At 41.1% G+C, this 72089-nt stretch overlaps 1 protein-coding gene across 5 annotated transcripts; it reads left to right on the top strand.

Moving 5' to 3' along the window:
• The first annotated feature begins 19437 nt into the window (after positions 1-19437).
• On the top strand, positions 19438-58863 carry SNX19 (sorting nexin 19). 5 transcript variants are annotated; one of them, XM_047877584.1, is made up of 11 exons: positions 19438-19632; positions 23377-23515; positions 24993-25093; positions 25210-25329; positions 27238-27368; positions 28603-28699; positions 29426-29606; positions 32096-32225; positions 55014-55198; positions 56301-56388; positions 57302-58863. In XM_047877584.1, exons 3-11 carry the CDS (start codon positions 25040-25042, stop codon positions 57432-57434), a joined length of 1119 nt encoding a protein of 372 aa, XP_047733540.1. In that variant the 5' UTR covers positions 19438-19632; positions 23377-23515; positions 24993-25039; the 3' UTR covers positions 57435-58863. The 5 variants fall into 5 exon arrangements, 3 of the variants coding, with proteins under 3 accessions (XP_047733540.1, XP_047733539.1, XP_047733541.1); XM_047877583.1 differs by having other exon boundaries at positions 19438-21634; XR_007156222.1 differs by lacking the exons at positions 56301-56388; positions 57302-58863 and adding an exon at positions 48671-48812 and having other exon boundaries at positions 19438-21634; positions 55014-55150.
• The last annotated feature ends 13226 nt before the right edge of the window (positions 58864-72089 follow it).

Genomic DNA, 72089 nt, shown 5'->3' with positions numbered 1-72089 from the left:
CCCTAAAAAGAACTACAGACCAATTTCCTTGATGAATATGAATGCAAAACTTCTCAACGAGATACTAGCCAACCACATCTAACATACATTAAAAGAATTATTCACCACTATCAAGTGAGATATATACCTGGGGTGCAAAGCTGGTTCAATATCTGCAAATAAATCAATGTGATACATCACGCTAATAAAAGAAAGAATAAGAAACACATGATCCTCTCAATAGATGAGGAGAAAGCACTTGACCACATACAACATCCTTTCTTGATAAAAAAAAAACTCAAGAAAGTAGGGATATATGGATCATACCATAAGATCATAAAAGCCATACATGAAAGACCCACTGCTAATATCATCCTCAATGGGAAAAAGCTGAAAGCTTTCCCCTTAAGATCAGGAAAACGACAAGGATGTCCACTCTCACCACTGTTATTTAACATAGCGTTGGAAGTCCTAGCCTCAGCAATCAAACAACACAAAGAAATAAAAGTCATCCAGATCAGCAAGGAAAAATCAAACTTTCCCTCTTCACAGACAATGTGATACTCTATGTGGACAACTCAAAAGATTCCACCAAAAAACTGCTAGAACTGGTCCATGAATTCAGCAAAATTGCAGGATATAAAATCAAAGCACAGAATTTGGTTGCATTTCTATAGACAAATAATGCAGAGAAAGAGAAATCAAGGAACTGATCCCATTTACAATTGCACCAAAGCCCATAAAATATCTAGGAATAAACCTAATCAAAGAGGTAAAAAATCTATACACTGAAAACTAAGGAAAGCTTATGAAAGAAATTGAAGAAGACACAAAAAAAATGGGAAAATATTCCATGTTCATGAATTTGAAGAACAAATAGTGTTAAAATGTCAATACTACCCAAATCAATCTACATATTCAATGCAATCCCTATCAAAATAACACCAGAATTCTTCACAGAGCTGAAACAAACAATCCTAAAATTGTATGGAACCAGAAAAGACCCTGAATAGCCAAAGCAATCCTGGAAAACAAACAAACAAACAAACAAACAACTGGAGGCATCACAATTCCAGACTTCACGACGTATTACAAAGCTGTAATCATCAAGACAGTATGGTACTGGCACAAACACACACACATAGATCAATGGAACAAAATAGAGAACCCAGAAATGAACCCACAAACATATGGCCGCCTAATCTTTGACAAAGCAGGAAAGAATACCCAATGGGGAAAAAAAAGCAGTCAAATGGTGACTTCAGCAAATCATGTTGGGAAAACTGGACAGTGGCATACAGAATTAACCTGGACCACTCTTATACCATACACAAAAATAAACTCAAAGTGGATGAAAGACCTAAACGTAAGACAGGAAGCCATCAAAATCCTAGAGGAGAAAGCAAGCAAAAACCTCTTTGACCTTGGCTGCAGCAAGTTCTTACTCAACAAGGAAAACAACAGCAAAAATGAACTATTGAGACCTCATCAAGATAAAAATCTTCTGTACAGCAAAGGAAACAATCAGCAAAACTAAAAGGCAACCAATGGAATAGGAGAAGATATTTGCAAATGACTTAATGGATCAAGGGTTAGTATCCAAAATCTATAAAGAACTTATCAAACTCAACATCCAAAAAACAAATAATCCAGTGAAAAAATGGGCAAAAGACATGAATAGACACTTTTCTGAAGAAGATATCCAGACAGCTAACAGACACATGGAAAATATGTTCCACATCACACATCATCCGAGAAATACAAATCAAAACCACAATGAAACACCACCTCACACTTGTGAGAATGGCTAAAATTAACAACTCAGGCAATAACAGTTGTTGGTGAGGATGCAGAGAAAGAGGAACCCTTTTGCACTGTTGGTAGGAATGCAAAATGGCGCAGGCACTCTGGAAAACAATATGGAGGTTTCTCAAAAAATTAAAAATAGAAGTACCCTACAACCCAGCAATTGCACTACTAGGTATTTATCCAAATGATACAGGTGTGATGTTTTGCAGGAGCACTTGCACCACAATGTTTATAGCTGCACTATCAACAATAGCCAAAGTATGGAAAGGGCCCAAATGTCCACCAACTGATGAATAGATAAAGAAGATGCGGTATATATACATATACATATATATGTACATATATATGTGTGTATATATATATATATATACACACACACACATATACATATATGGAATATTACTAGGCAATCAAAAAGAATGAAATGTTGCCATTTGCAACTAGAGTGTATTATGTTAAGTGAAATTAGCCAGAGAAAGACAAATATATGACTTCACTCATATGTGGAATTTAAGATACAAAACAGATGAACATAAAATAATATAAAAACAGGGAGTAGGACAAAACATAAGAGACTTTTTTTTTAATGTTTATTTTTGAGGGAATGAGAGACAGAGCAAGAGCAAGGGAGAGGCAGAGTGAGACAGACACACAGAATCTGAAGCAGGCTCTAGGCTGTGAGCTGTCTGCACAGAGCCCGACATGAGGCTCAAACTCACGGACCATGAGATAATGTCCTGAGCCAAAATCAGATGCTTAACTGACTGAGCCACCCAGGCACCCCAAAATATAAGAGACTCTTAAATACAGAGAACAAACTGAGGGTTGTTGGAGAGGTTGTGAGTGGGGAGATGGGCTAAAGGGTGAGGAGCATTAAGGAGGACACTTGTTGGGATGAGCACTGGGTGTTATATATAGGAGATGAATCACTGGATTCTACTCCTGAAATCATTATTGCACTATATGCTAACTAACTTGGATGTAAATTTTTAAAAATTAAAAAGTAAAATAAAATAAGAGGATAAAAAGTACAGCATAGGGCATATAGTCAATAATATTATAATAATTGTGTATGATGACAGGTGGTAACTGCACTTACTATGGTGAACATTTCATGTTGTACACATACCTGAAGCTAATGTAACATTGTATTGTGTCAGCTATAGTTTAATAAAAAATTTTTTAAATTGAAATTACCAGGCATGCAAAGAAGTAGGAAAATATACTAAATATAATGAATAAAAATGAATCTCAATAAAAACCAACCCATAAATTATATAGACAATAAGATTAGTAGATGAGGACATTATCATAACTATATTCTATATGTTCCAGAAACTAGAAAAATATTTAACATGTCAGAGATGGTGAAAAGTTTTTTTTAAATTCCCAAATGGAACTTCAAGAGATGATAACTACAATGTCTGAAGTAGAAAATACAATGGGTGGGATTAACAATATAGTATAATATAATATATATAATATATATATTATATATATAATATAATATAACAATATAATTTGCAAAAGAAAATATTAGTGAATTTGAAGAAACTATATAACAAAAAAACATGGAAAGGAAAAAGATTTCCAAAATAAGCAGAGCATCAACGAACTGTCTGGTGATTTCAAGACGCCTAACATGTATTTTTTAACCTGAAGAAAGGAAAAAGGGAAGAAATATTGAAAATTTGAAAAAAATAGCCAAAATTTTTCCAAAACTGATAAAAATTTAGTAAATACACAAGTCTAGGCACCTCAATCAACCCAAGCACAAGAAACATCAAAGAAACTCCAAGAAGACACATCATAATTAAATTACTTAAAACCAGAACTTAAGAAAAAATTTCAAAGCAGCAAGAGATAAAAGGCATATTTCATATGAACCAACAAGATGAGGATGAGAGCAATTTCTCATCAGAAACAATGAAGGTCAAAAGAAAGTGAAGCAATATTTTTAAAGTATTGGAAAAGGAAAAAACTGTCAAACAACCTTGAATTCAATACCCAGAAAATATATCCTGCAAAGGTGAAATAAAGACTTTTTCAAGCATAAAAAACTTTTAAAACTTTTATTACCTGCAGAATGTTGCCACACACACAGACACACAGACACACACACACACACACAGACACACACATACACACGTTAAGGAACTCCTTTGGGCAGAATGAAAATGATACCAGAAAGAAATATGAATGCACACAAAGAAAGAAGAGCATCAGGTCTGGTAACTACATGCGTAAATACAAAATACATTTTTATTACTTACATCTCTTTAAAAGACAGTTTACTCTTTGGCTAAAATGAACAAATCAGACTATAGATGCTGGAGAGGATGTGGAGAAACAGGAACCCTCTTGCACTGTTGGTGGGAACGCAAACTGGTGCAGCCGCTCTGGAAAACAGTGTGGAGGTTCCTCAAAAAATTAAAAATAGATCTACCCTAGGACCCAGTAATAGCACTGCTAGGAATTTACCCAAGGGATACAGAAGTGCTGATGCATAGGGGCACTTGAACCCCAATGTTTATAGCAGCGCTTTCAACAATGGCCAAATTATGGAAAGAGCCTAAATGTCCATCAACTGACAAATGGATAAAGAAGTTGTGGTTTGTATATACAATGGAATACTATTTGGCAATGAGAAAGAATGAAATATGGCCTTTTGTAGCAATGTGGATGGAACTGGAGAGTGTTATACTAAGTGAAATAAGTCATACAAAGAAAGACAGATATCATATGTTTTCACTCATATGTGGATCCTGAGAAACTCAACAGAAGACCGGGGGGAGGGAAGGGGAAAAAAGAAAAAGTTACAGAGAGGGAAGGAGGCAAACCATGAGACTCTTAAATACTGAGAACAAACTGAGGGTTGATGGGGGATGAGGAGAGGGGAAATTGGGTGATGGGCATTGAGGAAGGCACCTGTTGGGATGAGCACTGGGTGTTGTTTGGAAACCAATTCGACAATAAATTATATATATAGATAAAAAGACAGTTCACTCTTTAAAGCAAAAGCAAAAATACTGAAATGTATGTCAGGGTTTACAAAATATGCTGAAATTAAATGTATGACAATATCACAATGATCAGAAATAGAAAAATAAAAGTATGTTTTTGTAATATTCTTAAACTATATGTAAAGTGGTATAATTTTAAATATTTTTTACTTTATTTTTTTAAACATATTTATTTATTATTGAGAGACAGGGGCGCCTGGGTGGCGCAGTCGGTTAAGCGTCGGACTTCAGCCAGGTCACGATCTCGCGGTCCGTGGGTTCGAGCCCCGCGTCAGGCTCTGGGCTGATGGCTCAGAGCCTGGAGCCTGTTTCCGATTCTGTGCCTCCCTCTCTCTCTGCCCCTCCCCCGTTCATGCTCTGTCTCTCTCTGTCCCAAAAATAAATAAACGTTGAAAAAAAAATAAAAAAATAAAAAATAAAAAATATTATTGAGAGACAGAGAGAGACAGAGCATGAGCAGGGGAGGGGCAGAGAGAGAGGGAGACACAGAATCCAAAGCAGGCTCCAGGCTCTGAGCTGTCAGCGCAGAGCCCAATGTGGGGCTTGAACCCACAAACCACGAGATCATGACCTGAGCCAAAGTCAGACACTTAACCAACTGAGCCACCCAGGTGCCCCAAATATTTTTTATTTTAATTTAAGTATAATTAATATACAATGTTATATTAGTTTTGGGTGTACAATATAGTTATTCAAAAATTCTATACATTCTAAAGTGGTATAATATTACCTGAAGCTAGACTGTACATTACAGATGTGTACCATAAACCTTAAATGAAACACAAAAAGATCATTGCAGATGAGGCAACAAAGAAGAAAATATGGTATCGTTAAAATGTTCAATTAATCCAAAAGAAAGGAAAAAAACAGCTAAAAGAAAACAAAGAATAGGATGGCCCAAATGAAAAACAAACAGCAAGATGATAGATTAAAATTCAACCATATAAATAGTCATATTAAATAGAGGTGGTCTAAACATCCACATGGATAAAAAAAAAAGCAATAACTAACTAAAAGCTACCTACAAGAAACCCACTTTAAACACAACACATTGTTAGAAGTAAATGCATAAAAACTACATATTATTCTAACACTGATCAGAAGAAACCTGGAACACAGCTTCAAAGGGATCTTGTTAGCCAAATTTGTGGCAGGGCATTAAAAAGAATAATGGCAGAACGTGGAAAATGAGGGACTTCTTTCCAATTCATTCTGTAAGGTCACCATTTCTCTGATACCCAAACCTAAGACATTATAGGGAAAAAAAAAAAAGAACACCTTTCTTTCCTTCTCTTTCTCTCTAAATACATATACACACATATATGTGTGTGTGTGTATATCTCTCATAAATATTGATGCAAAAACTCTCAACAAAATTTTATTCAATCAAATCTAATAATAGTTTTTAAAAATGTTTTTTAATATTTTATTTATTTTGAGAGACAGAGAGAGACAGAGAGTATGGGCCGGGAGGGGCAGAGAGACAGGGAGACACAGAATCCAAAGCAGGCTCCAGGCTCCAAGCTGTCAGCATAGAGCCCAACATGGTGCTCAAACCCACAAAATGTGAGATCATGAACGGAGCTGAAGTCCAACGCTTAACCGGCTGAGCCATCCAGGTGCCCCTCTAATCATATGTTTTTTTTAAAATACTACATAATGACCAAATGGGGTATGTTCCAAAAATTCATGTTTGGATTAGCATGAGAACATTAGTTAATAAAACTAATATTAACAGACTATACGATTCTCTTAGTAAATATAGAAAATGTATTTGATGATGTCAATGTTAGTTTTATGCATCAACTTGGCTAGGCTACAGTACCCAGTTATTTAATCAAACACTAATCTAGGTGTTACTGTGAAGGTATTTTGTAAGTGTGGTGAACATCTACAATCAATTGACTTTAAGTAAAGGAGATTGCCCCATGGGGCACCTGGGTGGCGCAGTCGGTTAAGCGTCTGACTTCAGCCAGGTCACGATCTCGCAGTCCGTGAGTTCGAGCCCCGCGTCGGGCTCTGGGCTGATGGCTCAGAGACTGGAGCCTGTTTCCGATTCTGTGTCTCCCTCTCTCTCTGCCCCTCCCCCGTTCATGCTCTGTCTCTCTCTGTCCCAAAAATAAATAAACGTTGAAAAAAAATTAAAAAAAAAAAAGGAGATTGCCCTTGATAAGGCAGTGGGGGCAGGGGCCTCATCCACTCAGTTGAAAGGCCTTCAGAGTAAAAACAGATTTTCCAGATAACAAATTCTGCCTCAAGACTGCGGCATTAATTCCTGCCTGAGCCTACCCTACAGATTTTAGACAGGCCAGCCCCTATGATTGCATGAGGCAATTCCTTAAAACAAATCTCCTGATATTTATATAGATAATTTATGAATATAAATATATATTTATTATTTACTTAATAAATTCAAAAATATACATTATTTATAAAAATGTATATTGTTACTCAAATTCCATCTATATATAAGATATAGATAGATAAACAGAATATTAAGGATAAGTCTCTGAATTGGTTTGTGGGTTTCTGGAGCTGGTTCTCTAATCTTACTATATTTAAAGGTAATAATGACTTTATTGCCAGTGGTAAAGACAGTGATAGTCTATGGCATGATGCGACAATAAAGATATATAAAATATCATTCCTGGATACTCCTCATCAAATACTTACAAAAGACAAGGCTCTGGGTGACCATCTGTTTGATACCTAGTTTATTTAGACTAATAAGTATAATGAGATAGACTGGTTGCTCCTAAGTGCACTGGAGAAAGTAGGAAAATAAGCAGTTGAGCTCAAGGCTTCAAGTTCCTAGCTCAAGCTCAGCATAAATCAACAGAAAGTGTCTATGCCATGCTACAAAGAAAGTCTTATGTCCTATAGCAGCAGAACTGAGACTTCTGAAAAACAAACTCGGAGTCTCATCCCCCAAGTAGCTGAATTACAAAGCAAATTGAATTCTCAATTTCATAAGGTATACTTTGCTAAACTAAGGACATTGTCTAGGAAGGAATAGGATCCTGAAAACTAGAATGAGAAGATGTAGGCAGATCCTGATGAAGCTGGAGTTACTGAACCCCGAATCTTCTTTGCCAGCAGACTGCTTTGCTATCCCTGTCCGAAGAGATGACCCCACTTTGCCTGAGAGAACTGTAATAGCTTTTCCTGAGGTAGTTGACTTGCAAGACACTACTTATTCTTCTCAGGATCTACCCCCACATGACCTCTAATCGCTTCTAGACTCATAGCAAGATTCAAGTCCCAGCAGATCCTCAAGGATGAGATACAAAATGTGACCCATTAGGAAATGCATACACTCTAAAACACTGTGTGATTTTTCCAATTCATACAGGGATAAATCTGGGGAATATGTATGGTAATAGATATTAGTGGTGTGAGAAAATGGTAGAAGGAACATAAAATTGGATCAGATCAAATTCATTGACATGGTCCACTAAGCAGAGATTCTCATTTCAATGTTATAGCTCCAGGGGTTAGAAAGAGATCTAATAGTTTGTCTGGTTTGTTAGCTGAAACATGGACCAAAAATTGGCCAACACTAACTGAAATTGACATGCCAGAACTGCCTTGGTATACCATAGGGTAACATATCCCAAAGCTTAGGAAGATTTGAATGTTACAGGAATTTTATCAGGTAAGAACTGCTTTACTTCTGTGTCCAAGTGACTTGCCTTTCACCACAACTCTGTGAAATAAACTGTGAGGTGAGCCCTAACATTCTTAATTAACTGTGGTCGCTTTCCTCCTTAGGCCAGAAATTCCAATGGGATCTGCTGCTCCAAACTAGGATACTTAAAAGAATGGATATAATTGGATCCAAAGGTAGCTGGGGGTCCAGTGGAGGCACTTAATCATCAAATACAAGGTGGGTGTGGTTACAAGTGGACAGCATGATCAAGACAGTAATCAGAATAATCCGACACAGACACCTATGCTATTGGTTATTTGATCATTGTCCCTGGAAGAGAAATAGATGGGCAATCTACTAAATCAAGCAAAAGTGTTTTAGGTCAAGAGAACAGAAGTCTAATTTGAATCACGAAAACAAAAAGTATTGCCCCTTCAATCAATGTTAAGACTTGATCAAGTTTTACCAGGGAGATTGTACATTACAGAAAAGGAAAATAATTGTACTTTTGGGGGGTTATTGAAACATTGGCTCTGAACTGTCACTAACTTTAGAAGACCCAAAATGCCACTGTGGCCCACTAGTAAGAGCAGGGGCTTAAGGGGCTTATGCAGGTCAGATTATCAATATGGTTTTAATTCAAGTCCATTCCGCAGGGGGTACAATGGGTCACCAAACACATCCTGTGGTTATTTTCACAGTTCAGAATGCATAATTGGAATAGACTTACTGAGCAACTGGCAGAATCCCCACAATATCTTCCCTAACCTGTAGAGGAAGGGCTACTGTCATAGACTCTAAGTCTAAAGTTCTCTTTTTTCCAGGAAAAGAGTGGATGCAGGATTAAAACGAGAGATGGCTTATGTCCAGGGAAAAGACAAGAACCTCGAAATAAGGATCCTTGCCCCGTATTTATTCAGATCAGAAGGCTTACAAACGTGATGGGCATGCACAAAGAGACAAAGAAACTGTAAACATTAACTTGGGGATGTGAGGGGGAAAGGGGGGTTTTGGAGATATACAGTGTTTGGGGTTTGGGTCAGTGTAAAACAAAATCCTGGTGCTGGGCAGATGGGTAGATGGTTGTTAACAGCAGACAGGAGGCACCATGCCTGTTTATCTTTGCTAACCTAAGGGATGAGACAGGGGAAATAACCTCAGGGTTAACAAGACACCTTTTCTTTTGTTAACCATCTCCGCTCCAGGCTGCTTTGCCTGCAGCACAGAGGTCCATAGCCCAATTCACCTAACCTGGTCCTCTTCTCCTATGAAAGCAGCCTTCTGCTATAGTACTAAATTTGGGGTGCTTTCACCCTGAATATCTAATCTTGTTATTCCTATGTATTGGCCACCTTTGTGCTGTTTCAGTTCCAGGCCTTTGCCTCTCCATTTTGGGGACTCTGCACCCCCTCTATATTTTGAGGTTGCCTTTGCACCTCCATATTCCTGGCACCTTTATGCCTCCCTATTCTCAGGGTGTCTTTGCACCCCCCTATTCTTGGAGTGCCAATCTGGTTTACCCAAACTCAGGTGTGAACATTTTATGACTTTGTATTTCTTTATGCCTTGTTAACCCATTGGTGTAAGCCCAAGAGATTCTTAAACTTATCCCCCACAGGTTGCTATGGGGGGAAAGGCCAAGTGAAAGCCACTAAAACTGCTTCTACCTGGGAAAAGAGTAACCCAAAAGCAATAGCATACTCCCGGATGGATTTCAGAAATTGGTGCCAGCATCAAGGACTTGAAGGACACAGGGGCAGTAATTCTATCATACTCCGATTCAACTCCCTAGTTTGCCTGTGTGGAAAACAGATGGATCCTGGAGACTGACAGTGGATTATCATAAACTTAATCAGGTAATGATTCCAATTACACCTGCTGTTCCAGATGTGATTTCAGTGCTTGAACAAATTAACACATCCCTGATACCTAGTATGTAGCTATTGATCTGGAAAATCCGATCTTTTCTTGATACCTATTAATAAAGACCACCAGAAGCAATTTGCCTTGAGCTAGAATATACTTTCACTGTTTTAATTTAGGAGTATATCAGTGCTCCAGCCTTATGTCATAATTCAATCCACAGAAACTTGATTGCCTTTCCCTTCCACAAGATCTCACGCTGTACCATTACATTGATGACATTGACATGCTAGTAAGCTCAAATTGGCAACTATTCTAGACTTATTGGTAAGAAATTTGCATGTCATAGGGTGGGAAATAAATACAACAAAAATTCAGATGTTTTCCAGTTCAGTGAAATTTCTAGAAGTCCAGCATTGTCATATATACTGAGGTGCTCCTGTATCTCCTACACACAATGCCTAATGACCCTCTGGATTTTAGAGGAAACATATACCTCATTTGGGCATGTTATTCTGGCTCATATACTAAGTGACCCAAAAAGCTGTTTTGAGTGGGGTCCAGAACAAGAAAATACTCTGTAACACGTCCAGGCTGACATGAAGGTGCCCTGGCAGTTGGGCCATATGCTCCATCAGGTCAGTGGTGTTTGAAGGATCAGTGGCAGAAAGGGATGCTGTTTAGAGCCTTTGGCAGGCCCTTATAGGTATTTTCCCAAGACAGGAAAAAAAGGAATATCTCCATATAAAGAATTGCACACAAAGGTTCACAAGAGTTTTATTTCATATGGTCGTAAACATTAAAAAATCCAATGTCCATCAACAAATGAATGAATAAGCACATTATGACATATCCATACAATGGAATACTACTCACCTATAAAAAGAATGGATCAATTGTTAATTGATCCATGCAACAATATGAATGAGCCTCAAAACAATTATGCTGGGTTGCCTGGGTGGTTCAGTCAGTTAAGCATCGGACTCTTGATTTCGGGTGAGGTCACAATCTTACTGTTCATGAGTTTGAGCCCCTCGTCGGCCTCTGTGCTGACAGCCTGGAAGCTGCTTGGGATTCTGTCTCCCTCTCTCTCTCTCTGCCCAACCCCTGCTCTCTCTCTCTCTCTCTCTCTCTCTCTCTCTCTCTCTCAAAATAAATAAATAAATAAAAACTTTTTAAAATTAAAAAATAAATTTGAAAAAAAAGACAATTATGTTGAGTAAGAGAAGCCAGACACAAAAAAGTCTGTGGTGTATGATTTCATTTATACACAATTCTGGAAAATACAAACTAATCTAAAGTGAAAGAAAACAAATCAGTGGTTGCCTGGGGGAAGGGGCAGGACAATGTTGAGTGAACAGAGGGAAAGTTTTGAATATGACAGATATGTTAGTTATTACTGTGGTAGTAGTTCCATATGTCAAAACTTAATCAACTTGCACACTTTCAGTATGTGCAATTCATTTTATGTGAACCAAACCTCAATCAAGTTGTTAAAAATATTTAAATACAAAAAATTAGTGACATGGGGAAAATGCTTCTCTGTTTCCCATTCAAAATGATACCGTTGCCCTCTTACCATAGTTTGTTTTGAGGGATGTTTTTATTTTATTTTATTTTATTTTATTTTATTTTATTTTATTTTATTTTTAGCCTCTTAAGACGTTTATATATTATATATATTTGGAATGACTATATTACATTTGGAATTGGTTTGGTAGAATTGGCTGGTAAAACTCTCCAGTGTTTTCTTTGTGGTAAACTTTAAAAATAGTATTAAGTTTCTTGATAGAGTAGATTTATCCAGACATTTTATTTCCTCCTGAAATTATTTTGTAATTTACATTTTTCTAAAAATTTTTCCATTTTATCTTAGAGTTTAAGTTGGCTGTCATAAAAATTGTCTAGCCTTGTTCTCCCCTATATCTGTAATTGTGTCTCCTTTTTCTGACTCAATATTGTTATTGTGTTTCTCTCTTTTTTGTTCTCAATTTATTTCACTTGATTTTTTTCTTCTTTCTTATTACAATCAACTTTTGACTTTCTTACAATCAACTTTTGACCTTGTTGATCTACTTTATATTATTGATGCTTCCTGAATCTATGTGTGGATTTATGTTTTCATTCCAGTTTTAGAAAATTCTCTGCCAATATCTCTTTGATTCATCTTCTCCATTCTATTTTCTATACATTATCATATCTCCTTGCTCTCTGTGATACAGTCTAAGTAATATATTTAAACATATATTCCAGGTCATTAATTTTCTCTTTGGTTATGTATAATCAACAATTAAAGACATATATTAAGATGTTTATTTCAGTAGTGTGATGGAGGAAAAACTTTTCCTCTACCCTCCTGGGTTCTGTGACTAATTTAAGAATTACATTGACATAAAACAGATTAACAGGGAAAAAAACATTTTAATTATTCTTATGTGCATCAGAATTTCAAAAAAACATGAGACTCAAGGAGGCAGCCAGATGATTGAGACTTTATATACCGTCCTGAGCTAAGGAAAATGGAGAGGGGTTTCAGGCTTCTGCAGGTGGCGGGGGGGGGGGGTGCAAAATCGGGGAAGGAGAGAAGAGGAAATACATGGTAAATTAAAGTTGCCTTCTTATGCAGTTAAGAGTCTCTCAGATGGGAAAAAAGTTAACTCTGGAAGTAGCTCTCTTCCTGGTACATACACATTTATTAATGGAAATTTCATTCATAAGTGTAAGTTTCCTTTATACAGGGGAAAAATTAAACTTTATTTGAAGCTTTTTTTTTTCCTTTAGCTCAAAATAATCCATATGCCAAAGTGACATATTTTGGGAACTTCTGAACTTCTGCAATTGATTTTTTCACTTATAAAAATTCCATTTGGCTATTTTTAAAAAAATCTGTATGGTCATATTGTATTATCTGTAATTGCTAGGTCATATTTATGTTTCATTCCTTTGGAGTTCATACACAGATAAGTATCAGTTAATTTCCATTTCTACAGCCCTGTTCGTCTAAATTTGATCTGTTTATCATTTTTTCTGATTGTCACTCAAGGTGGCTTGCCTTCTCATATACCTGATGACTTTGGATTTAGAATTCATATTCAGTCTATATTAAATGTGATTAATTTGGGGGGTTTAAAATGAGTATATTTTCTTCCAGAAAGGATTTTCATCTTTGTCCTCCAGAAGCTAGGGAGCACCACTGGCCTGGAATCTCTTCAAGTTCCCCTCAAGGATTGTGGGTAAGGCAGGAGTCAGGGGCTGAGTTTTACCTCCTTCTGCTGATACAAGGCTCAGAACCTGGATTACAGTCCTGCTGAGGACATCTGTCCTTACGGCCACCCCGCCCACTACTCCCAGTTCTGCCTTCATTTCAGAGTTCATTTTCTGTTCTTTTGTTTTGGGAGAGGGCCAGGATAGCACAGCTTGAACTTATTACCTATTTGTTTCCTCTTATGGATCCATCAATTCACCAAAAAGTATTTGCATTCAGGATCTAGTTGTTCTGCAGTGGAAAAGCACTTAATATTATGTGCAGTCAGATGACATATTTAAGTCTGGGTCTCTTTGAATTGTAGTTCAATGTTATTTTCATTTTTGTATGCCATGAAAGCAAATCCTGACAACTATTAAAACTATCATCCTCCTTTTCAGTATCCTGATCATCAAATTGTGACCATCCAGATAAGCCACAGACAGAAAGGAGCTCTTATGGGCTGAATTGTGTGTCCCCAGAATTCATATGTTGAAGTCTTAGCCCCCAGTACACCTCATAATGTGACTGTATTTAGAAATAAAGCCTTGTGGTAGTTAGTTTTACATGTCACTTCGACTGACCATGGGATGCAACATTAAACATTATTTCTGCATGTGTCTGTGAGGGTGTTTCTGGAAAAGATTAACATATCAATTAGTGGACACAGTAGATTGCCTTTTCAAATAAGAGTGGTCATCAACCAATCCATTGAGGGTCTGAATAGTACCAGAGGTGGAGGAAGAAGACATTCACCATTTTTACTGCCTCACAGATAGAGCTAGGACATATCATCTCATCTTCCTCAGCCTTTAGACTGGGATTTACATCATCAACTCCCCTGGTTCTCAAGCCTTTAGACTTGTACTGAATAATACCTGGATATCCAGGTTGCCAATGGCAGATCATGGGACTTCTCAGCCTCACTGGCAGGAGCCAGTTCCTCATAACGAATCTACGTGTGTGTGTGTGTGTGTGTGTGTGTGTGTGTACACATATATACTTGTTCTGTTTCTCTGGAGATCCAGACTTAGACTAAGAACTTAGTCTAACTAAGACTAACTAACTTAGACTAACAGACTTAGACTAGCTAAGAACGGACTAAGTTCTCCTGACAAAGAGAACTTTAAAATAGTGAGTAAAATAAAATGAAACTATATAGGTGAGCCCTAATTCAAATGAGTGGTGTATTTATTTTTATTTATTTTTGAGAGACAGAGACAGAACATGAGTAAGGGAGGGGCAGAGAGAGAGGGAGACATGAATCTGAAGCAGGCTCCAGACTTCAAGCTGTCAGCACAGAGCCAGACATGGGGCTCAAACCCATGAACAGTGAGATCATGACCTGGTCTGAAGTCAGACACTTAACCAACTGAGGCACCCAGGCGCCCCTGAGTGGTGTCTTTAAAAAGGAGAGAGAGAGGTACCAGGGAGGCACACACACACAAAGGAAAGACCATGTGTAGACACAGTAAGAAGGCAGACATCTGCAAGCCAATGAGAGAGGCTTCAGGAGAAACCAACCCTGCCAACATCTTAATCTTGGACTTTCCGCCTCCAGAACTGTGAGAAAATGAATTTCTGTTATTTAACCCATCCAGTTTGTGATATTTTATTATAACAGTTCTAGCAAATACAGGAGCTTACTCGGTGTTCCTCATGTTTTCATTACTCCTGGAATGACTTGTTCTTCTTGTCTTCATGAGAAATTTAACCCATCTTTCAAGGCTAACACAAATGTCACTTCTTCTATGAAACTTTCCCTAATTCTCTGTGTTCCGGTATTTTGACATATTTCTTTGATAGCACTCTTAACATTGTGTCAATGCCTGTATCTTGTAAAAGATTGTGAATTATTTAAGAAGAGCAGCCACACAAAGTCCATCTTTGAATTCCCAATACCTAGCTTAATGCTAATGAATGGATACATGAAAGGAAGAATGAAGGAGTAAAGGAGATAGAATTTCCCGTTAAGATGCCATTCTCCCTTCTGCCCTCTGGTGGCTATTTATTCTCCAATGCTACATCTGAGACAGCTCTTTGTAACTTCTTCCAGATAACTTGTTTTCCACTTTATGAAAAACTCCCTCCTCCTATTTTGATATTACCATACACCACTCTTCTCATTACATCACCCATAAACCTCTGGTCATCCTCCTCATTTTTGTACAAAACCCCCAGTCCTCCTACCCTAACATCAGTACCTTCCAATGCCATGTAGATCATCCTTCTCAAAAACAGTTTCAAAATTTCTTCCTCAGAAGAAAATTTCTTCTTTATCCTACTTCAGAATCTCATTAATTGGATACACCCAGACTTTATCATCACAAATATTTTCACCTCTGGATATTTTGGCTCTGTAAATTAAATAATGACCCCCCAAAGATGTCCACATCTTAATCCCTAGAATCTGTGACTGTGTTACCTTTTATAGCAAAAGAGATTTGCAGATGTGATTAAGTTAAGAATCTTGAGATCAGAAGATAACGTTAGATTATCTGGGAGGGCTCAATACAATCACAAAGATCCTTATAAGAAACACTCAGAAGGGTTAGAGTGAGGGGAGAAGTGACAACAGAGGCACAAGTCAATGTAATGTGAGGTCATGAGCAACAGAAGACAGGCAACCTCTAGAATCTGGAAAGGGCAAGAAAATTGATTCTCCCCTAGAGCCTCCATAAAGAACACAGCCCTGACAGCTGAGTTTAGATTTTTGACTTTCAGAACTTTCAGAGAAAAAAACTTACATTGCTGTAACCACTAAGTTTATGAAAACTTGATAGAGTAGCAATGGAAACTAACACAGGCTCCAACAAACCAATCTCTAACCACAAGCTTTGGTTCTTCTGGCTCACTCAGTCTCTTCCAATACAACTAACCCTATCTCATAATTGATGATCTCTCTCCTGGCTTCATTTCCTTCCTTAGACATATAGACATGATGGTTTTAAGTTTTAACAACTCTCTCTTCAAGACCTCAAGGTCCTAACCCGAGTTAGGTCCTCAGTCCCTCTTTATTCTTTACATGAACTTCAATACCTCCTTCTGTTTCTCACAGCAATAATTCCAAACCAAATCACTTGCCCCATCACCACTTCTCTCTTTAGTAAGTTACCTTGACTTCCATTTTTCAGAGAAAATTGAGGTGTGGCATGAGCTGCTTTCAGCATGCCCCCTTGGTGCAGCCCCCCTTGTTCTCATTGTCAATGCCTATTTCTCTCTGCTGTCTCTGCCTAACAGACTTTCCCTCTCTCTTCTGCTTGCTCTCTCTATCCTACACTCACCTAAAATAATTTATTTACTTCTTTTTCTTTTTCCAACATTTTTCCAACTTTCTATGAAGACTTTATTGGCACCACTCAATTCCCCAGTTGACCACCCTTTCTTCGTGTTCCCATTTTATTGTACATACCTCTACTGCAACTATCATACCACACACGATAATATTTTGTTGCATTTATTTATTTATGTGTCTTTCTTCTATAATTAGACTAAGAATCCCTTGAGGTGAATCACTATGTCTTATTTGTCTTGTTATCTCCAACAATCTAGCACTTTGCCTACAATGTTTTAAGAAATAGTAAGAAGGAAAGGAAGAACCTACTGAGATGGTGAGTGATGTGTCCAAACAGCCAGCCTCCTCCCACCACATATACACAGCATCACTACCACCAAACATCAGTTCTGCCTCTCACCTCCTCCCTGTGATTAATCTGTTTGGAGACTAAGGCTGGCCCCAGATCTCTAGGCAGAAACTCATTCCAGTCAAAATGACAAGTGCACTGGCACGTTCATCTGAGAGTCCTGTTTCATCAAATCCATTTCAGAATCAGGAAGGCACTCTTGGCTACCTCCATGCTCCAGACCATCTGGTCAGGTGGCACAGCGCCCGCTTACAAGGTCAGTTTCTTACTACCCTGAACACTCCAGATTATGCTGCAGAGTAAACTTTCTCTCTGAACTGTCATTTAAAACTCTTCAAGATCACATTCGTTTCTTCCTCATCCACTTCTTTTAGTTCTTGGCTAAGTGGCAAGGATATTTCTGCAGAGCATCATTGTGATCTAACTAAGGGCAATGAAGTGGTCTGGGTGGATAAAGGCGGCAGCACCCGCTTCTTATCTTCCTTTTCTGTGGGAAGAAGGGCAGCAGAGAAGTAGTCTGTGCCATGGAAATACTGAACCACATTCTAGGATCTCAGGGATGTGCTCAGTCTGCTTTGTGGACATTCTGATATTAAATCAAATATTTGCATTAGAATTGATAGGCATTAACTACGATGGTTCCTTTTGTTTTCAAAAGAAATCTTTGCCCCAACAATAGAAATGAGAGAAGCTACAATACGTTTTCTTCTTGTTGGCACAAATTTTGGTTGGAGTTTGCCTGATGATTCCTCTAAGCATCTGGGAACTAATGCTATAATGATGAAGGCTGCTAACACCATTGAGAAAGCTGAAGAAGAACAATCATACACTATACAAATTATATACATCCTGTATAAAAATAAAAAGGAGGGGCGCCTGGGTGGCGCAGTCGGTTAAGCGTCCGACTTCAGCCAGGTCACGATCTAGCGGTCCGTGAGTTCGAGCCCCGCGTCAGGCTCTGGGCTGATGGCTCGGAGCCTGGAGCCTGTTTCCGATTCTGTGTCTCCCTCTCTCTCTGCCCCTCCCCCGTTCTTGCTCTGTCTCTCTCTGTCCCAAAAATAAATAAAGGTTGAAAAAAAAATTAAAAAAAAAAGGATAGCCACATTGCAGGCAGAGCTCCTAGGGACCAAGACGGTGAAGAAAGCTAGCTTCTAATGACACTGGCACAAACATTCTTACACATGGTCAGTACTACTGTTAGGTATTCAATCTTGTAGGTAATTTTGTCTGTGTAGATAACTGAAGGCAAATTTACTAAAACAAAACAACCAAACATAGAGCACATTTCAAAACAAATATATTTGAGGATTGTCTCTAACTTCATCTCTAGTTCTGCCTTCTTTTCTCATATATTTGGGGAAGAAAGTGGAAGAAGACATGGAGTGGGTAGAAACAAACTCACCCGCTTGAAGATTCAACATAAAGGCTACTTTCTCTGTGAGGTTTCCCTTACACCACTGCAACCCACAGTGATCTGTCCTTCCCCTGAACACCTATAAGATTTTGCATTTTATTATACACCATACTGACTTGCGTTGTTATCCATCATGATCCAAGAACTTGTCGTCTCCCCCATTAGCCACAAGGTTCTTGAGGACAAGGACTGCTTCTATGCCTCCACAGTACCCATTCACAGTGATTAACTATAGCAGATGCTCAAAGTATCTAATAGCTTGGGTAATGCCACCAGCAAATAACTCCCAAATCACAAATAGGATTTTGTAACACAGTATATGAAATTTAAGGAATAAATCCATCCCTTAATAATGTTTTATGCCTTGTGTTCTGCAATTGCTCAGAACAAGGTAGGTGAGCTGTGTATTGGGGATTCGGGGGGGGGGGCTCTGGGGGGAAGCAGGGTAAATGTTGAAATGTATCATGATAACGAAAACATTTCCATATGGGATTGAAACAAACTGGGTTAGTGAGACTTTGCCTAAGCAGGAAGAGATGTCGGCGAACTTATTTAATAATTAAACCTAGAAGTCTCAGTCCTTCGGGGGGGGGGGGGGGGTTCTGCCTGCAAGGCCGCTCTGCGTTCCACGCGGCTTTGGTCACACCCTTGAGCACTGGCTCTGCAAGCACACAGGTTGGGAAACCGGTGTCCGCAGGTGCTGTCACGGCCGTTCCTCACCACCAGGAGGCGCTGCGCAGCGCAGCGCCGCGCCTAGGGGTGCGCTAAAGCTCTCCCAGCATGCCCTGCTCCGCCGACGTCGACCCGGAAGCTGTCGCCAGCGGCCGCCGTCCGGCAGCCGTGACAGAAGTCGGGCTGCGGAGCGCAGTCGTCCGGGACCCCAACCCGGCGGAGGGTCTCTCCGAGGGCGGCGGCGAAGACACCGTTGAGTCCCTCGAACATCGGGGCTCCGTCTGGGCGCGCCCCCAGCGGTATGTGACCCGGTGCACGGCGTCTGTAAGTGTCAGGTGAGGACCGCTGAAGGCCCTGCCCCGCCCTCCCCAGGCTGCGCGGAGGCTCTCCGACCCCGCATTATGAAGGCAGCCGAGTCTTTGAGAGCAGCTTCTCCGCTGGAAGGGGCTGGAGCGAGGGGGAGAAGCAGAGCCGCCTCTGTCGCTTTGCATTGCCTCTAGGACGTGGAGGGCCCAGAGCCCGCCGGGTCCTGAATGGCACACCGCATAACCTCGTCTCCGTACACAGTTAATGCCCCATTCCCTAACTCAGGTGAGATAAAAGAGCGGTTGTCTGGGTAGCCACCTGACCCTTTCAGCCATGAAGGCAGAGACAGTGACCTCGTTGCAAGAGACTCCAGCTGAGTCCAGCTGGAGCCTCAGTAACCTGCTGAGTAGCCGGAAGCTGATGACTGTGGGGATCGTGCTTGGCTGGCTCATGGTCATCCACTTTCTGGTCAATGTGTGGCTTCTCTGCCTTCTGTCTGCATTGCTAGCGGTGCTGGGAGGATGGCTGGGCTCAAACGCCATTGTGGGGGCTTCAGGTCGACTGCATCTGGAACGCTTCATCCCAGTGGCCACCTGTCCTCCAAACCCTGAGGCAGAGAGGCAATTGGAACAGGAGATCAACCGCACCATCCAGATGATTATTCGGGACTTTGTGTCTTCCTGGTATCGCTCAGTGAGCCAGGAGCCAGCCTTTGAGGAAGAAATGGAGGCCGCCATGAGAGGCTTGGTCCAGGAGCTGCGGAGGAGGATGGGCATGGTAGACAGTCATGCTCTTGTTCAGAGGGTTCTGACTCTGTGCGGTTGTCACCTGCAGAGCTATATTCAGGCAAAGGAGGCCACAGCTGAGAAGCAGAGTGGTACAGTTGAGCCCTCCCAGCTCTGGGAGGCTTACTGCCGAGCTACTGCCCCACATCCTGCTGTACAGAGCCCCAGCACTGAGGTCACCTATACACGTGGCATTGTAAATTTGTTACTGCAAGGACTCGTGCCAAAGCCCCACTTGGAGACCCGGACCGGGCGCCATGTTGTGGTGGAACTCATTACTTGCAATGTAATCTTACCACTAATCAGCAAGCTGTCAGATCCCGACTGGATCCACCTTGTACTTGTGGGCATCTTTTCCAAGGCCAGAAATAATCCTACAGGAGTGGTTAAACCAACCTCCCCAGCCAGTGCTCTGGAAAAGCCCTCAGTGCCCACATCTCTGCCTCTGATTGTTGAGGTACAGAGTCTGCCAGAAGTGAGAGCCCCGTCTCCAGCAGCAGCACCAGTGCTACTAAACTGTAGTGAGCCAGAGGGGCCTTCCCACCACTCACCAGAAGTTGAAGAAGGCCATGAAGCAATAGAGGGAGAATTGGGTGGAGTGCCGGAAGAAAGAAAAGTAGGAAACAACGCATCTCATTTCCTACAGCCAGATATTCGAGGCCCTTTGTTCTTATGTGAAGAGCTGGAGTCTCCATTGTCTGAACTGAGTAAAGAAACCATCATGCTCATGACCCCAGGCAACTTCCTCTCTGACAGGATCCAGGATGCCCTGTGTGCCCTAGAGGGTCCCCAGTCTCTGGAGTCTAAGAATGTTGAGGCATCTGAAGGAATCGAAGGAGCAGAGGCCGAGGAGGGTCCAGGAACAGAAACAGAGGCAGGCCTGCTGGTCTCCATGCTGACTTCCTGCCCAGAGATCCACATTGACACAGCAGACAAGGAAGTAGAGCAAGGAGATGTCACCTCTCTTACAGCTTTACTGACAGATCCGGAGAGGACCTGCCCCCCACAACCCTCATGCTTAGAGAAGGATCTCACCAATGGCGTGAGCTCCTTAGATCCTAGTCTCCCACAGGTTCTGCTTTCCTCCTCTCCAACCGGTCCTGTCAGCTCAGCCACCTTCAGCTTTGAGCCCCTGAGCAGTCCAGACGGCCCAGTTGTTATCCAGAACCTTCGTATCACTGGTACCATTACTGCTCGAGAGCACAGTGGCACTGGATTCCACCCATACACGCTCTACACGGTGAAGGTAACAGGATTAGAATTTGGTCACCCCCACTGGGCTGGGAATGGGTTTGGAAAGCAGAGACAGCGAAGCTAGGAATCTAAGGGAGAGAGGGTACTCTTCACTTGTTATGTTTAATTGAACAAGAATCTATATGTGAATGGTCTGAAGATCATTTGTAAAGCAGAGTTGGCCGCTGTTTTGTACCCATGCAGACAATCCTAGAATCTCAGGATTCTTAGGATACTGAGGGTCATATTTTTCAGTGGTTCCCAATGTATAGAGTTTTGTCCAGAAATTCTCTTTCTACTGTTCATTTCTTTCTTTCCTTTTTTAATTACTAGTATCTTTTGTACTTTGTTTAGGAAGGAAGTTTATTTACCTATATACATCTCAGAAGGTGGCAAGTTCCTCATTCCTAGAGATGTTTAAGCACAGAAGTAGGAACTACTTGGCAAAGATGATATGAAGGGGTTCATGTATCAGATGGGTTCAGTTATAGCAGAGTCTCCCTTTAACTGGCTGTAGGATAGGCTGCTACCAGATTACCTGAAGAGGGTACTTTTGGAAATTCTCATTCCAAATCTATCAGAATCTGAATATTTAAAAAGCAGCCCAAGTGATTTTTGTCGTGCAGCCAGGTTTGGGAATGTATGAGTATTGACTAGTGTCCCTCAAGGAGAAAAATCCACAAAAAGCATCCTAATTCACAAGTGCTCCAAGTTTGAGAGCCCCACCCTGAATTCCATCTGTCTCATAGCTAGGCCTTCTCAGTGCTAGTTGTGAGGGACTACTACTTTGCTCATGTCAGTTCATAATGAATAGTTCTCTCTGGCTCTAGAGAATTTTAAAATAGCTTTAAGTCCCACCAGCAAAGAGATCGTTTCTTCCATCACTTGCCTCACACTATAATACCTCCTCCAAATAATAATGGTAACCTACTCCTAATGACAAGTGCATACATAGTTCTTCCACATAATTTCATTATATCTTAACTACTCTGTCAAAAAGTCTACCCTGTACTAAGTCACAGCTTCCATGCTGTTCAGGGTGTTCACTCTGGGGGAACATCCAGTACAAGTTGTCTTTTCCCACATACTGGCCCTCCATGCATATTAAGACAGCAAACCTTGACCCCTTACGACATCTCCAGTCTTCATGTGACTTCCAATCATACAGATGATATGTACTTAGGAAAACAAATTTCACTTGAGCTCCAAGAATAATAATTAATCTGCCCAAAGCAAAATAAAAACACATGGTTCTTTAATGCATTCCAGGCAAACAAATGATTTTATTCATCAGCTGTTCTGGATTATTTGTTCTTCTCCCAACTAACATAAATAATCACTGGTTGAGTATAATAGCAAATGGTTATCCTCTTATAACGTCCAAACCCATTATTTAGGAGTGAAAGAGGCAGTGTCACTTTTATTGCTGTTTTATCTTCTGTTTTATACTCTGAGATTTGAAAATTAATTAGCCAATTTTATAAGTCAAAGTGTTTGCAGGAGGGAGTTTTGAGATGGAAGAAGAGAATGGAGAACAGCAAAACTCTTCTTTTTCTGGGGCACATGTGTTAGGAAATGCATCTCATTCCTTAATTCAGCTGCCCTGGGAATTTGAGTTACTCATTACAACTCAGGGCAGCAATCAGCTCTAATAGGTTCAGAAACAATAGGAACATCTTTCTCCCTCTACCCCTACTCTGCTCTTACTCTGTGGCCAATGAGCTGCTGCACTAAACAAATTTGTTCATTCAACAGTATGAGACAGCTCTGGACGGTGAGAACAGCAGTGGCCTGCAGCAGCTGGCCTACCACACTGTGAATCGCCGCTACCGCGAGTTCCTCAATCTGCAGACACGTCTGGAGGAGAAATCAGATCTACGGAAGTTCATCAAAAGTCAGAGTTTCCCCAGGCTGGACTGCCTGCTTGCTTTACATATCTAGCCACCTGATCTGAGAGGCTAGAGGCCTACTAGTTTGTGAGGAGGGATGGTGGAGGAGAACACAGCATCAAGGAGCCTGTGCTTCCCCCATTTGTTTTCAGATGCTTTTTAGTGCAGGATGGCACTGATCACATTGTTTCTGAGGAATTTCTTTGCCACTGAATGCTCTGTTCTGGGGCCTATCTAGTTTAAGCTTAAGAAGCTTTCACATTTGCACCTGTGTCTGTGAGGTAGCATGAGGCATTAAATTAACTTTTCCAGAGGCATCGATGGATTGCTCTTAAATATTAAAATAGTATCCAGAAATGTTTGCCATCCTTCAAAAATCAGGCTTTTGTGTCTGTGTTGTTTGACACCCATAAGGCGTAGGAACAATACAAAAAGGTAATAAAATTTATTTATTTTTTTTTTTTCAACATTTATTTATTTTTGGGACAGAGAGAGACAGAGCATGAACGGGGGAGGGGCAGAGAGAGAGGGAGACACAGAATCGGAAACAGGCTCCAGGCTCTGAGCCATCAGCCCAGAGCCTGACACGGGGCTCGAACTCACGGACCGCGAGATCGTGACCTGGCTGAAGTCGGACGCTTAACCGACTGCGCCACCCAGGCGCCCCTAAAATTTAAATCTAAATAAAAGCTGGTAAGCAGCTACTTTTTAAAAAAAAAAAAAATTACTGATGATCACCCAAATAAAGTTTAGGCATAAGTTATGGATTTCAGTTATGTATTTTCTTTCTTAATAACAATAGCTACTACTGAGTTAAACTTGAAAATATATGCCAGTTTCTCTTCTGAGTACTTTACATATATTAGCTCATTTAATTCTAACAGCTTATGAAACAGATATTATCATTATACAGAAAAAAAAAGTCAAAGGAAGATTAAACAACTTGCCTTAGGTCATTCTCACAGTAGGGACTGGAGCAAAACTTTAAACTTACAGAAGAAAGGGACGTCTGGGTGGCTCAGTCGGTTGAGCATCCAACTTCAGCTCAGGTCATGATCTCGCAGTTTGAGTTCAAGACCTGCGTTGGGCTCTGTGCTGACAGCTCAGAGCCTGGAGCCTGCTTCAGATTCTGTGTCTCCTCTCTCTGCCCCTCCCCTGCTTGCACTCTGTCTCTCTCTCCTCTCTAAATAAACATTTAAAAAACTAAAATAAATAAACTTGAAAAAAAATTTAACTTGGGCAACTGGAGTTCAGAGCCTTCATCTATAACCATTGTAGTGTATGGCCTCATATACCTTAGTACGAGAGTAGATTGTAAGTATTATTTCCTTAAGATATATTTGGAACTCCTGAAATTAAAAAAATCCTAGGAATGTATTCAATAGTTCTGTTTTCCTTACATATATGATATGTTTTATATGGAATACCTCAGTAAATGTTAAGTGAATGAGTTTGTGTTTTTGTTTTTTGTTTTTTTTTAAGATGTAAAGGGTCCTAAAAAGCTCTTTCCAGATCTTCCATTTGGAAACATGGATAGTGACAGAGTAGAAGCCCGTAAGAGCCTCCTGGAATCCTTTCTAAAGGTCAGTATCCTTCTGTTTTGGTTGTGCTCTCATTCTGATTACCAGATACCCAAGCCAAGCTGGAGAGACCTGGGGACAGGAATTTCTCTTTGAAGTCTTTCTTGTGTCTTTTGCAGCAACTCTGTGCCATTCCAGAGATCGCTAACAGTGAAGAGATGCAGGAGTTCCTTGCTCTGAACACAGATGCTCGTATTGCCTTTGTCAAGAAACCATTCATGGTGTCCAGAATAGACAAGGTAACTGCAGGGCCACTGTGCTCAGCTTTAGTGTCCCATCAGAGCATAGGCAGGGACTAAAAAATAAAGGAGATTGGGGATGGGGAGAGACAGCAGAAAGGAGTCAGTAGAACGTGGACTAGAATTTTCAAGACCTCTTGCAAATATTGCTTGGATCATCACCTTCCTGAATTACAGTAAGCAACTATGAGGATACACTCACCCTGACACTATACATGTACATGTATCTCCTGGGGGATATTATGACATTGTTATTCTAGTGGAAGGAGGTAAGGATAGATCTGTACCTCCATAAATAGGTGAGGTCAGAAAAGTCTTTTCTGGAGGAGATCATTCTTGGTATTGGTCACTCAAGTAAAAGAGCCCCAGACCACACACTCAGCTGGACTTAGACTGGTGTGGTGATTCTCTGCTAGAGAACAGAGAGTGGAGAGAATTGTACTTTCAAGAGGGGATCTCAGAACCTTTGGAGATGGTAGGAGAAGGATATTTGTGTAGTACATTATATCCTATAAATAGTGATTACCAGCTGATTTTAGAGTCCCCAGGGCACAAGTCTGAGACTTATATATATCAAAAGATGGCATATGTTTTAAAAGGTTAGAAAACACTGACTCATTAGCAGAAGGTGGGGCATCACTCTAGACTTAAGAGGATAAAATGTTAAAGTGGAATTTCATGTGGTAGGAATTGGGAGAAATTCACTGCTGTGAGGAAAAACCTGCAAACTGGAAAGGGATGAATGAGGTAGAATCCCCAAAGTTCCGTGCACATGTGTCCATCCACACAGATGTGTTCACTCACTGACTCACCATCCAGTTACTGCTTGCCTCCTCAAAGCCATGAATAGTACTAGCCACTGGTGAGACAACAGTGACAAAGCAGATAAAGACCCTCCCCAGAGATCTACAATTTTGTGAGCCTTGAGAGCAAGGTGCCATTATCTATTCATACTATCCTCTGTGTTCTTTCCTTGGTTTGTTATGCCCTATGCTTTACTGTAGTCTTACTCAGCCACTCCAGCCTTGTCTCAGCTGTGCTAGCTGTGCTCCTTATAGAGGATGAACACAGGCATGAATTCAGGAAGGCATGACACTACTCTTAGCCAGCAGTGTTAATTAGCAAGGAGCACCAAAGGAAAAGTAAAGATTTCTTTTCATTTCTTGAGTATTGTAGGGTTTCATTTGTGCATTTTCCTTTTTAGCAAATATCTATATGCCATTTTCCCATTCTGAGAAATACAGACAACTCTTACTCTTCAGTGAGGATTGCTTTATTTGGTCTTTATGACCAAATATTTAGTGTTTATGAGTAGAAAAGTTGATATCAACTCAAGATTCCTTAATTTTGACATGAGTGATTTTTGTTATTCTTTCTGTAAAGAAGAGAAATTGTTTGAATTAACTGGAAAAACCAGTTCTTTACTCTGTGAATTACTCTGAGCATGTTAATATTATGCTACCAGACTGCATTTCTTATTTGATAATCTTTACTCTTTCTTTTTTCCATATATCCCTGCCTATGTTACTTCCATTTATTCACATCTTGGTGAAAGTATTATTGATTTACAAATTAAAAATTATTCCTTTATATACAAGGAAAGAAATTGAGAAATGAAAAGTATTTCACCAGCCTGTAGAACTCTCAAGGTTTTTATTTATCTCATTGTTTGTTTTGACTTATTTTCCCATGGTATTGTTGGTCTTAACTCTGTGAGGAAGAAGATTTTTATGGCCATAGAGAAAAGGGAGAATAGTTGACAGTAAATCTGCCTGATACCTGACTGTGCTGATGAGTAAGATTCCACTAGCTAGCCTAGCTATCTGCGCATCCTAATTGCATAAAGCAGCATGAGACAACTTCTCATTTGGTGGTTCCTGTCTGACCCTGCACCTCTGACCCCTGCAGATGGTGGTGAGTGCTATCGTGGACACCTTGAAGACAGCATTTCCTCGCTCTGAACCCCAGAGTCCCACAGAAGAGCTGAGTGAGGCCGAGACAGAAAGCAAGCCCCAGACAGAAGGCAAGAAGACTAGCAAGTGAGAAACCCTTCAGTTATCCAGGGACCCTTTCCAGTTCTCAGGTTGATTGCCAGTCTTTAGCCAAATCCCATCTCCACTTTCAATACCTAGGAGAGAGGAGATGGGTAACACATACCAGTTATTATACAAAAACAGGCTCCACCAATCTAAAGGAGCCTAAGATCCAGCATAGGCATCCCTGATGAATATTTGTCTCACCATAGGATCCCAGGACTTAAACTGATCAGGAATTTTTAATTAGAAGGAAAACTCTAGAATAGAGATAGTGTCCTTTTCTATTTTCCTGTAAAATTGAGATGTTTCTTTTCTATGAAGAATTAAGGCTGATAACTGATCTCTGTTTGCCATCGTTTCTGCAACTCTTAGCTCCAAAGATGCATATACTAGCAATAAACAGGAAGGGGCCAGGTATTGTTTCCTGCACTAGGGTCCCAAATATACCCTTTCAAAGCCAACATGTGGAAGGGAATGGCACCACTCTTAACCTTTAGTGCAAACTTTATATCTGTATCTGGGCCATTATGAAGAGACAGAAAGACAGAGAGAGAAAGAGATAATGTGTGTTTATGTGTGTGTTGGAGTGGGGAGAGGGAAGGATAGAGTTTGTATTTTTATGTCTGTATGTCTGTCTTTGTGTACATGTGTCATGTACCAGCAATAACACTCATAATTTTTAGCCTTTTTTTTCTTTTTTTTTTTTTACTGAGCCCATATTTTGAAAGGTGACCATGATATCTGTGCTTATAAGATCCTTGAAACATTGAGGTTAGCACTTGTGGTCCTTCCCATGGTTTTATTTGGAATACAAGGAGAATAAATGGATGTGCAAATAGGGTACCAACAGTAACAACTAAAGCCTTGGTTTATTCCACACGTCTCTTTAATCTTTGACAAATTTTTAATGAGAATATAGTATATGCTAGCCATTCTTCTAGCTTATGGGAATACAGCCATGATAGACTGGTCCCTGTTTTACATCAGCAAAAACCCTTTCACAAATGCGTTGTGCACATAGCTTAGTGCAGTGGTTGCACTATGTATTGAGAATTGCCTGACTGTCTGTCACTTGAGGAATTTCAGGGCCAGGTCTCTCCTGGAAACTCTGACCACAGTAAGATCCCTAGAATAAGTATAAGTGTTCTTGTTTTAAGGTATTAATACTTGTCAGTCCTTCATATAGGAATCAAAATCATGCATTACATTCTGTTTCTGCTCGTTGTGTCAATACCAGGTCCAGGCTGAGGTTCTCATCCAGTAAGATTGCTCCAGCACTGAATATAACTGAAGCACCTGAGAAGATTCTCTATTGTTTTCAGGAAGGCAGTGTGGTAAGATAACCAGATGACTCCTGGAATTAATCACTGGGAGGTTGACCCTGCAGTTATAGACAATTGAAACATTCTCTAAAGTTAGGAGGGATGTAGGTGCCTTGCTGAAGGACCTAACCAGCATCTGTGTCTCTAACTTTTATTCTTTTTTTTTTTAAATTTTTTTTTAATGTTTATTTCTTTTTGAGACAGAGAGAGACAGAGTGTGAGCTGGGGAAGGGGCAAAGAGAGAGGGAGACACAGAATCTGAAGCAGGCTCCAGGCTCTGAGCACAGAGCCTGACGCAGGGCTTGAACTTACGAACCGCGAGATCATGACCTGAGCTGAAGTTGGACGCTTAACTGACTGAGCCACCCGGGCACCCCTCTAACTTTTATTCTAAAAGTATTTTCTCTGGGTAGTTTGTAATTCCTACTGGTTCTGGGTCAGCAGTTTGACTTCTCAAGCACCATGGGTTTGGAATAAAAGGTGGCAGAATGAGAAGGAAAGCCAGTTCCTGGAAAAGAATAGATGACCCACATGTGTTTGCAGCAAGTGCAAATACAAAGGCATTGTTTTACTTGCAGTTTTGGTAGAAGGTAAAGACTTTCCTGAGGTAGTCACAGAGTCATTTGGGTTCTGTACTCATGATACTTTTGCAGAGAAGTAACAGGGAAACTCAAGTGCCACAGTTGCTCTCATATATTCCTCATACTTTATGTGATGTGCCACTGGCTCTTTCCTCAGGAGTCAGAGATCCTATCCATGTCTGGGATGGAGTCCTTTATTGAAAAACAGACAAAGTTACTAGAAATGCAGCCAGCAGAAGTCCCAGAAAAAGACCGTGAACAAATCCCCAAAGGTTGTGTGGATGGTTACTTGTCAGATCCAGCCGTGCCAGCCCAAGACCTCAGCACCAGTGATCCGGGTAAGCAACAGGGTCCCTGCTCCTACAGAGAAGGGAGCCATGGTATAGTATACTTGGGACTTGTGACAGTTGGGATTTGTCCATTTAATTTCTCTTCTGTTTAGCTAAGCAAACGATGTGTTAAAAACCAGTGCTTGAGGTGCTCTGCCGAGCCTGGCATACAAAGAAGAATCCGACACAGTCCCCAGAGCTGAGTCAAACAGGGGAACAGGGCACAAAAACAGGGAGCTCTGATCCAGCAAGATGAGATCCATGCTTATCATATCATTATCTTATGTATGTTATTTATGGCATGCTTTGGCATCTTTGGACTACTTCCCTTTATCTGCAAAACTTCCTTCCTTCATATCTGTGGTCCTCCTCTCCTGGTTTTCTTTCTGCCTTTCTTTCTTAGTCCCTTGTTGGTTCTCTTACTAGCCTTCCAGAGCTTTATTTTTGGCTCTTTATTCTTACTCTGCATGGTCCCCCTGAGTGATCTCATTTGTACTATTGATTTCAAATCTAACACATGTGCTGATGATGCCTAAATTTTGGATGTTGTCTTTCCACTTGCCTACTAGAAATCTTCACTTAGATATAGCACAGGGCAGCTGAAGTGCAACCTGTGTGAAATGGAATTCTTCCTCTCCCTGGAGCTTTTCCTTCTGTTTTATTTACTGCCATGGCAAGTGATACCACCCAGTGCCCCACCATAGAACAGGAAAGGAGAAGAGGTGAGGATAGGGCAGGTTTGCTTCCTAGAAAAAGTGCAGATGTTTTCTACATGGGCAAAAATGGGAGCCCAGGATATTAGTATGTTTGATGAGCTACAATTTATAAAAAAGGTTTTCAGTTACACCAAGACAAAGTTTCCCACAAAGTCTCTTCAAGAAGAGATCACAAAATCTTTAGTTCAGAAGGAAAAAAAAAAACAAAAAAGCCGATTTCAACATTGTTTCTTGGATGCCCATGAATAGTCACTTGACCTCACTCTATGGGACCTCTGCTTAACTGTGAGGAAGAAAAAATGAAATTTACAACCCCACCTCTTCACACATGTCTCACTGGGTAAGTAAATAAAGTGTTATAATGGCAAAAGCATCAGAACTGTAAGAAAGATGAAATGGGTAAAACAGTATAAACAGCCAAAATCAAGGCTGTAAATTTTCAACATCATAACTCTAAAGATATAGTTTATGCCTGAGCTTTTCTTTTAGCCTTAAGAAACTCAAAATTCTCACATGACAGGAAATTCACCATTTTGTTCCAGAGGACTTGGTGCCTTGTTTTGCTTTTTCTTATATTTTCTGCTATGACTAACTGTCACCACATGGTGGCAGCTCTAGGTAAACACTAAACCTGAGAAAATAGAATTGAGAAGGGTGACAGATGCTCAGAATGATGCTGTTTCCCAAGGACCTAAATATCCTGTCTTTGAGCAAATGACTGGAAAGTAAACATACCAGTTCTGAACAATTTCCCCTTGAAATGCAGTGCAGAAAAAATATATATATTGGGTGGGATTAAGAAAAAAGTAGGATTCAGTTCTAACAGATTCATCTAAATCTGAAGTCATTAATGTTCTAAAGAACCCTTTAGGGAGAAGAGCTTGGGCAAACTGGCCCAGACAATACCTATTTGTCCTAGACCAACAAAATTATTGTTGATGATTAATTGTAATATTAATCACAGCAATAGCATCAGATTGCTGAGATTCATTCATTCATTCATTCATTCATATATTCCTAGGGATGTCTCTTGGGAGGCAAATCACAGATGACATGGGACCCCTGAACAGGGTTAGAGAACAGATGCTTCCATCCATGAAATACATCTGTTCAGGAGACTTCAGCTTAGCACGGATGTGAATTCATTTGTGGTCCTCTTTCCAGTCTTTGAAATAGGAAGGAAATCAATAATTGTCATGGCCTATTTTACCAAAGGTATAGTGCTCTTTCTAGAACTGCATGTTATCTCAGAACCAAACTGAAGCCTCCTGGATCCCAACCCAACAGCTCTGTGTAATGGAGATGCTTTCAAAGCAACTTGTTTATAGGAGAATGAATCCTAAATCTTTCCCCAGATCTGCTGCCCACAACATTTCCATGATGCTTTGTGGAGGCCAGTGGAATATAAGGATGGAAGAGACTGGGCCTTGCCAATTCCAGTTAGTCACTAGTTGGGAGCAATTACTTGGAACAGAATGTATTCAGCTCCCTGGAGAGAATACAGAAGAAACAGAAGCTAGGTGGGAAAAATATTTATATGCAAAATCTTTTAGAAAGGCAAACAATATTTACTGAGTGAGGAACATAAACAAAAGAATTATAAAGAAATACAGAGCCTATCACTGAACTTCTTAGATATAAAGTAAACATCTCTTGATTTGAGTAAAGAAGAATTACAGAAATACAAGATGATTGATATAAAGGTGAAGATCCAGTTCATTGAAATATGTTCCACCTGAATGGGTCTCTTCTCAGTTACTTTTGATGCCTTTCATTCCCCAGGAACAGAGACAGAGCTAGCTGACACAGCCCTGGATCTGCTCCTCTTGCTGCTAATGGAACAGTGGAGATGGCTGTGTACAGAAAACATGCAAAAAGTTCTTCATCTTGTCTTTGGGACCCTAATTCAGAGGTAAGACTGCAGAGTTCTCTATCGTATTAGAGTCTCAAGTTGGACAGGGCTTGGGTGTGAATTCTGAATTCTGCACTGGAGAGGGAAAGTGCTGAGTCCAGGAAACCTGTGGCCATAACGGAAGACAGAGACTCTGTTGTAGGGGTTCAGGGATGAAGACTGCCTGAAGTGTACCAAAAGGCTTGTATTAATCACCTCATTGTCTAAAGAGTGAATGGGTCTGCTTCTATAGGACTTCTGGCATAATCCACCAAGTTACAGACATTGCCTGTGATCTTAAAATACTTCAACTCTTACTACTGGGGGATCCATTCTCCACCCAGTTAAACCCCAAGCCCTACACTGTTCACCTTGTTACAGTGAACATTTCACTGACAGTATGTATTCACTGTGATGATAAATAATGAGAAAGACAAGGTGAAACAGATCAGTGCTCTGAAAATAAAGATTGTTTTCTCCAAAAGGTGTGTAAATAGTCAACAACTGAGCAAGTACTTCCACAGGATGGTAAGGAATAGTTGTATACTTGGATTTAAAATGTGGATTGTGATCCCAACACCACTTATATCTCTTAAAAGATCTGTGAAAAGATTTATTCTGTGGAACTTTGTGTGGTATCCTCTCCCACCTTCCCCCAGAACTGAGGAGCCCTCTTGTCTACCCTCAGAGTTGTGACCATAATACTGATAACACAGTGTATTAGAGAAATAATGTTCTTTCCCTAAACTAGTGGTCCTCAAGTGAGGGCCAGTTTTCTCCCAGGGGTAGTTGGCAATATCAGGAGACATTTTGAGTTGTCACAACTGGGAAGGGAGATAGGAGACTATTTAATCTAGTGGGTAGAGGCCAGGGATGCTATTACACTACACAGGACAGCACTCTCCCCACTCCCAATGCCCCAAACAACACTGAATCATCCTACCCAAAATAACAGTAGTACAGAGGTTGAGAAACCATGTTCTAGACTACCAGTTCTTTAGGGAGTACACCTGACTTTATATCCCCAGCAACTTACACAGGACCCAGGACATAGAAGATGCTCACTAAATGCCAAATCAAAGATAAACATTTCCTTTCTCATTACCTTCATACTTGAAAGCAGAGTCTGTCTGTGTTGTTTTCAGTCACTTGTGGATGTTGTTAATTGAGCCTTTGTTTCTCTTCTTCCTCTGTTAAGCTTCCCCTTGCTGATCTTCCAAAATCTTCCAAAATGCTGATCTTTCAAAAAATTGGAAGATCCTAAAACTAGCTAGTATGTGATAATTGATTACCCTCGTCCTTGAAGGCATTTACATGACAAATTGGTTTCAAAACACAAGAAAGTATTCAAAGATAAGGATTCATATATGAAAAAGGTAGGAAGAAGTTTACCTGAAGTGTAAATAACTAAGAATATTAAAGGGCTTGAGCCAGTACCAGATAAGGAGAGAGAAATATATTTGGCGATTACAGGCTGATCACTGAAGAAGTAGTATTTTACATAGTCAGGGTTCTTAGAGATCTAAACCAGGGAGATTAAATACAAGGGAATTTCAAACTTGAGAATTCTAAGCCAGATTGCATTTACCTCAGTGGGCAATGATTATAAATTCTCTCGAGATAGGGAAGAGATAAGAGTAAAGTGGAGTGGATGGGATGTGCAGAAGTAAATATATTGTGCCCTCTGATCTGAGCAGTTTCTGGGTTTGACTGGTAGACAGTTGTCCAAGCTGTTTGTAGCATTCATCCACTTCACCTTGAAATACTCTTACCTGTCTATCTAGCTGGGAAATTGTTTTGGTCTTACTCCTTAATTCACCAGGCTGGTCAGTAGTGAAGAAAACAGTCTCTACTTTTCACCTTTTGTACAGTTTAATGGGGGTTAGAACAGAGGGCCTTATCCACAATCACAAAGCTAATGCATGGTGGAGCCAGAAATCAAATCCAGAAATTCCAAAGCCCAAGTTCTTATCCACACAATATACTACTACTCTGCTATGATTAATTTCTCTGAGCTTTGGTTTCCTCATCTGGAAAATAGGAATAATAATAGTGTCAATCTCAGGTGCGTAGAAGGTATCCAGTAGATGTTAGGTCTTAATTATTTGCACTTCAGAAAAAGGAAAGGATAAAAAAAAATTCTTTCTCTTTCTAATTCCTCCAGCTGGTGACCCCAGATTTGTTCTACTTTTACGTCTTCAAGTTGCTCTACCCTATACCCATCTCCTGTAGCAACTGCTATCCCCACTGTGCCTGTGTCTCTGAGTTTTGCAGAATAGAGCTCCTAAACAATAAAGGCTTTGTAAGGGGTTTCTAGGTGACTTTGTGCCAATGGGTTCCTTTGTTAAAGTAACAACTAGAGTATTCCCATGTCTGACATCATGAAGCAGACCACCCAGGTATCTTTCCAGCACAGACAAGTGTAGGTTAAGTATAGAATTCAGTAGTATTTTCCAGGTGCTCCTGGTTACATGGGTGGGGAGAGCTGCTAGACTCAAGTAATGCCTTCATGAGAAGAACTTTGAATCAGGCTTGCTCACCTTTTCGTCCCCAGCCCTTGACACTTCTACTAGAACTACACCTCTAGTTAGCTGGATAGATAGCTGTCTGGTGAATGAATATGAGCAAAACCCACATGGAGCTCACACCATAAACAAAATCAGGGAGAGGGCTTACAACTAAATTTCCCTTGACATTCCTTTAACTTTTTCTTTTTTAATGGAGTGGCATCTCTGTTTGTTAAAGGAGGGAAATTCTGGATGTCTTCAGTGAATTTGAATGAAGCCAAGATGAATCTTGTGCAAGAATAGAATTTTGTGGCTAGTTCCTTCTGGAAAACTCTTTGTAACTGTGGTCTGTTATCTTTGTTCATCATAGATTTTTCCAGGCGATGATATTTTGTCCTTATTCACTTGTCTCATCCCTTCCTATCAAAAAGTTCCCACTTCTATCAAATGTTATTGTTAGGTCCATTTTGTTTTGTGTTAGCTACAGTGGAAATGGGAACATAGCCAGTTGACACCCTTCACACGCTAAGTCTTCACAGACTAGAATTAAGAGTTTCATCCTTCCCTATTCAAGGCCTTTCATCCTTCCCTAGAAATCATTCCCATCTTTTAAATGATGCACATGGCCGCCTTCTCAAATAGCTGGTGCTGGGTTCACAGTGTTCTTGAAGCGTTTTAAAGGGAGTCAAGGGGTCCCTGAGGGGCTGTCAGTTAAGCATCCGACTTCGGCTCAGGTCATGATCTCATGGTCGTGGGTTCGAACCCTGCGTCAGGCTCTGTGCTGACAGCTCAGAGCCTGGAGCCTGCTTTGGATTCTGTGTCTCCCCACTCTCTCTCACTCTCTGCCCCTCCCCCACTCATGCTCTATCTCTCAAGAATGAATAAATGTTTAAATAAATAAATAAATAAATAAATAAATAAATAAATAAATAAATAAAAGATGGGAGTTAAGAGGCAACCATGGATATCTGGGGAAAGAATTACAATTCCCCTTCCAGAAGTTCGAAGTATCTGTGGTCTGTGGTCTTACACCAGCAAGTTCCCCTGTGCATGGTAGACAGGGAATAGACAGGGCTTACTTCAGGACTCAAAGTGTAGATACTTTGTAGATAACAATGTAGATAACACAATGTAGATAACATTGTCACCTTCAGCGTTTTTAGTGCCCAGCAAACCTTTGTTGAGAGTTTACTTTGTGCAGACACTATACTGAACACACAAGCGCATTATATCATTTAATCCCCTCAAAGCTCTGTAGAACAGCTATGATCCCCGTTTCAAAGATGAGGAAGCTAAGGCTTACAAAGAAGTGTGATTATTTAATCCAGATCACAGAGCTAATAAGTATACCACAGGCAGAATCTGAACCCATGTTTGTCTAATTTTCAGTTTAATGACTTTATCTTTTCTTATCAGTTTTGCTCTGGGATTTGAAGGGATTAAAAACCAACAAAATTATTTTGCCTCAGAGTAGTCTACGTTCCCCAAGAGGAAATTTTCAGTCATTTTGTAAAATCCAAACCACATTTCCCTATATGCACATTCTCATGTAACACAAAGGGCCCTGCAGCATCCTAATCCTAAGGTCATCCCATGTTACATGTTCCCTGAACGGCTTATGCTTCTTTTTATTTTTAAGATGCGGTTTATACAGTGCTACATTCTTGGGCTTTATTTGCTTTGGTAAGCAAATAAGTTGGAATTTGATATCCCCCCAAAGCTACAGCACCTCCCCCACCTCCCCACCACTCCACATACCTTTGTTACTATTACAAGAGGTACAGTGTGGTCCCTGCCTGCTTCAGTGTTGGCCTCTCTGAGACTGTCCCCAGGAAGCACCATAGCTGTTCAGTCTCTGAAACCATAAGTATCTGAGCTGTATCCTTTTGCAGCATACTGAGCTGTCTTTAGTTCTGCACTTTAAAGGTAGTTGGTATTGATGGCACTGATGATAACTATTGCCACTTCTCTGGTCATCGTGAACACACTGCAGTTCGGGCATCAGGGACAGAACTGCCATCTAGATTTACATTCATTACCTTAAAATGTCATAATTTTCCAGCCTCCAGCGTTATCATCTCTAAGAAAATAAGTTAGCTTCTGCTTTCAACTTTGTTTACTCCCCTTGCTCCCTTAAAAGATCTATATACGTAACTGCCTTGGATGCCAAGGACTCCTGCCAAATCATGAACAGTCACTCCCTCAGTCTCTCTCTAGCCTGCAGGAAAAAAAAAAAAAAAAAAAAAGAGAGTAAATTCAACCTCATGACCCCTCCTTCTAAGCCAAGGTTGGAAGAGTTCTGGTCTGAGCCAGGCTTCATAAATCTCCCTTGATTGTTGATGTTGTTGATGGTGTGGAGAGAGTGGGGGAAGGGAGCTAAAGAGAAGTTAGATGCCCAAAAAAGGCATTGTTAAGTCAAAGGGAAGTCTTGCACGCATGCGCGCCTGACCTCGTATGTAAGCTTCCGTGCTGGGAACATCCAATTATGTAAGAAGGAGCACTCCTTGTTTGGAATTAGAGACAAAGGGAGGGGAAGAGGAGTGGGGGTAGCAGTCTAAGCCAAGAAGTGAATCCAGCTTGTGCAGACTGCTCATGTCCGAAAACAGAAGAAACTTAACAGTATCCCTGCATGCATCAGAATCAGGGTTAAGAAATTGGACAAGTACTCAGATATGACTAGGCTGGAGGGAAAGAGGAGAGATGTACTGTGCTCCATTGATGGTAGAAGGTTTGGGGCAGGAAGACCCAGCCAAGGTAAGGGGTGAGATTATTATGGAGTCCTGATGTAGAGCAAAGGAATGAGAAGAAGCTGGACTGGTTCCCTGCTTGGATGCCCAGAGCAGTGATCTGATAAAAATATGAGGCAGGCTAGCAGTAGAGTACACGAATGCCACGTCTCATGGCTCTGCCCTCCCCATGGCCCTGAAGATGGCATCAGACTCTGTGTCAAAAGGGCAGCAGACACATTCTTGGCATCTACATCAGGATTTCTTAAAGAGTGAGTGAGTGAATGTGTTTGTGTGTGTATGTTGAGGGGCACGTGGGAATGGAATAGTGTGGTAAAAAGAGTAGGGAAAAGGGAAGAAGGTTCTGTGATCTGTGGGCAAAGAGACTAGTTATGTTAAGTCAGGAATTATATGGAGATGAAGAAGAAAAGAAAGAATGTGTCAGGTTTAAGGAGTCCAACAAGCAGTGCACTTGAAAATTAAATGGATGAAAAAATTAAATGGCAGGCACTGGACTTTATGCCAGGCCATGGACTCATTTTCTTAGAAAATCAATCTCTATAGATTATCTCCAGGGAAAATCAGAAGGTGTATGGGGAGAGAGTAGAGGAGCATTGGAGAGGCTGTGCTGCCAGGCAAGAATGTGCATTTTCCAGAAAGACAATTATGAATGGCTGACCGTCTACTCTTTTGCCTCCACTAATTCTCTTAGGTCACTCCAGAGTCTTAGGTGCTCTCTAAGAGGAATCTATTCAAGGGCCTCTTTCTCAGTGGGCATGTCTAGGTAGCAGATGGATAAAGGGTCTTTCTGACATTGGTTATATCTTAAGGGGGGAACATCAGGCCTGCCACCAAAGGGTACAAGTAAGTGCAACAGGAAAGGAGCTAACATTTGTTAAATACAACTATACCAGGTAAGCAGCCATGTACTTCAGGTACTAATGTGCAGTGCAGTTCTGTGAGATAGACATATATTTACACATTTTACAAGTGAGGAAAATGATATTTGGGTTTAAATAACCTTCCCAGAATTATAGAGCTAGTAAGTATCACACCCAGGATTCCACTTCAGTCATCCTGGCCTCAAAGCCTATGAAATTGCTGCTGCTCCATACTGCCTCCCTACTCTGCAAGCTTCCTCACCAAGGCGTGACCACTAGAATTGACCTTGCAAGTTCCTGTGCCTTATTTCCATCTAATCTCTCTTGCTTTCCATCTGACTAGACTGAGGGACACATGCACATGATGGTAGTATATAAATTCATTTCCATATGAATGTTTCTGATTTTATTCTTAAAACACTCCTGGATCAGAGATTGCATAGTTTCCCTTAGAGTCCCTGTTCTACATCCTATTCCCAGTCAGAAAAAGATTTTCAGAGTTAAGACTCAGAGTTTCTCAAGAAACGCAAATTACAGCTTTCTCCTTTGCCCCATAAACTTCTCTTTTGATTCAGCTTTGGTGCCTTGTGGTTTCTTACACTTGATCTCTTTCTACACACAATTTCTGTAGAAAATAGCATACTTTTGTAAGAGCCCCAGATATAAAATTATCTCAGACTAAGTCTTCAAATTTTTCTGTCAGATTATTTTCTGGCCCTCTCATTATTGACTCAGGCAGTTTTTAGAGTTGCTGAAAATAATTTTTTGCACTGATGGCTTTGGATTAGGTTGTATTGTGCTTCCTTGGGGAAAAGGAACATCGTTTGTCTTACGCTTCTTCCACTAGACCTTGCCAAAGTCTCAACTTCTATAGATTGTGCCAGGATGGGCCACAGCAGTCTCTCCTATTATGAGTGGCCTCCCTGTCAGATTTCTTAGGTGCCACTTACCCTACACCCATCTTAGGATAAAGACTTCATGCCTTTTCTATTATATACTGACAGTTTCTACTTGAATACCTCTTTAAAGTTTTAACAGATAGGTGGTACCTGACTGGCTATGTGCCTATGCCTGTGGGTTTTTGCACTTCTGTATATAAATTCTCATACACTGAAACACAGAGGCAGAATTTATCATTGCATCAGTTATGAATAAAACAGTATCATGAGGTATTTCAACCTCAAAACCTTCTTTCAAGGCACATTACTTGTATCTCTTGTCCATCTATAACTACAAATTGAAACCCAGGGCACCTGGGTGGCTCAGTTGGTTAAGCGTCCAACTTCAGCTCAGGTCACAATCTCACGGTTTGTGAGTTCAAGCCCCACATCAGGCTCTGTGCTGATAGCTCAGAGCCTGGAGCCTGCTCCAGATTCTGTGTCTCCCTCTCTCTCTCTGCCCCTCCCCCACTCCTGTTCATTGTTTCTCTCTCCTTGTCTCTCTCTCCCTCTCTCTCTCTTTCTCTCAAAAATAAATCAACATTTTAAAAAAATTAAAAAAACAAATAGGAACCCAAGACAGTTTTGAAGGACAGTTTCAGACTGTCTGTATCCTGAGAGTGGGGACTCTGTCTTATTCATCATTCTGTCATAAGTACCTAGCTATATATGTGGAAAGCACTTAACAAATTTATGTCAAATGAACATCTTCTTACCACTAGTGAGAATTGCAGGGATTCCTCAGTAGTGCTAGGGGACAAGAAACACAAACGTGAACTGAGCCTCTGTTATATTCCTCCCCCACAGCTCTAAGTGAGCAACTTGAATTCCCATAGCCGTGGTTGAGCCTGAGAAGAGGGTTTTCCTTTGGGCCTTTCAGGCCTTCTCCTATCCTGGTGGCACTCTCCTTTCGGAAAGAACATAGTGCCCTCTCCACCCTGGGCCTCCCACTGTAAGACCCATACAGGCTTGACCTCTCTGGAAGTGTCTCCTGCTGTTGTACCTTCTCAGCCCCTTTCCTTCCACACAGGGAAGTAAGAATATGTGCTTTGAAGTCAGACAGATCTGAGTTCAAATCCTACTACTTTGTGTCTTACTGTCTGTGTGACTTAGACAAGTCACGTAACCTCCCTCTGCCTCAGTTACTCTACAAATGGAAATAAGAGTTCCTAACTCATGAAGTTAGTAGGAGAATAAGAGATGATAATGAAAGCCTCTTGATGTGAGCCTGGCACAGGGCAGCATCACCCATGACTTCTCACCCATCTTTATAAGGTCCATGTTCCATTTCCTTGGGGATTTTGACTTGCTGGGGCAGTAACATATCTGAGGTAGAGAATATGTTTACATTTCAACATCTTTCTGGAGAGGTCTTTCTACTGTGCTTGCTTTGTGATCTGCAGGGCCTCTTTCTTCATATGATCTATCTATGCGCTCCATGCTACCTTACATACTTAAAGTCTCCCCCAGTCATATCCAGAGCAGAACCTCAGAGTTTCTTCAGAACCAGGGGACTGCCCTGTAATGTAGATGCTCCTAACCCTCTTCACTTGCTTTCTAGAAAACTAACTTTATGTTCTTGTTATGGTGACCTCTTTACAAATAATTTTTGAAAAGTCTAAGATTTGATACCTCTGTGCTAGCCTTCAGATCTAATGTGTGACTGTTTCTACTTTAAGGTCCTTTCAGCCTAAGAGAAGAAATAACCCATATGAAACAATTAGAAATATTGAATAATGTGAGGCCAAATGACACTGGATATAGACTGTAAACATAGTACAAAACAAATTAGGATTCTTGGGGCTAAAGGCTTTTAAAGGAAAGTAAGTGTTTAAAGCTGTATGTGAGATGGGTGTCAGTTAGGTTTAGCATAAAGAATAGTACAGACACTGAACATTTTAAGGAGAGGAGGGGCATTATTTCTACTTTAAATAAAAAATAAACTTTAAACGTATTTTGAATATCTTCATCCAGTCCCTCTCTGAGAGAGACAGAGACAGATACAGAAGAAGTGTTTGGGTGAGAGAATCTTCATACGCACAGAAGACAGAAAGATCATTTTGACAAATACATCTTGGAAAGCCCAGCAAGAAGCTGAGGGAATTAGAGCAGGAATTCTCCCTCTAGGCACCAGGTGGCACTGCAAGTTAAATTGTGCCCATTTGCCTTCTTTGAGGGAGGGCTCATTTTGCAACTACAGGCCCTTGTCTTGGTGGTGATAGGAACAGAAACCATTCCCTGCCTTGCTCCATGATTCAGAAGCTACTTATCTGCCCTCTACTCTGGCCCACTGACTTTTAGATGAGCCCGTTTCTTTTATCTTTCACCCTCTCCCCTCTCTCTGATCGGTCTTCAGTGTACACTTGCTTCTCTGAGCAGTATGTACGGCCAGAAGTTGCCCGTTTGAGTGCATTCTACCCCTCAAGCGTTCAGTGCTGGAGCTGATTCATCAAGAACAGTTTTAACTCAGAAACCCAGAGTAAACCAGAGAGCCTACAGTGATTAAACCAGCTGGACATCTGAAGTTGAAAAAATCTGTTGCTACTCTCTATAAGCTAGTTGGTCTTCTACTCAAGGCCTTTTTAGATACCAGAATCCTAGATATATATGTCACTAAGGTAGACATTGTCAATGCTAGATTGCACTGATATTGGGAATCTTATAAACCTCTTAAATGAGCAAGGGTATTTCGTTTTGCTTTCAGCCATGGATGGAGATCATTTGTCTCTTTCCTGTTGACTTGGTATTGGAACACAGCCATATGTTAACGCTTCAGGTTTGATCTTTACCTCTGTCTTTAGACAGAGACTTCACCAAGTGCCCTGTGGAGGAATAGACCTGTATGGTACTAGAGTAGGGAGGTAGTAGGGGGGACCCGGTGGGAAATACACCTTAGTCTAGTGCTGTAATTATGGCACCGGAGATTTTCTTCAGGGGAATTTAGCCCTTCCTCAGTAAATATATAATCTCTATAACATGGTATGCTTGGTATGGAAATGCAGCTTCAAGGTAAGCCCCTTGACCTCCTCCTCCTCTCTCCCCCTTGTTTTCTAACCACAAGTGGTGCCCCCAAAATCCCTACTATGTGGACATCTGGAGTCACCACAGCTCTATTCCATATCCTTAGGATCAGAATGGATAACCTTCTATTTGGAAAGGTTTTAAAATTCAGCCTATAGACAAGAAACTGAAAACAACTACCTTTGGGTTACTCTTCTACCCCTTGTTCTTTTTAGCCTTTTCCAGCTTCCTCCACCCATTTTCACAGTATAATTTGGAACCCTACTATGTCTACTTATTTAAACCCAATCCCTAATTCTCTTCCAGATCATGGCTAAGCATACTTTAACCTGAGATCTAGTAGAAGATGGGAGCCAGTCGCATCATGTAGAGCACACACTTCCCACTTTTCCATCCTTCAGTTCTCCCTCCTTCTTCCTCTCCGATAGTGGTGGGGTTTGCTCAAAGCAGAACCTGGGCATCCTTCTGTGAGGTAAACTCAACCAGGAACAACAGGGGTTTAGTTGTCAAGACAGCAGTGAAATTCCTGCCTTCTGCCCTCCTTTGTGCCCTTGCCTTTCTTTCCAGGGCTCCAGTTCTAAGCATTCCTCTCCGTCTCCCTGTCCTTTCCCCTCCATAGACTCAGTATTCTTCTGAATGGGTGCCCATTTTAATCAGCCTTCCCTTTCCCTGCCTTCCTGCCTTACGTGCTGAGAAAGAAAGGCTCAGCTGCCTGGTGACTGAGAATGACCCAAGCTTGCTGTTCACATGGGAGTGAGGAAAGAAGGAAAGAGAGATTTTGGATCCTGCAGTCCAGTCCTTGCAGTGAAAGTTGCATTGTTTAGTACTATTGAGGTCTTGCTTTAGGAAGGATTCCAAAATATAATCTTCAAATTACCCATAAGCCCCTGTGGTTTCTCTCCAATCTTCTTAAACACACAGGACAAAAATGGTTCCCACTGTTCTAATATTTATACCCCTAAGCCTGCCAGGAGGAGAGTCAGTTTGCAAAAGGGAAAACTAAGGCATGAAATGCAAAGCTCACTCAGGACTTTACCATCATTAACTTTGTGAAGAAAGTAAGGCAAGAATTAGCCCATTTTATTAAGAACGAAGCCAGAACTCTGGTCATTCAAGTGGTCAAGCCAGGTTCAAAACTGTGGCTTTCCAGTGTTATTTCCAGTCATTATAGCACACTGCTTGTGTGAAGCCTTTGTAGCTGTGGCCACTGAATGTGTCTTTTCCATACAAGAGTATGAGCTAGTTTATACTCAGTATTGCCTTGAAAACTGTGGTGACAGAGGAATCTCTTGGGCTTGGAGAAAAGACATGGACTGTTCTAGAGACGCTAAGGAGGCTGCTGGTTGTGAGGCAGATGTTCTGCTGCTTCTTTTACATGGATCAAACAAAGAGCACAGGCAATTGTCCAAGAAGCATGACTTTGATTTTGCCTAGCCTTAGAATCTATCAGCTGTGACTTTTCAGGGCTGGATTATGGTGCATTAGCAACATTATATGCGGCTGAGAAAAGTTGATGGGAAGGTCTTCAGAGGTATACTAGATTTGTGTAACCAACTTTCAAACTGGAATCCTAAGGGTGTCACAATCCTCAAATCTAGAACAAATTTCTAGAGCTCTCCCTTTGCAATTAGTCTCATTTATCCCATGAACACAGAACCCCTCAAGTGTCTTCCTCTCATTGTGTATTTGTCAGAAAGGTAACCTGACCCTTGCTTTTGGTCACTTTTTACCCAGACGTTCTGCTATTTTCTTCTTCTTACTAGTTTCAAGTAATGGGCTGGAATCCATTTGATGCTGCTCCATCCATCAGGGGCAGTTCCCAAAATACAAGTGACTCACAGTCCTCTTAACCCCTTTGCTTTTGTTTGACTTTCAGTTTCTTCCATCCTCTGGGCCTATTTGCCAGGAAAAGTGACAAAAACATAGACTGCTGGCAGGTGTCTCTCTTCTCTAGGCTTTATAGAGTGTGCCACATACGAAGCATGGCTGACCCAGTCCCTTCCTTCTACCTCTCTTGCCTTCCAGGGGAATACATAACCAGAGGTGAATTGCATGGATTATTCATGGGTTTTTTTTGTTTGTTTTTGTTTTTGAGAGAGAGTGCACAAGCAGGGGAAGCACAGGGGGAGAGAGAGAGAAAGAAAGAGAAGGAGGGAGAGAATCTTAAGCAGGCTCCATGCCCAGCACAGATCTTGACATGGGGCTTATCTTGCAACCATGAAATCATGACCTGAGCCAAAATCAAGAATCAGACACTTAATCGACTAAGCCACCCAGGCACCCATCATGATGAACTCTTAATTCTAGCTCAGCTGACTTACTACCTGGGATACTTACAACATTTACCCTATACCTGGTGTGTTGGAACACAGTTTAATTTTAATGTTAACCTAAATAAAAGATTATTAGGAAAATAAATCTGCCTAATATTTATGTAAATACATATAAAATGCCAAATACAAAGGATTTCTAGATTGTCCACAATTTTTTAATCTCTTACTGTCTTCTTCCATAAGCATGAATAATGAGGAACTTACTATTCTTTTCTATTCTTACTGTTCTTTTCCTGCTTTAAGTTTTGGGATATTTGCCTTTTCCAAAGCTTATTTTGAGCAGTGTGCCGTGCTTTTAGACCATTGTCCCATAGAGAGCATTAATTCCCTTAGTAACTAACATTTATTGATTACCCTCTGTGCTAGACACTTCATTAAGTGATCAAAATACAAAAAAGACCCCCAAATTCCTACCCTACAAAGTTTAATATCCAGTTGGAGGTGCAATATTATAAATTAGGAATTAGAGTACAAAGTTAGGACTTTAACAAGGACCCTGTAGGTGATTAAGAGAAGTGATAAAGTAATGAACAATGAGAGGCCCAGAGCAGGCTCACAGGAAGATGACTTCTGAGGCAGGATTCAAAGAAGTAGGGAAATGGAGAGCAGACACTGGAGAACAAAGTATTGATGGCAGAGCAGTAAACAGCCTGATGTATTTATGGTACTCGAAGAAGTCAGGTATGATTAGGAATATATGACGTGCAACGAGAGTGGCCAGATTACATTGAAGAGTCTGATGGGTGCCAACTCCTACAGAGCCTTGTGAGCCATTCAGAGAACGTCAAGTTTGTCCCCCATTTGTGGGGAAGCTTCTTACAAAATGTAAACAGGTGATGACATAATTGACTTTGTAACTTAGAAAAATCACCTAAATAGCGCTGCAGAGGATCAGTTGAAGGAGGCAAAGTTAGCACCAGGGAGACAAATTAGGAAAGGGTTGTACTGACAGCAATGAAAGGTGATGAGGAATTGTGATAGAGATGGGAAAGGTTGAAGAATTCGTGAGATGGAGGAGGTAGGATCACCTAGATTTACTAATTGTTTAAATCCTTGGTGTTGCAAGGGTGTATGTGGATTCAGAACAGGGAAAAGGAGAAAGAATAACTCTGTTTTCCAGTGTGTAGATTGAGAAGCATGACTGATAGGACAGTATGACATCTTTCCATACAGCACATCTGACTTGTGCTTAAAAAAGTCTGCGGCTGCTCATTAAATCAATAGATTTTTATCTCCTTTTGTGTAAAAATAAGTGATGATATATGAGGAAACATGGACTATATCCCTAGTCATTTTGAGATTTTTAATAGAATACTTAGAGACCCAAGAGCCCAGATTATATTTTCGTCTTTTCTTCTGTCTATAAGTTCTTTTGTCTTTGGAAGAAAAAGGGAAATGTGGAATGTATAGCTGGAACAAAGGGAAGATTTTCAAATTTTCTGTTCTTTGGCACATGATACTCACATGGTGGACTCCTGACTATCAAATAGAGCATAACTCAAGGATAATAGAATGTACATGGCAGGAGACCTGTCAATTCAGTGAAGAGCAAGAAGGTAAAAAAAGATTTTTTTTAGATAAAGCTAACACTGGATATGAGAACAGACAGAGAATGAGATAAGGAATATTACTGTTTTATATGCCGTAATAATGAGTTAACTCAAAATTTTAACACTCAAAGTTACCATGAGAATCGTGGAATAAAATTGATTCAGTATTTGATGGCTTGTTGTATGACTGGCACTATTATAGTAAATGCTGAGGAAGATATCAAAATGAATTCAGTAAGATCCCTTTCCACAGAACCTTACAGTCTATTCTTTTGGCACCTACAAGAAGCTCAACCAATTTGTGTGGAATAAATGGAATAAACAAACTAAACACAGAATTCCAGTGAGGAAAGGAAAGAATCAAAATCAGATGAAACCAGCTTCGTTAACTGAGATCAGATTCTAGAAGTATGCATATATTTAAAAAGGGGGCAGAAGGGAGGACACACACTGAGTAATGCAAAATAGTAGCAATAGAACTAATAAGAATGGTGTCCAGTAAGCTTAAACTCAGAGTTGAATTTGTAGATAAATGTTAGGGGTAAAGGCTTTAAAAAACAACAACATGAAAAACAAGAAAAGCAAAGAAAGTAAGTTAAATTGTTTGAAACAGATGCTGTAGTATTCACTGGCTACCTTGAGAAAGCATTTATTCATCTGTTCAACAGTAAATTGACCTGCTGTATGCTAAGCTGTTTAATTTCTGTTTGTTTGTTATTTTTTTCTTGTCAAGGAAAATGGTTTGACAAGAATTGGACAGACATGATTAAACTAGAAGACTAAAATAGAAATGCAGATAAAAGAGCACTTAACCTATTTTGAAGCTCCCATACCTGACCCAGATGAATTATATTCTGTGGAACTGAACATTTGTATTTATCATTGAAGACCTAAGTTCATTAAGAAAATTGGCATATAGGATGTGGTGGGTTGGAGGTGGACAAATATGTTGCCTTTTAAAAAATGGATACAGGTCATTAACCCTGATATTTATCTCTAGAAATTTCTGAAGCAGATTATTAAATAGATGTTTTGTGAACATGCTTGGAGGGAGAAATGGCGAGCCCCAGAAACCAGTATGTGTTCAGTGGGAACATGCCCTGCCTTATTAGCATAGTTTCTGTCTTTCTTTGGCAGGATTATTAAACCATTACATTGCATTGGTTAGTAAATTGTAGGTGGATTTCCACAAGCTTTGGCCATATTCTTATAATATCCATGTGGGAAAAAATGGGCATATGTGGCCTGAACTATAGTACTTTTAAGTGATTCACAGCTAGTTGAATTTCTCTAGCCCAAGATATCTATCTAACAAACTGACGGCCTCCTGGAGGGAAATTTTTAGTGATAGAGCATTTTTCTTGTTCTTATCCTGGTCAATTTTTTCATCAGTAAATTTGCAAGTAATTGTAATCTTAGAGGTATAATTAATACACTGGATGACAAAAATCAAGTTTCAAAAGGTTAGAATAATAGGTCAAAACCAACAAGGTGTATTTAATAGAAATAAATGTTATAAATTAGAATTTAGATTTTAGATTCAAAAATTGCACAAGTACAGAAGGGCAAGACTAGGCTTAACAGAGAAGCATGTGATTTTTTGTTAAAGTACATATGTGGAACTAGGGTCCTAGTTGACTGCAAAACTCAGTATGAGTCAGTGCTTTGATGTGTGTGCCCAAAAAGCCAACACAGTCTTTGTATTAATAGAAGTATAGTATATGGATCAAGGAAGGCACTAATCCTCTGCATTCTTTCATTCTTTGCTGGTCAGGGCACATCTGGAGGTTGTGTTTTGTTCTGGGTATTCCATTTTAAGAGAGAATAGAAAGCAGCACACACCCAGAAGTTGGAACCAGGATGAGGAATCGTTCATTTCTCTCCTCCATTCTTTAGACCTTTGTTGAGTGTATTCTGTGTGCTCAACTTTGAGGTTATCAGAATTGTGGATATATAACTTGTAACAGAGACTTAGGGGAGAAATAGCAGTTGAGTTTAAAAATGCAAAGTGTTTGTTCAGGAACTCTGCCCATTTTTAATTGGATTACTTAGGTTTTTTTGGTGTTGAGCTGTGTAAGTTCTTTATGTACTTTGTATATTAACCCCTTATTGGATATATCACTTGCAAATATCTTCTCTTATTCAGTGTTGTTTGTCATTTTGTTGATGGTTTCCTTCACTGTGTGCAAAGGCCTTTTTATTTTGGTGTATTACTGATAGTTTAATTTTGTTTTTATTTCCCTTGCCTGAGGAGACATATCTAGAAAAATGTTTCCATGACCAATGTCAGAGAAGTGACTGCCTGTGTTTTTTTCTAGGGTTTTATGGTTTCAAGTCTCACATGTAAGTCTTTGAAACATTTTGAAAGAGATATGACCTGGTAACTTTAAAATTCCTGTTTTTAACTCCAGAGGGTAGAAGCAAGACAATGACCAGAAGTTACAACGAGGCAGTTTTTGGTTGCCAATATTTAAGAAGCATCTCTAATAAATTGCAGTTATCCTTTTCAGGAATTAAGCAACTTCCCCAAAGTCACATTCCTAATTGGTGGCAGAGCTAAGATGAAAGCCCAGCTTTCTGGATTCACGGACCAGAACCCTTGGGCTCTGCCATGATGTTACACAGGAGATTTCTACTCTGGGAGGAGGTGAGGTAGGGATTGCCTGTTTCCTTCCAGCTATGAAGTTGTATGTTCTTATTATAAACCTTTTGCTATGCAGTAGTCCTTTTTGGTTCTCTGTTTTCATGTGTGAATTGGTTAGATTATTGGAATAGATCACCTCCAAGGTTAAACAGATGATTTCTTTAATTTCCTTCCTTGATTCAAAATGCTTCAGTTTGTAATGCATAATAGTCTTACAACTGTAACTTGTTCATTTCTAATCAAAAACAAAAACTGTGGCTAGATACAGAAGTGTGGAACTCCGGATTCTTAAATTGTGGTGTTTAGGCCATATGTAGTCTTCCCTTGAAGCACGTGTTTTAAAGATGTGGATCCATTATTTAAAACATGAAAGCAAAAATCAAAGAAGAAATTGTGTAGACTCCATGGCCATTTTAGATTTCACAATAGTCACTGGAAAAAAGAAACAGGAGTTTCTGGCCCTCAAAGTTCATTTCCTCCCCATTCTTCTTCCAACACAGAGCAGGAAAGGATGGTGACCTAGATACACAGTCAGAGAGCAACAATGCTGAACTTTCTCAGACACAACTGAGTAACCTGGATCTGGCCAGTTCTAGGACCAAGAAGGCTAGTGAGAGCTGACATGGAGGAACTGTCTGTAAACAAAAGAAGGGGCAATGGCAGGAAGGCAGAGGCCTGGGAAAGGAATCAGAGGGAAGAGAAGTGTTACTTTTATCAGGTGTGATACTGGCAAAAATAGCTTGTTTAATGGGAAATGCCCTGGATCCACACCATCACCCTCAAGATCTCCTTTCTCTCCACTCTGTACGTTGGGGCTACTGAATTAATGAGCAAATACTCATAGGACTGTGGGTACAGAACACAATGTTCATGGTTTATGCCATTGTAAACATTTTACAGGGTACTTGGAGGATGGGTGGAGGGTGGGGAGTGTTTCCAGGAGGCTAAAAATGTAGCTTGGGCTTTTTCCCCCATTTCTTGGAACTCCTCATTCCTTATACTATATCAATGTTTTTCTAACTATTTTTAAACTTCAACCCACAGTAAAAAATGCATTTTACAACAGGACCCACTGTGAACACAACACATGCATGCACACACATCAGTAGGTCCATGTATGAAACAAAAGAGTCCCAAAGCAGGAAATACACTTCTATGTATTCTAAGCTGTTTCTACTTAGATGTTTTTAAATGTTGTCACAAACCAGAGTTGAGTACATGGCCACCTCTAGTGCTGTTCAGAATTTGAGAAATACCGTGCTACAGCCACCAGAGTTGAAATGACTTTGGAAGTAGCCTGACACATGGCAGCCAAGACCCTAGGTCTAAGTCAGTGATTCCCAACTGGGGAAGGTTTTGTCCCTCAGAGGAGATGTGGCAATGTCTGGAAATGTTTGTGATTGTCACACAAGAGGTATCTGGGAGGGAAGAAATGCTTCTAAGTGTTTGATAATGCACAGGACAGCCCTTCACAACAAGGATTTAGCCTAAAATGTCAGTAGTGCCAGAGTTGGAAAACCTGGCTCTGAAGGTAATTGAAATGAGCTGACACTTCTAATCTACTATAGATCTTTTACAACGGCAGAAGCTTTAACCTGATCTTCTTTTACTCTTTTACTTTGAACTGTATTTGGTACATTAAGGAGTTGGAGTATAATCACCCTTGGATTGTCTACAGAGGTAGCCCAGTTGTAAAAAGGATGAAAGGAATGATTCTGCTGTATCTTTCATTTAGACTATACCAAGCATTTTTTGTTAGAATATTGTTACTGCTGTTAAGAATATTTTCTCTTTTTTTAATGGTTGTTTATTTTTGAGAGGCAGAGAGAGAGAACAGAAGCCAGGGAGAGGCAGAGAGAGAGAGGGAGACAGAGAATCCAAAGCAGGCTCTGAGCTGTCAGCGCAGAGCCCAAATCGGGGCTTGCACTCACAAACCATGCGATCGTGATTGGAGCCGAAGTCGGACACTTAACCAACTGAGCCACCAGGCACCCCAAGAATATTTTCTATGTTATGATTTCACTCTCCTTCTCCCCCTGTCCTCCCCATTAGGCTCACTTACCCACGGCCCCTCCTCACTCAGCCATAGAAGCTCTTAGCAGAGAAGAGAAGGGAATTTGGCTAATTAGATTAGACATGGTCCCTTAAGCTTTCTCCCCTTACTTGTGAGAGTTGATTCTGTTGTTTTGATGGGAAATGACCTTGTGCTAACCTTGAGGTGCTGTCTTAAGCCCTAGTATTAAACTGTCTCCTTTTTAGCCACTGCTCCATTCCTCTATCTGTAGCTATTTCAGACCAGGTTCTTGTGAACACGGATAGACTTGCACTCCCAGTGTAATGAAAAGCCCTAATTTCCACATCCTCCCTCCTTCCATGTCTGGCATCAGAGAAGCTCATGAATATCTCAGTGTCAATCTGTTGTTGCTTCTTTCTCACTGTATTGGCTATTTCTGGGCCCACTAGTAAGGCTGCCATGTACTCTGAATCATTCAGAGATGGCCTCATAGAACAGACCTGGTTTGGCTTTTTTTCTTCTTCTTTTTACTGGGGAAAAGGTAGGATGGTAGGAGGAGATATCTCTAAATCAAATAACAGAACTGGAATAGTAGTAGAAAATAAAACCAACGCTATTTGTGGATGTTCGCTACCATATTTATTTTAGCATATTTACCTCATGCATCTTGAATTACATAAACAATAACATTTGTATTTAGTAAATGAATTCTTATAAATAATTTATAATAAATAGACTGAGAGATATGTGTTTGTGTCCACCTTGAAACTTCAGATTTCTGTTAGCATAATAGTAAGTGGTACCAGCAGATTCCAGAAACTGATACTTGGAAAAGCTCCTGTGGTACCTTGGACTTCAGACACATGCATTCCATTCCTTTTGCTTCAAGAGAACTATAGGGATACAGATTTCTTTTTAACTTTCCCACTTGTAAGTTAGGAATAGAAAGACACCTGTGGAATAGAGAGATGAAGGGAACTAATAAGCTAAGGCATTAGTCTCTCTTTTAATTTTCCAGTGCTTAATCTCTTCACGTTCTCTAGCCCAGTTTCAGAGTGAACAGACCAATATGAAGGGAATCAGTAAGACTAGATAAAGCACTGTGATGGTATGTGTGGAGCTCTACTCTGGAGAAGGATGATGGAATAAGAGGAAGGGAAAATGGGGATGGAAAGGGGAGAAGAGATCATTGGATGAAGAAACCCCTGCCTTCTTTGTTGTTATCAGTTGTTGGTTCTGTGCTAGGTGTTAGGCAAGGTAAATGATACAGAATCCCTGAATCTGGTCATTTATAACTTAAGAAAGGCATTTTGTGTAATAATAAAGCATGCCTTAGAAATTGTTCTAAAGCTCACAGATTTTTTCTGTTCTGTCTGAGGCGCAGGGCAATTTGGGTGGTGGTAGTAGTCGGCACTGGTCATTTTCTTGGTTTTGGCTTTATGATTTTTTTTCCTTCTACCTTGGGATGCTCATCATTCACGATAAGATACCATATCTCAGGAGTTCTGTGAGCACGAAAGGTTTCGCTGCCCTGCCTCTTTTCCATGGGCTGTCTGGGGCTAGGAAATGAAACATGGCTAACCCTAGATGTCCAGGAGAAAGCCTGTTTTCTTAGAGGAAGAGAGGTAGGAGGAACCTGGGCAAGAGGGGAATCTTGAAAAGGGTGAATGTTTAAATCTGCGTGGTACAAGTGTGTGTGGTTGGTGTCTTTTACCTTCAGGGTATGAAGAAGCCTGAGGGTAAGAGAAACCACAGCACCTTGCAGGTAGAAGCCACTTTGTACATTACATTCCTCTTTTTAGACATGCAGTTTGTTTCGTTTCCACCAATTTGTACAAGTCCTATACTTTCTCATATTCCTTACATTCCTGGGAATAACTTGTTGATCACTTCTGTGCCTCAGGGTTTATAGTGCTTGACAGTTTCTTTATCAGCAGTTGACATTTACTTGGAGACCTTAGTTCTCTTTGTCAGTTCCACTTAGCTCCCACAACTTGAGTTGACTCACTGACTCATCCTCATCATCAAGGGCCTTATTTTTACTTTTCCCTACTTTGTTTCTCCTTCCAACATTCCCATTTAGGGTTTGATAAGTTGTAGTTCTATAGATTTGTATACATTTATACACTCATTTTGCCATGTGCCAAAATTTGTTTTCCACCCAGCGGGTATGCTTGAGTCACGAAGTCACAATGGAAGAGAACAAAAAGGACATCCTTGCCATAATGCAGTGGTGCAAGGGCCTGTTCCTATCAGGTGAATTAAGGTTAATTCAAAACAATCAGACTCCTATATTGTAAGACGTGCCCAGAAGATGACCGAGGTCCCCAGATTTACTGTTCAGTATTCTGCTCTAAGAAGGGTTGAGCAGATGCTGAGATAGATACCTTTGAAGAGTGGAGTCACAGGCATCGCTGGCCCCAGAGAACAAGAATAAGGGTACACTGGCTTATGTGCAAATGGGAATGAGAAGCTGAGCTAGAACTAATTCCAGGCAAAGGTTTCTGGTTTAAGATTCTCCTGGCTTTTTTGGAGGACTTCAAGATTTTGGTTTTCACTCCAATGAAACCAGTTGCTCAGATGAGACCCTAGTGCACATCATTCACCTTAGCAGAAGTCACACAAGTATTTGTGGCCTGAGGTGAAGAACGAGAGTTGGGTCACTTGATTCCCTGCAGATAATCTGATCAGGCCACTGCATACACCTCCCTTTGCTGACCCTTTTCTATAAACAGGAACAGAAATTCTTGCTACTGGATCCCTTTCATCAGGCGTCTTAGGCTCGCTGAATGAAAAGCCCTATAAAAAGGAGATGCAGCCCTAATAATATCAAATACGATCGTGATGGCTATTTTGGGCAAGAGCAGCTTTGTGCCGCTCTTGATCTCCATTGGTGTCTGCCATTCCTGCCCTGCCATTACCTTTCAGACTTCCTATTCTTAGAATCATTTGTGAGCCCTCGGCTTGGGGGATTGCAGCCCCCAAGGCTGGAATGCCTAGCTTGAGTGGAATGCAGACTGTCTGGCAGAGTGGAGGTTAAATAAAGTTTGCCTTGGCAGCCCCCTCTGCTCTTGGATGGGCAACAAGTAACTCGGGTATAGGAGCAATGGCATGAGCTGCCATGTGGTGCAGGACCAAATAGAGTAGAAGTGGTTGATGGTCCATCCGTTAGAATCATAGCCTTGTCAGGCTCAGCCCTGCTCCATACTGGGGAGACTTGGCAGGCTTGAACCTCAGCTAGTAACCATATTGCTCTGAAGAAATGCAGGAACAAATAAAGAATAAGGGTGAAATGACTGCAGGAACTGCAGATTTAGTATGTTTGCCCCCTGAGAGTTATTGCCTCATTTTTGAATGTGAGATAAAGGGGGAAATTTTCATTGTAATAAGAACTATCGCTAGTCAATCAACAGGCCTTTCTTGAGCACCAGGGCACTGTGGGAAACTTTTTAAAAGTATAAGACATATAGAAATCTTGTGGTGCTTATACTTTAGTTGGAAAAGTAAAGCTGTAAGCACATGAGAAAATAATTTATATTCTAGAGTAAATTATTAGTTCCAAATCTGTACTGTAGAACTAAGTGCTGAAGGAAGTCTAAGAGGAAAGAGAACGCTTCTAGCTGGAATGGTCAAGAAGAATTTTGTGGAGGAGGTGGGGTTAAGCCGGTCTTGCTAGGATGGCAGACTTGTACTGGAAAGAAGAGGGCCTTGTCAGTGAGCAGACTGTTACGAGCAAAAGATGGATGTAGGACACTCTTAGAACAGCTCATGGGTCCATGAAGAGCCTGGATGTGCCACACCCTGGATGTGGACAGGGTGGCAAAGGAGAGGGATTTATCTAAAATCACCAAACCCTTAGCTGGAAAGGCAGCATGTGCACATTGCTGAGAAATGACAGAACTTCCCACTAGAAGACAGTTAGAAAGCTCCAGCCCTGCCAGATACTGGGGCCCTCCTAGTACTCTGTTCTGTGCAACCTCTAATACAACATGCAGTTCCTATCGGACACACAGTAAATAACAGTATTATTACTATTACTCATCTTCAAAGTCTGTGGTGCCGAGTTATTAAATTGGCTGGGTTTCATTTGTGAGAGTTGCCACTGCCTTCGCTTTGCTCTGTGCTGATTGCTCACATGATTCACACCTGCAGTCCTTCCTTCAGATTTATCTGACCATTCTCTCTTCCACCACAGGTGGCTGGAGGTGCAAGTGGCTAATCTAACATGTCCACAACGCTGGGTGCAGTACCTCCGACTTCTTCAGGAGTCCATCTGGCCTGGTGGGGTTTTGCCTAAGTATCCACGGCCTGTAAGGACCCAGGAGCAGAAAGTGGCTGCTGAAAAACAGGCTTTGCAGAGCCTGATGGGAATCCTGCCAGGTAATTGGATGATGAAATAAGTTATACTGATGATTAGTCCTTTCTCATCTGGCTTTGCCACTATTACCCCACACCACACCCCTTCCCATTTTTAAAAGGGCTTAAATGTGATTAGACTGTTGACCCACCATTTCTCAGGCCAACAGGAAAATGATTGGGGCTGCAATTCTTTTATCCCTCATTCAAGTGATGCTGAGGGAATAGAAGGAATCACTGAGACCACACCGTAAATAGTAGGTGAGAATCCTGCAGATACTTGAGATAATAACAGCTCTGCCTACACCACAGAGTCAGGTCTCAGAACTGTTCCCACCAGATGAAGACCTCAGGTTCTCTGCCAATTCATGGTTTTTGGACTAGGGAAGAAAATGATATGTGCCATAGAAGCTTGGCCTTGATAAATTGGGGTCATTGAATAAAGTACCTGGTTATTAGCAGTAGATAAAAACAAACTCTGGAGAGGACTTTTTTTCCTTTACTTTCTATGGACTTTTAGAAGGCAGGAAAGGCAGTTTGTTGCCTGTCACTGTGCTGTGGTAACCAGGGTACAGTAGTAAACTCTTAACTCTTAAAACAATTTTATATACTCTTATTAACCTCTGCTCTCCACCCTAAACTGTTACATCAGAAGTACCTGCACTTTAGGGGTGCCTGGGTGGCTCAGTAGTTTGAGTGTCTGCCTGTTGATTTCGGCACAGGTTATGATCCCAGGGTCGTGGGATCAAGCCCCACATTGGGCTCCATGCTGAGAGTGGAGCCTGCTTAAGATTCTCTCTCTCTCTCTCTCTCTCTCTCTCTCTCTCTCTCTCTCTCTGCCCCTCCCCTACTCATGCATATGCTCTATCTCTCTCTCTCTCTTAAAGGAAAAAAAAATCCTGCACTTTAATGATTGGTTACAGAATTATTTCTTGAGGCCCATTCTTATTTAAACACTTGAGAAACATTTCTCTTAGCTTTTCCCTGTTTTAGTTTGACTATGTAGTTCAGAAGTTTGCCAGAAACACCTACTTTGAATAAAGATGGCAGATATCATGAGATAATCTCCTTAGAATCTAAGGCTTCCACAGTAGCACTGAAACCACATCTGCTTTTTCCTCTTCAGATATTGTAGTAGAAATCCTGGGGGTGAACAAATGCCAGCTGAGCTGGAGTCTAGTCTTGGAGTCACTACAGCAACCCGTCATCAACAGGTAGGCTGAAGGCGTATGTATACTCAGCATCACCACAGCTGAAGCCATCTCTGGTCTCAGAGGTGTCCACGATTTCTAAGTGTGCAACCCACATTGAGAAGAATAGAACTGCAGTCTTTGTTTGCCCTGGGCCCTGACTGCAGGGTGTGATGTCCAGATCCACACATACTAAGAAAAACCTACACTGACAGCTTCATATGTCACTGACAGGTCATATAATTTCCAGCTCTACATTCAAGGCTGCACAGCAAAGCTGAATAGTATTACAATCAGGAATTGTCTTTGCTTAATATGAAGTAGACAAGATAATAAGGTTTGGCTCTGATAAAGGGACCAGAAATATTGGGTGAATACTCCTAGAATAATCCAGAAGAGGTAGGTATTTCCCTGGCTGGTGCCTTGGGACATAGTGCTTCTGAAAAGTATTTAGGACTTCCAGTCCTTTCTCAAACCCTGTCCCAAAGCAGACTGCATCAATTAACTGTCACTACTTAAGGGCCTGGCTTTTGCTTCATTGCCTATAAGGTCACCCATAGATCTATGATGATTAATTATGAGAAACAGCCATAGTCAGAAGCTCTGAAAATTCTTAGTAAGTTGATATCACAAATATTTTCCCTACTTCACAGTTTTTCAGAGTAGTGCTGATCTGCTAATGCAGCTATATAAATAAATGTGGAGTTTCCTAAAATCTAGTCTCAAGTTCTATTTCTACCTCTCTTGCGGTCATAACCTTTATTCGCAAACTTTTATTTCATGGCGGAGGCTTCATTAAGCTATTGAAATTTAGAGTTCACTAAGAATATCAGTAATGGGCAAGGAGGGGAAGGGAGAATAAATGTCATAAACAGGGATCTGGTGTCTGTTGACCGAGCCAGACCCTCCTCTAAGTTGTTTTGTCCATTTGTTTCAGGCATTTGATTTACTGCCTTTGGGACATCATCCTGGAATTCTTGGATCTCAGTGCCTCTGTTGAGGAGTCTACCGTAACCACCTCTGCCTCAGATACCCCAGGCAACCCCAGGAGAATGGGTGTCTCCCCTTAGCCATAGGTTATTTGCTCATTCTTTGAAGGCTAGGAAAGGAGAGTTGTTCTCCCACCCCATGACCAGTCAGGAAACCTGTGCTCTCTGAAACTGGGCTATAACTCAGAAGGGGCACAGTTCTTCCCTAGCTCTACTCCATTTGTAGCAGGTGATGGGAGAAATATGTACCAATCACATGCGTATCCATTTCCATACCTTTTTTTGTAATGTTTGGATTGTTACTAGTGGAAAAGGAATCCGTGAGGTAGAAGAATGAGCCCCTTTTGCCTCCTCTTTGCCCTCCTTCCTAAGGTTGTTTGACAGGAGCCTGGCCCTGTATATACATGTTCCTAATCCGTTAACACAAGTTGTAGATAGACCAAGAGAAAACTGGTAACCAGATTTCTTGGAGGAGTAGACAATCTTCTAGAGCTCTCTGTTCCCACTAAGAAACTGAAAATTCATTCAGGTCCACCCTTGAAAGCCAGATCCTCTGAGTTCTATCTAGTTTCTCAACAATTCCAGAAGAAGGAGGGAAAACATTTCTCAAGGGACTTTTTGCTGATGGGCTATTTCCCAACACATCAGTCCTAGGAAGGATATCATTGAAGGCTGCTTCCATGGGTGGCTACACTTTTCCTGTTCAGAAGACTTCAAAGTGGACTGCTAAAGCTTCTGGGTAGATCCACCCCACCCTCCACACCCTTTCCTGAAAGGAGTTGCATCAGATTTTATTTATTAGCTTTCCTCCTAACCCCTCTCCAAGAACAGTTGAGTTTTGGTCTTTGTGAACTTCTCTCTGTCTTCCTTCAGCAGAATCATATGGCAAGTTGCTTAGTCAGCCCAGTGCTTCCAAAGGGAAGGGAAAGGTTTGCTCCTGCTCTGTGCCTGGGAATGTGCCCAAAGAGGAGGGAACCCAGGGGAAGTACAGGGCTTCTCTTTTCACAGGTAGGGGACTTTGTCACAGGCAGCGGACTTTTAACTTGAACCGATAATATTAGCAAACCTGCAATGGATTGATTACCACAAAATGCTTTAAACAGGAAGTACTGTTCTTTAAGATTATAATTAGCCTTTAGGAACACTTGAAGATGGAGGCAAAGGTACTATATCAGACACTAGTGTCTTAGAAGAATGGAACAATTAAGAGAAATTGTTGGTAGGAAAGAGGCAGACAGAAAGTCACAAGGGAAGTACTATACATTAAATTCATGTGAGTAGCTGACAGGGTTTAAGGGGGTCACTGGGAGACCTTTGCCCCCCCCCCATCCCTTTAGCTTTGCACTTGCCTATTAGTACCCTGCTGTCACTGAATTATGGATCCTCCCATTTAGAAGGGGATCTTGGGGTAAGACAGCAAGGAGATGGATCTAGAACAAGTGTCAGGTTCCCTTAGACTCTGAAGTAGATGATGTACACAAAATTAAAGTGGTTTATGGGAGAAAGTTGTGTAATCTTTTACTTTTTTTTTTTAAATACCCCTGGGGAGGCTTTTACCTATAAAATGTGTTCTGCTGTAATCAGAAGGCTTTAGTTAGGCTATTATTGCCTAAGGACAAGGAGATGAATGAGATCATGTCTCATGGCACCTTCTAGCCTTAAAATTTGATTGTTACAGCGACTTTATGGCTCCAAAACTTCTTTCACCCTGGACACTCACAGGCAGAAAGAACTCAGCATTTCTAGCTTTAGTAATTACGTATTTGCAGGATTACAGGGGTTCCAGTCTCACATATTGAAGTGGATCCTTCACCTTTTTCAACTATAGGGCCGGATGCTCTTTGGGATAGGTACAGGTGGCCAGCTCATTTCTGCTACCCTTCTCTCTTCATACTTTACCCTCACAGGTACTTCGCCACCTATATTGCTTTGAATCTCTGCTACTAGTTCTGGCTCAGATGTCATACAAAGCCAGTCCATAAGCTGACACACCATAAAATCCTTATGGCTGTAACATCTAAGGAATCTTTTGACACTGCCATTGTATTTCATTTTACGTAAGAGATCCCATCCCTGTTTTCTATGTCCCAAAACATGAATTGTCTTCAGATCCTCCTGCCCAGAAGGGAAATAATGGATATCACCAAGGAAATAATCAAAGCCCATCTGATCTTGAAATAACCTGTCAAGTTTGGGTAGAAGGGACAGACTGCAAGGGAGATCAGCATTTGGGAGAGAGCCACAGGTATCAGGAAAAGTTGCTGTTGGCTGAATGATAAAAGGCAATGAAAAATTGGGTCTGCACTAACCCCGAACATTCCTGAATTTTCTTTTGCCCTACCCAGCACATTCATTTCCAGTTGCTCCTAATATCCAACAGCAGTTGTTAGGTTCTGGGTGGAGTAAAATATGTAAAAACATGGTCCCTGGCTATATGAGTCAGGATGCTTTGGACTGAAAGGAAACTAATAGGAAAATTTATTTTCTTCCATAAGATCAGTACCTGAGTAGGTAAGCCACAGGGATTGATGGATTCAGCAACTCTGACCCCATAAAGGGCCCAGAATATTCCCATCTTTCTTTTCTGCCATCATAAACATGTTTTTTCTGTTCTCAGACTGCCTGCCTTCATGGTTGCTGCAGTTTGGGGCATCACATTCATACATAAAATGTGAAAGAACAGGGGCACCTCTTCCATCTGTTTCTTTTCTTTTCTTTTCTTTTCTTTTCTTTTCTTTTCTTTTCTTTTCATCTCTTTTTTTTAACATTTATTTATTTTTGAGAGAGCACAAGTCGAGGAGGGGCAGAGAGAGAAGGAGACACAATCCCAAGCAGGCTCCAGGCTCTGAGATGTCAGCACAGAGCTTGACCAGGGCTCAAACTCACAAACTGTGAGATCATGAGCTGAGCCAAGGTTGGATGCTCAACTGTGTGAGCCACCCAGGCGCCCCCATGTTTTCTTTTAAAGAATGAAGAAACCTTTTCCCAGAAGTCCTTCAAGAATGCTCATGACTCACTGGCCAGAACTGTTCACCCTGAGCCAGTCCACGGTCACTGAAAATGGCATTACCTGGTTGGCTTGCAATAGTATTTACCCCACCAGAGAGGAGATCACCCCCCAGGAAAGTTAATACCTAAAAAAACCATTAGATGTTAGCAAGGAAGAAACAGAGAATGTGTGTTAATAGTATTCTATCATCTGTTACAACATCAACAAACCCCCATGGCACTAAATATAGTACCAGGTAAGAGAGAATATTTGCTGAAGGCACCACTTGGAGCACTTCATCTACATTAACTTATTTAATCAACCTTGTAAAGTAGGTTCTGTTATATGTCCCCATTTTATAGATGAGGAACACAAGGCACAGAGAGATTGTGAGTTGCCCAGTCACTTGCAAGGAAATGGCAGAGCCTAGATACAGATCTTGCCAGTCTACCCTCAACCCTACATGCATAACCATTACACTAGTCTATGTTTCTTCTTACAAAGCAAAATAAGACCAGGTTCTCACTTTTAAGGAGCTTACAATCTAGTAAAGAAGTGTGCAAACTTTTCGGTAAAGGAGCAGAGAATGAATACAGGCTTTGTGGCCATATGGTGGTCTCTTTTGCAACTACTGAGCTCTTCCATTGTAGCACAAAAGCAGCCATAGACAATACATAAAGAAATGACTGTGGCTATGTTCCAACAAAACTTTATTTACAAAAACAGGTAGCTGACCAGATGTGGCCCATGAGTCATTTGCAGACCTCCTGTCTAATGAGTTAGAACAGTGCTTATCAAACTTCAATGTCCGTGTGATTCAGCTGGGATCTTGTTAAAGAATATGCTGCATTTTTAACAAGCTCCCCAATGTATGCCATTGAGAATGTGGATCTTCTACCACATGCTGAGTATCAAGGGATTAGAACATGGGCAACTCTTCATCAAGTGTGATTAATCCACTACTAAATATTTAGGAAGGGCACTTAATTGAGAGTGGAGGACCAAGGAAAGCCTGAGATAATAATATCTGAATTGACTCCTGAAAGATTCATGAGAATTAGCCAGTGAAAACATGGGGAAGGTGTCCAGATGGAGGGAACAATGTGTGCAAAGACAGTCATCACAGGAAGACAAATAACATGATCCCGTGTATCCAAGGTACCTAGAGTGGTCAGCCTCACAGAAACAGTAGAAATGTGGTTGTCGGGGACTAGAGAGGAGGATGGGGAGTGTGTAATGGGTACGGGGTGTTAGTGTTAGAAAATGAAAAGTCCTGGGGATCTGGTTTACAACAGTATCAGTTGATGTGACACTACTGAGCTGTACACTGAAAGTGGGTAAGATGGCAAATTTTACATTATGTGTGTTTTACTACAATCAAGAAATTTAAAGTTAAAGCCATGGAGAGCTACAAGTGGCACAGCACAGTGGGAGCGCAGGCTGCGGGGAGGGGGATGGAGAGAGGGGGTGCTGGGAGAGGGCCTGTCTAGTGTGACATGCTCAGGAACCTGGTGCTGTTCTCCCTCTACACAGTGGGGAGTTGTTGAGGAATCTTCCAGAGGAGTATTTCTCATCAAAATTAACAGTTCCTGCTTCTGGGACACATGGTGGTATAAAAGGTAAACAGCCTTTCTTAGTCCTGCCCCTTGGATTTGACCCCTGTCTCCGTCACCTTCTGACCCTCCTTAATTTCTTCGAGTCTGTTCCTACTCTTTCTTACATATAAGGTGGCTTCAGGATCTATAGAGTATAATGAGCTGAAGTGATAACAGCCTGACTGAAACCTAGCTCTGTCACTTAATCAGCTGTGAAGATGTGGTCAGGTAACTTAGCTTCACTGAGACTTAAATTTCTCTCTCAGAAAAAGGGACAAATACAACCATTTTGAGAAGTGAATTGTAAGAACAAGCTTTATAAAACACAAGAGCTATGCTATAGAAACATCAGTGGTGTTATTATCCTGCTGTCCTGCTGTCTGAGGGACAGTTGGAGATGCCTTGCTTCACATACCATGGAGCCACACTGTCCTCTAGCAAGCCTCAGTCCCCAGCCCTCTAAGAACCTGCCGTTTATCTTGGTCTTCTTTGCACTGGGGCAATATGTGTTTTCCCAGGAGGAGGAAAGGAAGGTTAGCCAACCCTGCTGGATGCAAATGGGAATGGGAACCAACCAGGGGCAGGAGTGGTTAATTGGGGAGGAAAGGAAACCATGATGCTTTTGTAGTTAAAGGCCCAACTGGGCAAGCTCTTCCATCACTTGGCATCTCCATTTCCTTTCCACTGAGAGTGCCAGAAATAGTTGCTTTCACTGCCTTTGTGGACAAGAGAATGAAACCATTGCAGGGGGAATTTCTGCTAACAAACCCCCACCATTCTGTGGTGTAAAGGATGAGAAATGCTACACACAGCAATGTTTCTCAGAAGACAGCCAGTAAGGGGAGACTACCCCAAATACTACTTCCATAGCCTAAGAGTTGTCCAGTATTTATTACACAAAGACATCACTGGCCTGTTTAAAAAAGAAAGAAAAAAAAAAAAATGTGTTGAGCAAGTGAAAATCATCAGAGCTGTTTTCCTGTAGTGACCTAACAGCAACAGGGTTGGAAGCCGGGGCAATGCTGATTTGGTGGAGGAAATGCGGGCACTGACAGCCACCTTGGCAGATACACTGTGCTATTCTCAGACTTGCCGAGCCTTCTTGCCGCCTCCCTACATCTCTCACCTGTCTCTGGTCTGAGAATGCACTTGAACTCTGCTTTCTTGGAAATGAAAAGAAGCATGCAGCTGTATCCAGAGAACTCCTGTCTGATGTCTGTTCCACATGACAAAATCTGTTTTCTCTCCACATCTTGACTCTTCAAACCTTACCTACAAGTGCTTCTGTAGAAGTCACTAGCACACTGTTTCTGGGATGTGGAAGTTTGGGAAGGAAAAAAATAATATCAGTATCAGGATCCAAACTTAGAACTAACATTTCTTTAAGTGACAATTATCTACTCATTTTAACTCAAAATAGACCTCCTTGTTACCAGAATTTGTTTAGGAACTGCAAGCTAATTGTAGTATTAGGGTGTTGTAATGATTAAGAAGGTAAGTCTGTGTCAGATATCTAAATTCCTACTTTGGCTTTTTTTTCCCCCTTCCCCTTATGTTCCGTATGACTGTTGCAGCCTATTATTATGAGCAATGGAGAGCTATAGCTATAATTGTACTTTCAGACACTTGCATTCATCAATGAGGGCAAAGGCCAAACAAGATTAACCCACAAGTCTGTGATTGCAAAGAAAGGCTCTAGTATGTCTGCAGAAGCTGTGGACTTCTCTGTTCTGGGTTGCCTTGGATTTGGGCATCTTCAAGCTCAGGTGATTGGCCCTTTTGCCTGTGCACCGTTGTTGGAGAATCATCCTGCCCCAGTAGCATCAGAAAGATTAGCAAAGATTTAGCAAAATGTCTGCATTTCATATCTTGCCTTTAGGGAGGATTGACCTTATTAAGAAAAAAAAAAAACAAAACTTAAAAAGTCCTTCTGGAGTTTACATTCTTTACCAATACTAACATGGAGTCCAAATTCAAACTAATGGTAAGCCAGTTCCTTTCCACCTTCCTGTACTTGTGGCAAAAGTTTGCCTCCTGTCATCTGTAAACACAAATGATTCAAGAATACTGAGGGTACCTTTCATTAAGGCTTCATATGGCTCTGGGAGAGTCACGTGGGCTTGGTTGGCACTAGGACTTCTGCTGGGAAAGAGAATGTATTATGGAGATGGTTTTGCAGAAGGTTGGATGAGATGGCTTCCCAGAAATCTAGGGGCCTGCATCCTGTTCTCTCCAGCTTCTGTCCTTTGGCCCCTGTTCTTTCATCCAGCTGTGCACAGGTGGGCACCCTCTGTCAAGGCCAATTCAAGTTTCACCTTCTCCAAGGAGCTTTATCTGATTGTGCCAATCAAAATTCTTTCTCCTTCTGAGTTACTTACACTTCTCAATGTGATCAAGGTCAATGTGCATTTTATGGGGTCCTCAGTAAGAGATGAATTCTTCAAGGGCAAGAAACATATATCCATTTTATTCCCATTATATCCCTATGCTTCAACCTCCCCATAGGTACTGCATAATAGATACAAAATAATAAATACTGAGGCTTATCTAACTAAAGAAGATTATGCTTGTAATACTTTTAGAAGGTAAAATATGTTAATAAATTAAAGAGTTTACTGGGCACAGAGATGTGAGAGAGGGACAAAGGGGAAGCACATTTTCATTTTTCTGACCTTATATCTTTATTCAATAGCAAATATAAAATGAAAGAAGTTGGTTTTTATATTTCCCATGCCAAAATCCACACAGTTTTATAACAGTACTGTTTGCAGTCTATGTGGACCATAAGGTGCTAAAACTGTAAGCTTTTTAAAGAAAATTAGTCCCGATTTGAAGATATTTTTAAAATCCTCCAGTCACAAAAGTACAAAACATACCCTGTCTACTTTCTAGTCCCCACCTTCACCTACTGGATCAGAAAACAAAACAAACAATCACAGGAAATATTCTCAACTCTTTCCTGCCCCAGACACAAATTTGTAAGAAAGCAATTACCATGAGGAGAACGATTGGTTTGCTACCTGACTGCTCTAAAATAATCTTGGAAATCCTTTGGTCCCAGATTTAAAATTCTTTACTTCAGACCTTCTCTAACAGCATATCTAAGCCATGTCTAAGATCCTACAAGGAAAACTCTTCAAAGACAAAGTAATAACCTTGAAGAAAAGAAAGGATAGCATAAATTGCTCCTCGTTCTTACAGGTGTTTGCTATCTTCCCCACCACATTTCCTGCTGCAACTATTTGCCCAAACACAACAGATCAAAACTAGGCAGCTGCCATAGGAATGAAAACTAACGAATCTAAGACATCTGGATTAACGGCAGGACATGTTGGCCCTGAGGGGATAAAATCACCTGCTGTTTTGGGGGCCCCAGAAAGGGCCTCCAGGCCATGATTTGAAAGAGGGCAACAGCAGGTAAAGGAGCACAGGAGGAAGTTCAGTCTGAGAATTAAAACAATGATGTATTTCATGAAAAGAAGGAAACTCTAGACAATATAGTGCTTGGGTCATATATTATCTTAGACTAGATCTGCATAAAAAGGATCCCATCTGCTATGGAATGAAGTCCATTCTGGTGCCAGTTAACATTTGCACAACACATGATGTGGAATAGTCTCTGGAGCCAAGATTGGTTCTGTATCCACCCAGGGGCAGGTTGGTCTCTCTCCAGTGTAAACCTCCTTGGGATTAACCACTTATTCCAGTGTTGTGCACTGCGTAATTAATACCAGATCAGTTCCAGACAGCTTTGTACATCCTGCATATGGATGAAGACCCAAAAAATTTTTTTGGTGATCTGTTTGGATGAGATAGAGAAAGGTGTTGTTCTAATGTTTGAAGCAGAAGTCATCCCCATGTACAGGAGTTTACCTTGCACAGATGGGGGCTCATGGGTGGCATGTGACATTTACCAGGAAGGAGCTTGTCTGGACAAGTAAGAGGGGTGATAAGTGTGCATGTGCAGATACAGAAGTAACATCTGAGGCATTAATGCTTGAAGAGCAGGGCTATGCACCTTCTTTTAGCAATCTGGAGAGGACTGAGGCAAGAGCTTGTGTTTCAGCAAGGTTTTGGATATGGAAGAATGCCCACTGTTGGGGTGGAATGACCTGAGTTATAAGATTAGAGTTTCTGTGGATTTTTTCCCATGTAATAGAATTTTTTTTTTTCTTCTAGTTTCGTTCATAGCAGGCAGCATTGGACCAATAGTTTGCCTAAGCCTATTTCTTCTCTATATTGTTTCTGAAACCCTTTTCTTTTTTTTTTTTTTTTTTTTTTTTTAATTTTTTTTTTCAACGTTTATTTATTTTTGGGACAGAGAGAGACAGAGCATGAACGGGGGAGGGGCAGAGAGAGAGGGAGACACAGAATCGGAAACAGGCTCCAGGCTCTGAGCCATCAGCCCAGAGCCCGATGCGGGGCTCGAACTCCCGGACCGCGAGATCGTGACCTGGCTGAAGTCGGACGCTTAACCGACTGCGCCACCCAGGCGCCCCTCTGAAACCCTTTTCTTAAACACTAAAGTAAATAACAAGAAAAAACAAGAAACCTTTTCAAAAAACTTCATATTTCTGTCATTTCTCTTTATTGTGTGTGCAGCTCCAAAGCTGCTTTTCCTCATCTTTAATTTTTTTTCCTATGTCAGCTTACCAATCTTCATGGGTTTGACTTGGCTGCCCCACTAGTCCAGTTGTCTTTTTGATAAATTAATATGGACAGCAACTTAAGGTTCCATGGAAATCTTAAACATGATATTTCTTATACTTGACTCGCAGTTGATATTCTAGGAGGAAGATTGCCCTACTGTCCCCTCCTGTGAAATCAGAATAACCACCAATCCTGAAATTAAACATTTTGATAAATTCTTTCCATGTCCCAAGCTGTTCGTACAATGTTATGGACTAAATGTTTGTGTCTTCCCAAAATTCATATGTTGAAGCCCTAGTCCCCATTGTGATAGTATTAGGAGGTGGAGCCTTTGGGAAGTAATTAGATTTAGATCAGGTAATGAGGGTGGTGCCCCATGATGGAATTAGTGCCCTTACGTGAAGAAAAGACAACACAGTTTTCTCTTTCCTCATGCACATGAAGAACAGGTCATGTGAGCACATAGTGAGAAGATGGGACACCTGCAAACCAAGAGCAGAGGCTTTAGAAGGAAACCCACCTGTGGGCACCTTGATCTTGGACTTCCAGCCTCCAGAACCGTGAGAAATAAATTGCTATTGTTCAAGTCACCCAGTGTGTGGTATTTTCTTATGGCAGCTAAACAGTTTAGTCTGATTTTAAGTCCAGATTCTGAGACTCAGAGAATTTAGGGACTTTCTGAGCCCTCCATGGAAAATCTGGTGTAAAACTGTTCAGGCACTAAAAAATATAAAAACTGCCTCTGAGTATATTGCTAAAGCTCTCCTCTCCCTCAAATTACCTCTATGAGCTTTCCCTCCTGGAGAAACTTTCTGAAAACTAGTGACTAAGTGCTCAGATGGGAAGGAGGATAGGTGAAAGGCAAAACACTATTGCTAATTGCATCTGTTGTTCATAGTACTATATGCCTTTTACCTACCCACACTGATAAGCAATATGTAATAAACAAGCTCCTTTTCAAAAAATAAAATGTAATTAAAAGTTTCTCTTAAGTTGGCTGGACTCAGCACAACTTGCTTGAAACATACCCAGCTAGCTTCATTGAGAAGCACCTAAAATGTCCATTCTAACCTGTGCCTTATCAGATGGCTGCCTGTCTTCCAAACTGAGCTGTAAACCCCTTGAAGCTGATTGTCATGTTTATTACAGTCTCTCCAGCATTAAGCATTACACCATGGCACCTCCCTATTTTATCCTTATGCTGTCATCTCATAGATTCTCAGAAAGCTTGTCAAGTTCCTCTGTCCTCTCCACATAAGCTTGTGACAGACTTTGCCTGTACACAGTTGCTTGATCCATAAATGAACTTGGCAGCCTTCTTGTGTCAATGAGTAACAGTTTTCTTTCCTTCTGGTAGTCTTGGAATCCTTACTGCCATCTGGCAATTTTCTTTCCATCTTCCTACACACAAAATAGAGCAAAACCCATTTGACTAACCCAAGTTCCATGTAAGCAAAGGTGGGGCCATTGGCCTGTGTCTGGCCCCGACCTCCCCTCTGCCATCAAAGTATACCAACTTCTCAGTTTGATACCATAGAGGGTATCTTGTGTGAATTTTGTAGTGGCAGCAGGCTTCATCTGAACCTTGGGGACGCCTGTGGGCCTGTTGCCATGGTAACCAGCCACCACCTGACTCTAACACCCTTTAAGACTATCTGATCTGAGGTGGAAATGTCCCAAGAAGCAGACCCCACACTGAGAGCTCTTAAACACATGACCCATCTCATAAGCACATAGCCAGCTGGAACTTCTTGGTTGCTGGGGCGAAGGAGCCTCTTTATCACCACAGGAGGAATCAGATGAATTCTGGGCTCAAAAAAGGGTTTTGCTTTTTTCCCCCCTAACAGACATACTCTCCAATCCCCAACCTAGCTTGTGGTGAAAGGGCTTCTCCCCCTTTCTTATTACATTATGCGTTGTTCAAAATGCTGAGCAAAAGTGGGAGGGAGCCATAACACTAAAGGATTTGAAGTATCTTCCTGTCTGTGGGGGAAGTCTCTGCCCTCAGTGTGGGAAAAGAGAAGGCAGAGAAGGAGGGGAGCAGAAAGTCAGCCTCCTGGGATGCATTGTTGTAATTGATTGTTTCAGCTCACAGGAACACACAGCACCATAAATGGGAGCAGATTTCAATCTTAAAGGGCAGTACTCCTTCCCACAGGAAAACAGGTGATTAATAGTATCCATGAGGCCCATATAGATGGTGCCTGTTCAACTCTTCAGGCATGTAAAGGCAGAGAAATAAACATTCCAAAGATTAGCTTTAAAAAATGACAACTTCATTCTTTGGAATTGTCGCAAGGGCATGATATGGACCTTGAACAAATTCCATCACCCCAAACTCGGGCAAAGAGAAGCAACAAAATGGGAAGGAACATATTTGGGCATTGAAAGAGCTGGCTTCTAGTCATGGTCACAGTGATCTTGGACAAATCTCTTTACTTTCCTGGACTGATGTTTCTTTCCTCCATACAGAAAGGTTGGACTGGATAATAGGTAAGACCCTGTTCAGCTCTGCAACATCCATTAGACAGCAAAGGCTGTCTTCCAGTTTGAGACCAGTTTCTGGAACAGTGATGATGCTTTCTAAATGGTTTGTCATGAAAATGAATGAATGATTATATTTCATCTTGACTTTTATCTCAATAGAGATTTTCTTTCACTTCATTTGGGTCTCAATTTGAGGAAGGAAGGAAGGAAGGAAGGAAGGAAGAAGGAAGGAAGGAAGGAGGGAGGAAGGAAGGAAGGAAGAAAGGAGGGAGAGAGGAAGGGAGGAAGGAAGGAAGGAGGGAGGGAAGGAAGGAAGGAAGGAAGGAAGGAAGGAAAGAAGGAGGGAAGGAAGGAAGGAAGCTTTGACATACTCTTTCTGAGAGGAATGTCTTGCCTTTCTCTGGGCCCTAGGATACAAAGTTCCCATCCTACATTTTCCATCTTTAAGCCTGCCAAAATTAAATTGTTTAAGAATACCATACAGATTTAAGGAAAAACTACATCCCCAAATTTTCAAGGAATCCAAAGACCTATTCATCTCCAATCAGCATTTCTTAGGATCATCAAAGTACACCGTTTCGTTTTTCATTTTCCAGATTATTTTCTGTGAACCACCTCATTTTATCTTCTCATTATTCCTTTGAGGGATGTAATACTTGACACATATATAGGACTTTCTAAATCACAAAGTATTTCATATACAATATCTTATTTAGATCTTGAAAATCACTTTTTAAGATACTTTGGGAAGTTATTGGCATCCCCATTTTACTGAAGAGGAAGCTGAAATACAGAGTTTGTCTCTTGCCCAAGATTCTGCCCATGTTTTCAGGAGGCAAAAGAACCAGGATTAAGAAAATGGCTCTGCTAGTAGACGTCCAGGTGAGAATCCTAGCTCTGCCACTGATTAGCTCTGTGTCTGTAGGTAAATTATTTAAAATCTTCATGCCTCAGTTTCCTCACCTATTAAATTGGAATAATAATGGTACTTTCATCACAGAAACTGGATGGGGGAAGGGACTAAATGAGTTAATGCATTTAGATGCTTAGAAGAACTTCTAGCACACAAAGCATCTTAATTGTTTGTCATCATTGGCAAAACCAAGACTAGAACTTGGGTCTTCCAACTTTTAGCTCAGTGATGTTTCTGCTGCCCTACACCAATATTATTCTTATTATACAGAAGAAAACCTAAAGCTGACAACGTTTAAGTGCAAATCTCATCCAGAGCCTCTCTTAAACAGAGAGGTCTAGAACTAATGTCTCCTGGACTCTGTTTAGTCCTTCCACCATTAAACCACGCTGCCCTCCACTGCTCTTAAGTTTTTAAAAGTTATAAACCAACCACTCTCATGCAATACTACTGACAGCCTGAAGGCAGACTCTCCCACTCCTCTGGGGAAAGGATCTTCTACCTTCAGTCTTAAGAGATCAAAGGGTTTCGGAATGCTCACTACAATGGGAGCATGCTCACTACTACCTCTAGGCCTTTTCTGGGATAGTCTCCCTTCTTTCCCTTCCAACTGTAGTTATCCTCAGCACCAGATGATTCAATATTTGACCATTTTGGCTTTCTGAGAACAAGTATTGTTTTTTCATATTTTCATTATATACTCCTTGAGAGTGCAGACTATGTTGCATGCAGGCTTGTATTCTCTGTTGCACATGGCAAAATGCTCAGTCAATAGCAGGTACATAAACAGATCTTGATTCGTGAATTGATTGTTTGATGGACTGACAGTGTACCCTTCCAGTGGTTGGCAATTGTCCTAACCTCTTTGTTGCAAATTGAGGATGATCAGAGAATTGCCTGGATGGCATTTAATACCACAGTGACTGAGCAAGGGTTTTCTGTGGAGGGAGGAGCAGGGGCTGGGGAGGGGAGAGAGTTCCCCTTTGCTCTCACCTGGGCTGGCTTCCACAAAGCCTCAGAACCAGGCCCATGCCACTGTCTGACTGCACATTTTGTATATGGAAGACACAGACCTGAACCAGGGCTTGCCCTCTTGTCCACAGTCTGGACCCCTCATAGCACACCCAGACCAGACGTGACCTTGCTCTATAGTTAAAAACAAGTGAAAGTCATCTGCCAGGGTCACTTGGCACCAAAGTCCTGTGACAGAAGGGGCTCCACTTAAAGGGCAGCACAAATCCAGGGCATTAAAATAACCTGAATGGTGTCATTTTCTGATCAAATGCCTTTCCCTGTCGGGTTTGTGATTTTTGAGCCTGAGAATGTCCCCTCAAGGCTCAGGTTTCTCTGCTGTCACACTGGTCTCAGGCCTGGAATGTGAGTACTGGCCGTGGAGGTCTGATGTAGCTATGTCACAATCCCAAAATGGAGAGACATTATCTCATAGACAGTGGCAGCAGGCAGGCACCAGTTTGCTGCTGGCAAGCATGGTCAGAATCTGGCCCCGTATTTCTCACCCACGGTTCTCAGTGGACACACAATTTGAGGTCCAAGATGCCAATCTATGCACTAGTAAATTAGGGTCTTGCAAAGCTTCTCATCCAGGAGTAAACCCAGGAAAACATAAGCTGAGGTACAGAGAGGCTCATTTTTGTTATAAGTCCTGTTGGTTTGCAGGAGGGTGATCCCTGGTGGAGAGGCCCTGGAGTACCTGAAAGGCTTGGTCAGAATGCAGAGAGCAGCAATTCGCTAGGTGAAAGGGTACTCAAGGCAGGGCTAAGCTGCCATCCTTACTTTCCTGGGCCTGCGAGGGCAGGATTGCTGACCACAGGGCAGGTGGGGCCTGGTGGCCTATGAGGTAACCATCCCTTTCATCACTTGGAGAGGATGAGGCCCCAAGGGGAAACCATTTCCCCTCTCATAGAGTAATAAAGGCCATCAGAGTCATAACTACTTTGATCGTGAACTATCTTTAGGGATGAAGAGAAACACCTTCCTACCCAGCCTTAGAAAGGGGGGTCCTTTTCCCATTGGTAGCCTGTTCACCCACTTACTTCCTATGGCTCTGCTCTGCGACTTTTGTTACAACCAAGCCATTTTCC

Source organism: Prionailurus viverrinus, chromosome D1 (genome assembly GCF_022837055.1).
Source record: "Prionailurus viverrinus isolate Anna chromosome D1, UM_Priviv_1.0, whole genome shotgun sequence".
NCBI lineage: Eukaryota > Metazoa > Chordata > Mammalia > Carnivora > Felidae > Prionailurus > Prionailurus viverrinus.
This window is presented reverse-complemented; position numbering and strand designations above follow the sequence as displayed.

Bases quoted from the DNA above. Each gene is read 5' to 3' on its own strand.
- SNX19 (XM_047877583.1), top strand. From the start codon at position 19,937: ATGAAGGCAGAGACAGTGACCTCGTTGCAAGAGACTCCAGCTGAGTCC. The intron at 23,516-24,992 runs GTCAGAGTTTCC...TTTTTTTTTAAG, and splicing joins TCTACGGAAGTTCATCAAAA to ATGTAAAGGGTCCTAAAAAG. The intron at 32,226-55,013 runs GTAAGACTGCAG...CTTCCACCACAG, and splicing joins TTTGGGACCCTAATTCAGAG to GTGGCTGGAGGTGCAAGTGG.